At 25.9% G+C, this 72089-nt stretch overlaps 3 protein-coding genes across 5 annotated transcripts; 1 reads left to right on the top strand and 2 right to left on the bottom strand.

Annotated features, from left to right (window-relative positions):
* The first annotated feature begins 8544 nt into the window (after window positions 1-8544).
* LOC135925591 (cyclic nucleotide-gated cation channel alpha-3-like) lies at window positions 8545-22829 on the top strand. Of its 2 annotated transcripts, XM_065460999.1 has the most exons (5): window positions 8545-8941; window positions 9044-9750; window positions 19742-20035; window positions 21983-22669; window positions 22714-22829. In XM_065460999.1, the coding sequence occupies exons 1-5, from the start codon at window positions 8604-8606 to the stop codon at window positions 22818-22820; spliced, it is 2133 nt and encodes a 710-aa protein (XP_065317071.1). In that variant the 5' UTR covers window positions 8545-8603; the 3' UTR covers window positions 22821-22829. The 2 variants fall into 2 exon arrangements, with proteins under 2 accessions (XP_065317071.1, XP_065317070.1); XM_065460998.1 differs by having other exon boundaries at window positions 8545-9750.
* Window positions 22830-40338: 17509 nt separating this feature from the next.
* Window positions 40339-46484, bottom strand: LOC135923813 (tyrosyl-DNA phosphodiesterase 1-like). 2 transcript variants are annotated; one of them, XM_065458762.1, is made up of 6 exons: window positions 46142-46484; window positions 45918-46102; window positions 45721-45876; window positions 45338-45678; window positions 43951-44174; window positions 40339-40781 (listed from the first exon to the last, which is right to left on the bottom strand). In XM_065458762.1, exons 1-6 carry the CDS (start codon window positions 46396-46398, stop codon window positions 40484-40486), a joined length of 1461 nt encoding a protein of 486 aa, XP_065314834.1. In that variant the 5' UTR covers window positions 46399-46484; the 3' UTR covers window positions 40339-40483. The 2 variants fall into 2 exon arrangements, with proteins under 2 accessions (XP_065314834.1, XP_065314835.1); XM_065458763.1 differs by having other exon boundaries at window positions 40344-40781; window positions 45918-46095; window positions 46142-46213.
* Window positions 46485-68896: 22412 nt separating this feature from the next.
* On the bottom strand, window positions 68897-71188 carry LOC135924669 (uncharacterized). Its single transcript, XM_065459763.1, has 6 exons — window positions 70974-71188; window positions 70483-70862; window positions 70212-70418; window positions 69688-70171; window positions 69471-69640; window positions 68897-69421 (listed from the first exon to the last, which is right to left on the bottom strand). Exons 1-6 carry the CDS (start codon window positions 71184-71186, stop codon window positions 68932-68934), a joined length of 1944 nt encoding a protein of 647 aa, XP_065315835.1. The 5' UTR covers window positions 71187-71188; the 3' UTR covers window positions 68897-68931.
* Window positions 71189-72089: the final 901 nt, after the last annotated feature.

The raw sequence follows: 72089 nt of genomic DNA, 5'->3' as shown, positions 1-72089 counted from the left end.
GCATTGTTGGATATATTGACTCTTTTGGAAAGGGTGCCTTGAGAGCCAGTAAAATATATATTTATCTATAAATTTAACATTATTTTAGAATGTTTCTCTATAAAATATAAATCAAACAAATATTTTTTCAAAAATGAAGTATCTCCATTGTATTATACTTTAATGGAAAATTGAATTGTGGCCTCCAAATTCAACAGGTATACCTGTAAATCAAACCTCATTATTTAATGAAATTATATCTATGAAAATTGATTTGTTTTTTTTTGTAATTCTATTTATTTATATATAATAAAGTTATATTATTCCATATTCTAGTGTCCATTTTTGAAAAATATAATTAAAATTATTTTATTAAATAAGACATTTAATACTCTTATTATGGTGTACATTTTCATAATTAAAGATTGAAAAATGTAATTAAAATTATTTTGTAAAATATATATAAATAAGCACTTATTCAAAATTTATTTAGCAATTATTAGATAGATTTAATCAAATTATATCATAAATTTGAAATTTGATTAGCAATATTTCTAAATCTATTTATTTTTATATCTAGTGTCTTGAAAAAAATATAAAATATATAAATATGCAAACTATTCAAAATTTATTTCACATTTTTATTAAAATATATAGATTATTATAAATATATAAATTAAGGTAGGATAAACAAAGAAACATTTATATACATATGTTTTGCATCCAAGGCCACAAAAAAATTTGAAAATTGAATCATAAATTCTTAGGAAATCTAAATAAACAAATATAATTAAACTTCCTTATTTTACCTTAAGGTAAGAAATAAACTCTTTTTGTTTAAGAAATTATAAAAAAAACTTTAATAAAAAACATACTGCTTTCAATCTAAACAAAGATGCGTTACATTAACAAACATACTGCAAACGCTCAATTTGTGAGCACTATTATATATCAAATCTAAATATATCATTAATTATTAATAATTCTATAATATATCACATTAATATTATGTATGAGAATATAATGTGAAACATTTTACCTTTATTTTTGTACTTTTAAAATTATAGATTTGAAAAATTGGACTCAATGATTGCACTAATAAAAAAATAAGTTTAAAGACTCACGAGGAAAATAAAAATTATTTATAAATTAAATTATAAATCATAATTATTGAAATAAAATATTATATTTTATAAAATATAAATCATAATTTTTGCAAATAAATAATATATTTATATTAAGGGAAAATTCGGGAAATTTCCCGGGAAAATATGAATGTTCCCGGGGAATATTCCCGGGAAATTTTCCTACCTTTACATCTCTAGTTTTGACACATCCTAATATAATTATCTTAACTTATATTCGTTTCTAATGATTTTTTATCCTGCATGTAAATTTAATATAATTCTTTTTAAGACAATTGATCTGACATTTCGATTGAATAGCTATTTCCGAATTTTTACCTATTTTGGAAAATATGCATATAGAAGATATTTTACAAGGCGTAAAATTAGGATGTCAAACCGAACATAAAAACCTAGGTGAGCAATATTCCGTAACCAAACTACTATAAGGAAATTTGGAAAAAGAATCAAAATAAGAAAAATAATATTTTAAAAATATCTCTTGATTTATTAAGATATATTGAAAAGTGAAGGTAGGCATGGAGTTTAGGATAAGATAACAAAAAATTAAACGAAATAATAAAACAAAATTTATATTTTATTTAATTCATTTTGAATGCAACTCTTTAACAAAAAATTTATATCTCTATATATACTTTTTCAAATTCAATTTAGGAAATTATTAATATTATGTCAAGTGAAAGAAATAATATAATAAGTCCGTAAGATATAAATTAAGTTTATTATGTTTGTATTGAGTTAAATATTTATCATATTAATATCGAACACGAATGAATGAAACAAACAACAATTTATGCTACACAACACCTAATATAAATAAATAATTATATATATAAATCCATATTTAACGAGATAAATTATTTTTTATTAAATTTTCTATTCTCCCTTTTCTATATTTTTATATTTATGTCTCTTAATTTTTCTAGGGGGCCTATCGAATATTAATAATAACTTAAATAAAGATTTAAAAAAATTATTTTAAAAAATTAAATCGATGCACATTGGGTGACATAATAGAACTCTGAATCGATAAAAAAAAATTGAACAGCAAATTACTAAACCTATGCTGAGGAAGTTAGAAGCATTCTTTAGGATCGCCAGCTAGTTGGATAATTTTTCTCTCCTTCAGGAAGGAATGTACCTCGTGGTCGAAGTTTCCAAGAGTTGATGTAAGACAGGAATAAATTTAACTGGGAATATTTGCTTGCTTTGTTGATTTCAGCCACCAAAAGAAGTGTAATCACTATAGAATTACGATTAAATCATCTGGTCTCTATCTGAAGAATTAAGACTTAATAGCTCGTGGTATTTGGAATGTGACTCTTCTTAAGACTCTGAGTAATAAATTGTTCTGCACTATGTCTAGGTCGGCCTTTAGGAAAATCGGTAAGGATGATTCCCATTCTTTAACTCTGACGTTCGTTGCAAAGAGAATAGGTAAAAGGACTATATTGTGACCAGAGCGAACACCAATTGATATTCTTAATTGTTTGGAAGATGGATATGGACCTAGGCTATGGTTGGGTATATCTTCAATCCATTTATCCCCGGTCAAAATTGGCAAATATAAAGTTGTTAGCCCTTCTGGTTGTAAGTTAATAATATAAGCTTGATATAACTTTCAACTAAAGTAAAATCGCAATCTTCAGGCATATAAAGAAGGGAGATTGAAGATTTATTTGTAACCCAGATCTCGTGAATAAGAGCTAGGTGCTTGTCTGGAAGAGTGTATAGGCCGGGTAATAAGCAGCTGTCGTAGTTTCTAAGAAGTAATGCTATTATTGAAAGATGTAAAGGAGAACAAATATCGAAACCCACACATTTTAATGCATGATTATGCTTGAATCGATGACATAGGAAAGAAAGTGAGATTAATGATCTTTGAAATGTATTTTTTAATTTGATTTTTATGGTCAGCCAGTTGGTTAATAAAAGGAAGTGGGGGGAGGGTAACAAAAAGCGTTAAGTAGGGATATAGAGAAAATTATTTTTGATAAAAAAGGGTTAGATGAGGATAATTTACCAAGAATTAGTTTGAGGTTTATAAGTGATTGTAAAGAATTTATATATGCATCAGGGCCATCTCTGGACGACCTTAAAAGAGTTAGTAGATTACTATTTCGCTTCTTGAAAGAATGATCCGATGGCAAAGGAACGTGGAAAATATATCGCTCATTATTTATGTTCAGAATAAGACATGTACCAGATTGTGCTCACTATTAGTCAAATTTTTATCATAAACAATTGATTCAGGTAGGAATTATGGGTGGTTTTTTTCACCGAAATTTTGCGGAATATTTTTAGGTCTCTTTGAAGAACTTTGATTAGATTACTTTTTAAAAAATATAATTTTAAAACCCTGGTCTTTTCTCATAAGTAAATAAAAATATACCTATTCGAATCTATTAACTTTTAAAACTCTCTTTTTTATTCCAAAATGCTAGGTGAAGATTATTATCCATTTAACACCAAAAAGTTAGTGAAATATATTAGCGTAAAATTTTTAAATTTACCTCTAACGATCGATAAAATTATTTTGAAATGGAAATATGAGAAGTGAATGAAAGATACACGATCTATTAATTATTAAAAATATTTTATCTATTTTAATTTTTATACAAAAATATATAATAGTTGCGATTTAAAATATCTGGCCCGGATCGGATATTCAAATTTCTTTATCGATTTTAGGCCCGGCCCGGTTATTTAAAAAAACATTTTTTTAGAGTCGGCCCGGGTTTATTTAAAAAAAAATTACGGCCAAGCCCATACCTCGGTGGCTTTAAGGTCTACAGTTTAGATTGAATTGCATGTTGAATTACTGATGCTTAGTTACAGTAGCTTTATACAAAAAATACTTTATTAAAAATATTGTTCTTAAATTATTTTAAAAATAAAATTAAGCCATTAATATTTTATAGTAATATTATCAATTTTACCTAAAAATAATTTGAATTTAATTAACATCTTTTAGTTTATAACCAAAAAATAGTATGTAAAATGGTTGTTGAATTTTATTTTGCAATAAAATTTTTAATGCAGGTTGGCGCCAAAGCGCTTTCAAAATATAAATCTAAAAAATTGAGTTTTGACCAAAGTTCTGGTTGTAGCAGTATTACAACTCTTTTGGGAATATTGTGCTATTCTTCTTTTTCCAAAAGGGAAAGGGTGAAATTTATTAAACAAGGTGATTTTGGACCTGGCAAAAGGTTTGGGTAGTATCGTCGAAACTGATAGCATCAATTTTCTTTACTCCACAAGGGAATTAGAGAATTTTTAAGCAACTCGGTTTTTAACTTGATGAATATTTAAATAGATGTTATACAACCTTTCGGAGTAGTTGAAAGCCAATTTTTATTACTCCGTTAATAAATAAATTAAAAATGTGTAGATACACTAAATCATATAATCCAGTCTAAGCAATTTGTTTGTCAATGAATTATTTCCTAATGGAATAATTAAAATTTGTATGATGCATTTTAAACTACTCAAGATTTCAAAATTTAATCCTGTTCAAAAAAACTTGTTTAAAAATTAAAATATACCCTCGTGGAGTAATGAAAATTGACCCCATCAATTTAAAATTGCTCCCAGGGTTTTCTAAAACTGATTTATTACCCAAAACCTTTTACCCCATCCCAAACCGAGTTCGGTAGAAAAAATTATTTTACTATTTGTGGTGTAAAGAAGATTATCAATTTAAAACAATTCGCAAAAAGTTTGTAATACATTTCTATCACCCAGTACTTTTTATCCTGTCAACCCCAATTTTTTTAAAAAATACTTTACATTTTAAAAGGGCCTTTAACTCGCTCTTTAAAGCCAACTTGCATTAAAAAATTTATTGGGAAATGAAATATAAAAACCATTTCTTTTGTTATAAAAATATGTTAATTCAAATTTATACAAAGGATTTTTAGAGAGATGACATAAATTGCTATAAAATTATTATTAATCTTTCTAAATTTATCTTTAAAATAATAATTTAATTTTTTAAATAAAATATTCTATATGGCTCATAATTTTTAAATTTTAAAATCGTAGGCACTAAATAAAACAAGCTTATTCATTATCATTCAAAGATGTAAGATTTTTTGTTTCATTCTTTTTGGCTTTTTAAGTATTCAATGAATATTATAAGTCTAGGGTTGGCATAGATCATTTTTTAAAAAGTTTTGAAAATTTATTCATTTTTTAATAAATACGATGGAAATAGATGGTAATGAATAGCTTAAATTATTATTTTGACGCCCGCCTCTACACAGTCCTTAATGGGTTTTAAAAAACGTATTCCATAACATTCCTGTCTTCCAGTATTATTTGATTTGAGCTGTTTTTTGCACTATCTACTGGCTCTCTAAATAAAGAAATAAATACATTGAAAAATTGTTTATTCACATTTGTATTAAATTCCGGTAAATCATTAATAAAATGACTTACCATTGCGATATATAAATTATCAGTTGTTAAAAGATACTTTTCAAATGGATCTAGATACAGATATATCGTCTAAAAATAGATCTAGATCTATAAAACATATCTAGATACAGACCATTTTTACAAATACATGGTACCGATACAATTTTTATACTAAGGTGACAATAATATTTAATTTAGGATTTTATTGTAAATTTAATTTTTGAAGTGAGATAAATAATTATTGAGCTGATATCACATCAATATAAAAATATATGAAAATAATGATTGCTAGATTTTAATAATTCATAAAATATATCATTTAATTGATAGATTTTAATAATAAACATTCCCAAAATTTTTATCATGGAGGCATTCCCGCTTATCTGTTAATACCTTTTTAACCAAACTAAACTCATTCTACCGGGGCGCTTGACGGTAAAGTGATTGTTATATTTAATGGGTACCAACTTTATATTATAATCATTAAATATATCAAAGTTCTGACACACATACCATTATAAACCATTATAAATATCTGAACCGTAACCGAACCGATATAATTATTTTTAAGGAGTAAAAAGAACCTTATAAAAAAAGTTAAACAGATTTCAACCGATTCAATCAGATTTTATATTTTAGGAATTGAAGAAATTTGAATATCCAGAATTTTATAAACTTGCTCTTATAGTACTGGCGGTTCCCGCAACACAAGTTTTTGTAGAAAGGGCCTTTTCGAGGCTAAAATTTGAGTTATCGTCACAACGAACAAATACGAATCCATTTATATTAGAAAATATATTACTTATGAGTTCAAATAATATATTAAAAGAGGAGTTATTTTGAATCTTTTTTTTTATAAATAATTCATAGATGCTTATAATAAAAATAAATTAGAAGATGGTGTTGCTTCAATAAAAAAAGTTTCCTAGTAATGAACCATTATAAACCTTTACAATTAGCTGAACCGAACTGAACCTTTATAAATTTTCTCTTAAGAATCGTAACGTAACCCTTATAACTTTTTACATACTGAACCGTAATCAAGCTGAACGTTATAAATAACGGTTCGGGTCCCGGGTATAGACATATATCACTATTTATATCATCTAAGGGGTCTTAAAAAATATAATATTTATTATTTGATTTCCTTTTAACAGATTGTCTAGAAATATTGTTCTAAAAATTATGATGAACATATTTAAAGTTCATTCATTCATCAAGCCATAAATTGTACGAAGTGTAATTTCATCACCCACTAAGGAGTTTAAGCGTGCGTATTTTCACTAATATATAGATCCCTCTCATGCATGATGTCTATCCGTTTTATTATAATTTACCATGTTGCCTTCATCCATCGAGTAAAATATAATTTGTCTGTTTTTTATATAAAATAAATTCGGACATATTATAGAATGAATTTAATTCAAATATTATTTATTTTTAATATAAAAAGGCGTTATGAAATTATATCAAAATGTATCTAAAGGTATCTAGACAGATATTTCTAAACTAGTATCTAGATACAGATACTTTTTAAAAGTGTGTCTGGCTGCAGATACTACATTACATTTTTGTAACTAGATACTTTAACAACTCTGTAAATTGTTAACCTAAATTTGTTTATTATCCGCAGAAGGGCGTATTTTAATATTATTGCTTATTTATTATTTTAATATTAAATGCCAAAAAAATTTCCAATACAATAATAAGAAAAGGTTCCAAAATCTTTTAAGCTTGCAATTAATAAACTGGTATTGATAAAAGCCCCTTTTGTGGAAATATTTTTTTGAATAAATTAATTTTTAACTTAATACGATAAGAATTGTTGTAATAATATAGAATAAATTAAAAATAAATTATAAATTATATAAATATATTATATATTATCTATATCGAGCGTAGCTCATTTTAAAAATAGACTGTATACACATTCTATACTCAAATCCATATATTCATCTAAGGAATATACTAATATTTTTCTAATAATCTAATATTAAATAGCTCGTTCATTGTTTATGAGTTTTTATATATTATTTATTAATTATAATAATTTCCTTTATTTTTTGACCAAATTATTATAATTATAAATTATATACAAATAATATAATTAAAAAAAAATACAATAAAAATGAATTCTGAATAGGGAATGAAGATGGGAGGGGAGGCGTTAAAAAACAAAATAAAATCAATAATAAAAAAAATATCTTATCTATAATTAAGTTATCTCATATTTTTTGGTTGTACCTGTAATAACCAACTAAAATAAACAGCTCATAATGCTCCCAGATATCATATTTGCTCACGTTTTGGGTTGTTTTTAGAGTGCTATAGATGTGTTATAATTTTCGAATATTTATTTATTTTAAATTGGTTTATTTATACTGTATTTCTATGTTTTATGGAACAATATAAGTGTGTAAAAGTATTCGGGTAAACATATCACACTTTTAAATGATATGTCAAATATTAAAATTATACCAGTGAAATGAAATTTATCGAATTTGTTTAGAACAAAAGTTTGAGATCAATAATTTCATTGAAGTTCAAGGTTGATTTTTAAGTAGATAAGATTTCTTTCCTTACAGAAGAAATTTAATATTATATTAATTAATTTTTAATTTAAAAGAATTCATTATTATCAAAAATTTGACATTAAGAATTATTTTTATATAAAAATATAATTGTTTTTTGAAGAAAAAAAAAATGTCCTAACCAACAACGACGTTACAAACATAATAATCAATAATAATAAAAAGGCCTTTAAATAAATGATGTTATAATATTTAATATAAAAATAAAAATTCTATTAATATTAAAGTCTAAAAATATTCATTACAAATAATTTAAAGATCATCACTATATTCTTATAGTAGTAAGATGCATTGAAATTATAAATATTCTCAAATAAGTTATTTTGTAGTGGCTTCAATTTAAATAAATATATTGATATTGAATGTTATTAATTTTTTTAGAAAATTTACCAATATTCACATATTTTCACAAATAGCTATCCCACCACACCTTAAATAGTAATCTTATAAAAACTCCTTGGCTATATTCATGAATTACGTCAAATACGGCTGCTGTCGGAAATACAAAAGATATAACAAAGGCACAAATGGTAACAACATACATTCCTTCTCCAATCACAATGGTAAATGTAATTATTCGAATATCAATAAATATTCATCTACCAATTATGATGAAGATACAAATATTCAAATAAAAAGCATGCCACATACCAATAATAGACGATTTATATTCTATTTTTTACCGATTTTTGATAAATCAAAATACTCCAAAAATGTGGTCTTCGACCCGACTGGCCAATCAACTTATTATTGGTCCTTTTTTGTCGTAGGCGCCTTCTTATACAACTTATGGGTCATCGGTTACAGGTATGCCTTTGATGAAATAAACGAATATAACAAAATTAAATGGTTGGCCTTAGATTACACCGCTGATTTTATATATATATGTGATATTTTATTTGGGTTTAGGGTCGGGTATTTCAAAGAAGGAGTACTTCAGCATAACTTAAATCGCATCAAGCAAAGGTATCTAAATTCAACCACCTTTTACCTGGACTGTCTTGCCATACTCCCTCTTGATTTTCTGTATCTTTCATTAGGCTATAATTCCCTTTTGCGGATATTTCGTTTGATAAAAATTTTCAAATTTTGGAATTTTATAGATAGAACTGAATGCAATATAAATTATCCTAACATGTTTAGAACCTTCATTTTGTTGCATTACTTACTCGTAATATTTCATTGGAATTCCTGCGTCGTTTACTGTGTTTCTCAGGCCCTCAACTTTAACATTCCCATAAGGAGAAACGATACTCATTTACATGACTTCAACCATCCAGACCGTAATAAATTATCTTATATGAATATCGCCGAAAAAAATATAAATGTTTCAATAAAACATCCTCACGAGCATTATGGACCAGGTGAAACATTAAATCTTTACAGAGCAAATCATACAATTTACCATTCTGAAACGGCCTCCCCTTATCTTAAGTCGCTTTTTTGGAGTACTTTAGCTTTAACTACTATAGGAGATATGCCAAAACCACATTCCAACGGGGAACACATTCTCTCAATATCACAAATAATACTGGGATTGATTTTGTTTGCCTATATGTTAGGGCAAGTTTCCAGCCTCATATCTACTATTCGTATGCAAGAAAGAGAATATCAAAGTAAATAGAATAAATTTAAATAGTATGCTAATTTAATTTTTTAGATTTTACTGATAGATATAAATTTAGTAAAAAACTTTATTATATTTCTAAAACTAACATTTTACCGATTATATTTATGTGATGTCATCCTTTGTGAGTTACAAAATAGATTTACCGATTATAAATTTTGAAAACATCAATGTTAAAATAGATAAAAAAGGTAATATATTATAAAGATTTTTATTCAACCCTGTGATGGATATACAGAAAGCTTTTGATAATAATGTTCGCTAGGTAAAATTATATAGTTCAGTATTTTCTAACACAACTCTTTATATCAACCTTGTTTAACTTATCCCATTCTGTCTAATTCAAATATTACTTTTAACCCTCTTAATAAACCAGGCGTGCAAAGGGGTGGGGGAATCCTCCCTCTTTGCAAATTTGCCAGTTCTCGTAAATATAATTTTTAGCTAATAAACCCCCCCCCCTACACCCCCCCTTTCCACTTCAAAAAATGTAAAATTTTAAGAAAAAATTTAAAAGAATAATTAGTAAAAGTTGATAACTTTTTAAATAACTACTATAATTCAATTTTTTTTTAAAAAAAAGGATTTTAAATATAAAAAAAGTGAAAAACCAAAATTATTTTTATAAAAATCTAATATAGCCAAAGACCTAAAATAAGTGGACCTATAATCTCCAATAAAATTTACCAGGAAAATTCATCTTATAGTGCTCTTCCCCCTCCCTTACCAAAATCCTGGATACGCATATGAAGTAAACATAATTCATATAAAAAATTTATCTCTTCTCTTTCCGCTTGAATCACACCTTAGTCTAAACAACCAATTTGGTGTTCTTCCCTTAAATATTAATAAAAAACCAATCTTGAACGTAAAAGACCGGCTCGGACTGTGGGTCTCAAAAGGGATCGGCCCGCTAATCGGTCCAGTTTAGTCTAAGACCGATAGGACAGGACCATTGACTTTAACTATTATTATCTTATGATATTTTTTATAGCTCGATCATATTATTATTCATAAGATTTATCTTATTAGTTTAGAATAAATAGATCGCTCTGAAACAATTTCTTCTTCGTAATGTCTATTGATCATAAACACCTCTCACCCTCTTCTACCTCCCCGTCACCATAAACCTATTAACAGCGTCTACATGAGCGGGAGGGGTAGGAACAGTTTGCATACTATTTTTTTGAGGGGGTAGGGGGTAAGCTGCTTTAATGGGGGTAGGATAAATTTTTTGACGGGTTATCTATTAAATTTTGAGATGAAATAGGATAAAATTTAATGCTGTAAAAATTAATACTTTTATTATAGTATTATTATAATACAATTCATCGACCAAATCTATATATTGCAAACAATCATACACATTGTTTTCCAAATAAACTATCCTTTTAAATGTAATTTAAAAGGTTTAGATATTTCAACAAGCTCATAATGCCATAATAATTAATTCATTGTAAATAATGGAGGTTTTAATTGAATTTATTATCTAAAAAATAAATTCTTTATATTCACAAAATATCGATAGTTGATATAGAGATAGATTAATTTAAGTTATCCATTATAAATTCTTTGAAAAGAGTATCAAAATAAATAGGTGAAAATAATAATAAAGAGACACCGCCGCCGAAGGCGGCGAAATTTTTTTAGGGAGGTAGGCAAAGGTTTTTGAAGAGGGTTTGCATCCAGTAAAAATCTTGTCATGTAGACCCTGCCTATTAATAATGATAAAAAATCTCTTGATTTATTTGGTATATTTGTCGTATCAATTATAGTGTTCATCACAAATCATTTAATATTATATAAGCTTAGCGCTTTGAACTCGTTATAATTTAATCTGTTTATTTATTTTCACTTCATCTTTATGAAGCATTTATTGCTCTACTGTTTAATATTTTAAACACTTGATATAATCCAACTTAAAGTAGTAACTCTATATAATTTGTAACTCTTATCTATCTTCAATATATATATGTATCATCCATCATTTGTTATCACATTTCTAAATCTAACTTTTATCAATTTTGTCTTTGTTTTTTAAAATTTCTCTATAACCCTACCTATCAGATATGTGATAGATGTTCTTGTTTCTTGCCTTCTGTTATTTTAGGACACTTGTTCTTAATTTAATACATTTCCCCATTGACTTTTTCCTTCCTCATACTAGCTTTTCATGGAGACATAAAGGCTTCTCTATTCCCTTCTCCCTTCAGATGTTTCTCTGTATAATTATCTGGCATATATTACCCAATTTTTCCCATTTCCTTTTAGAATTAAATATCGAGGTCAGGATTTCAATTTCAAATCCATTATGACCAATCCCGAGCTATCGATACTTTTGTAATTTGTTTACCGAAATCATCATGCAATATATATTCCACTCATAGCTGAAGATGATTGTTTATCTTTTTTTTTGTTGATAAAGGTATTTCAATTTTTAAGTAAAATGTTTGAACAATCTAGAATGTCCCTTAAAAACTTTATTTTTTTATAATTATTAGATAATCTTATCTTTCAATTAATGGCATTTTATTGAGAGGAAACCAATATGTCATCTAAATGATTAATTTTCATTTTTAAATTCATTATTATGATGGATGTAGTAGATTATATTAGTAATAAATAACAATTAATCAAAATTATTTTTTAACCTTGATTTGATATCATATTAAATATATTAAACAAATCCCCATAGATATTAATCTTAATGTGATTTAACAAGATGAAAGATATAAATGAAAATGGAGTGTGTGTATAAAATTTAATGTTAAATCCCATAATACAAATTAAAACCTAAAAATTTTTTAAAAAATATAGATTTATATTAAACACTAACGTCATTACATTAGGTTGTTGTTTATATTTTACCAAATAAAATGAATTATAGCATATTTAGGTTGCCAAAATATTATTGGTTGTTTTTTAAATTATTTTTAACGGATAGACAACTATTTATATAACCTTGGTAGATAAAAGGTAAATTTTATTATCAAATGCTTTATGGTCACCCCCTTCAAAACCTGACAGAATTTGAAGTCTTATAATTAATTTTACTAAACGGAATGAATATTACAGTAATGTTCAAAAAATAACTTTTGAAAGAAAAATAACTGTAACCAGAAACTTTTATAGAAATATTAAAAGTAAATTTTACTAAACTGAATGAATATTATATAGTGTTGCTAAAGTAATATTTTGCAAAGAAATAACTAATAATTTATTTTTAAAATGAGATAACAATTTATTAATCTTTTGAAAAATTGTGGTATTTATATTTTTTTGGTGCAAATAAATATTGTATGGTGATATTTTTTTTACAAGTGCAAATAAATATTATATTGTGTTATGCCTGAAAATATTAGCCCAAAATTATTTTTATATAAAAATAATAATTATAATGATGAGTTCTATAAATAATTTATAAAGTAACTTGCAATTGTTACTATTGGAATGTAATTGCAGCTTGACAAGTAAATTTTTGAAAAATGTTACTAGTAACTGTAACCAGTTACCTTTTAAAAAAAGCCCAATCCTTATAAAATTTGAATCTAATAGTTTATGAACTAGATGAGTTTATGTGAAAGTTGATTTCTATCACATCACATTTTAACCAATTTTGAGAGAAATTGGTTCAATAGATAAATGTTAAAAGGTGGTGGCCTATTCACAGGGTTGAGCAAATTTTCAGAAAATTGTATTCGGATACAGATACTTTATAAAATTTTGTATTTAAGATACAAGATACTAGATACTTTAGAAAAATTTCATTAAGATATAAGATACAAGATACTTGTATTTTTTTTTAAAAAAAGTATCTAATATACAAGATACTTTTCTTTAAATAGTCAAAATCAAAATGTATAAAGCTTTATTTTCTTATCTATAATATAAATTTATAAAAAAATATTTAAAATAAATTGTAGAAAATAACAAATTTATTATAAAAGATAATGCGATATTCCATTTAATAATTATATAATTAGCAAATAATGATAAATCAGCATCATATATCAGCATTATTTTTTAATATTATTAATTTTTCAAATGATTTATCGTTCAATCTTTGACGATTTGGTCTATTAACCATATTAGCAAAGCTAAATAATCTTTCAACGGAGGCTGAGGAGGGTAATATTGTGTTATATTTAATAAATATTTCTTTTATATATTTATAACTATTTACATATTTATACTCCGCCTGTCATCTTTCATATAATTTAGGACCTCTATTTCAATATCATTTATTGAATTATTAGAATTGGATGTGGTACTTTTAAAGCAAAAGTAATCATCATCTTCATCAATTGAAGATTTTGTTGAAGTATTAATATCAATATTATTTTTAAAAACAATTAAAACTTCATGTAATAACAAATCCTTAAGGTATTTTTTTCTTTTTCACCACCAATCCAACGATTTTTAAAATAGGGATGAGAAATAGTTGCCAAAAATGCACTTTAAAAATTGTTATCAAAATCATATATATTTTTAAATCTTTTATTTAAATAATTTTCTATGGCAATAGCTAATGGTTTGCAAAATTGTAGATTGGTTTGAATTAAATTTGTAATTTTTTTTAACGACATTTAAAATTGGAGCTGATTCTCCCTAATAGCAGTTGATTTCACTCTGTATTTTGTCAATCGCTATAGCCAATGAAGCCATTATATTGCAATATTCTTCTAAATATTGAATTTCAATATCTCTTAATTTAGGAAACTCTAATTTTTGACATAATTTAGGAAGTTCGCCCTTAAATTTTAATAAACTATGAAGACTATCATACAAACTATTCCATCTAGTGCAACAAGGTGTAACTAATTGTTTTCCTAAAACTGCTTAGATAAGTTCTGCAGTTTTAGACCTATTATTTACACTCCATAGCTTAGTACATTTAGGTATTGCAGGATGATGAATTTTAGAAATGTTAGGAGAATCCTTAATAGCTCTCTCGACATCTGTTGTAGCAATTAGACTTATCGTATGGCATAAACAACGAATGTGTTGAGGCAATGTTATTGAGGCTTCTTTAGACCCTTAAATAAACAGATAAATAATTTTATTTGAATAAAATTTTTTACTAAATTTACAATATCATAATAAATTTTAAAGAAGTATTAAATAATACTTTTAATGATTTCGAATTCTATACATTCATCATCATTGATGTCAAAATCATTCTCTATAGCTTCCATAGAATATCCAAACTCCTTGAAAGCTTTCTTAAAGTTAGAGCCGTTATCTGTAACAGTTGCTATAACTTTTTCGTCAATACTAAAGTCAGGATGAATTTCTTTATTATGATCATCTTGAAGTACTTCAAAAAATTTGCCATTAAGTGTGCTTAGTTTAAATTTATTGTTATAATTTTCGGTTGAAGAATCATCTGAAGACGAAGATAAACATATTATTCTATTTTCTTTTTCCATAATTTTAAAATAGATAGATATAAAACGATTCAAATATGGTAGTTCTAATTGTTAGCAAATTGCTATATGACGACCAACGTCAAATATCTAAATTTTGATTAAATTTTTCATTTAAATTTTAAAACAATATCATTTAAAAATTTAATACTATTTAAATTAACCAATATAATTTTTTTTTAAAGTATCTGTATCTTTTTGAATACAAAGTTGTTAAGATACAAATACTTTTAAATAATATGTATCTTAGATACTGGATACAAAATACTTTTCAAAATTTTAAAAAAGATACAAGATACAAAAGTATCTTGTATCTTGTATCTTAGATACAAATATCCGCGATACTGCCTAACCCTGCCTATTCAGTTGGCAAACACAGTCTTCCACTTATCCCCTATATAATTTTTATTCTAACTATTACTATTATAATATTAGACTGAACCTGGCTAGATCAAAAACATCACCTACTATAGTTTTTGAAATATATTTTAGTACCCTTTTTATAAATTTAAAAATACTCATAATATTTTTGATTATTTTTTTAATTATAATATGTAAATTGAATATGGCCGTATACTTTCTGATCGTCGCTCTAGACTGGGGGATGACATTGTGAAAATGTAATTTATTGATATGCAATAAAAAATAAATAAATTATATATTCGAAATTTTAGTCATATTTTTTATTTGTGGAAATAGCGATACGTAAAAGGGCTACATTTTTAAAAGCGGCAGCGATAGCGTGCTACTTTTAAAACTATCTTTTAACAACAAAAAATCAATAATTTATTTAATTTTTGTTATTTTAAATTTCAACAATTTATAAATAATTGAAAGTATATACAACACTTAATTTCTTTTTTTAATTACAGGAAAAGATGATTTTTAGATAAAAAAAATTTAATATAATTTAGAAAGATTAATTAATTAAAAATTTTTTATTTAATATTCCACTTTTTTTCAAATTTATAAGAATTAATTTTCTAGTGAAAGATCTAATTTGACGATGTCGCAAAAAAAACTGCAACGTAGTTTTTTCCTTCCCTTTTAAATATAATTTTAATTCAAATTTGATTCCTTTTTTGCGAGCATATTTTAAAAAAATGACTATTATTTATATACAAAGGGAAAAATAAATTCAATTCAATAAAGAATGAATTATTTATATTATAATTTGTCTCCATGAAAGAATTTGGATTCTTTACTATTAACTAGTTACCAAGGACAAAATACCTATTATAACATTTAAAGTGATAAATTTATCATGAATTCTTTATACATTATAATTTATGCGTGACTGAAAAAAACAGTTAATATAATTAATCGACAAAACTTAATATTCTTGACATCATATTCAATGTCAAAAATTTTGGTGCGATTATTTCTATATTTAAGTATATATAATAGTGATCTGCACGGGCCTAATTTTTTAGGCCCGACCCGGCCCGAAATTTTTTTTAAAAAATTTTTCCCGGCCCGGCCCGAACACGAATTTTTTTTAGAAACTTTTGCCGGCCCGGCCCGAACCCGAATTTTTTTTAATTCATCCTAAAGTAATAATTATATTTTTTTTAGCTTTTAGTTTATTTTTTATATTTAAGATTTTGTTTTTGCAAAAAATATCTTAGTAAACAGAAAATTTATTTAGTATTTAATTATTTATTTAAAATACTATCAAAAATACCTATAAAAACCAAAAATAATTATAATGTTAAATTACACAACTATATATTAGATTCATATTTATAATTATCATTTAAAAATATCAAAGCATCAACATTTTCTGGTGACAGTCTATTTCTTCTTTCGTCTAATAACCTTCCAGTCTTTGAAAAAGTTCTCTCTGAAGTTGTGGACGTTGCAGGAATTGCTAGAATTTTTCTAGCCAATTTTGTCATCTTTGGTAATCTAATTTCATTTTTATTCCACCATTTTAATATATCTTTTTCTGGATCTATATTTTCATTATTCTCTTTTATGTTTAAATTCTTATAAATTTCAAGCTCATCTGTTTCTTTTTTTTCATATTCTTCCTCATTGTCCTCCCATCTTTCATATTCATTGCCTGATATATAAAAATAATATAAATAGAACAATTTTAAATGTACCTTTAGATCTTTTAGGCGATTCCACAATTTGAGAAACGCCTTGAATATCCAAATCTATAATATCAATTGAAGGACAATATTCTTCAGAATTAATTATATTTTTGACCTGAATTCTCTACTTCTAATATTTCCATTGATGATAACATTCTTAATTTTCTATATTTGGGGCATAAAAATGTCGCTATTTTATGCAAAATATTGATTTTAAATTTAGATAATAAAAAATTTTTTAAATTGGTTTTTATTTCTTTTATTTCATTGTTTTGATAAAATGAATCATTTAAATCCTCGTGAAGAATATTATTAAAGCATAGCAGTACTTTATGTAAAGTAGGATTAATATCTCCTTCTAGTTCTTTAGTAGCTTTATCAAAAGGATATAAAATATCAATCAAATTTTTCAAAATAGATTTCTCCAAGTTTTCCATTTTATTAATATCTCCCTTGGATGATAAAAAATTGACGATGTCATCATATTGGTTATAAATAGATTTCAACATATTTAATTTTGAATTCCATCTAGTTTCGATATCTTGTTGTAATGTTTTGTCTAAATATTGATTCATGCCGGTTTGTTTAAAATACATGGTTAATTTTTTAGCAGAAATAAGGGTTTGATATATATTAGGGGAGCGATAATTTTCAAAGATTGTTCCTTAAAGGTATTTCGAAGAACAGTTTTTAATAGATGTGCGCTGCAATTTAATCTGGTGTATTTTTCTAGGGCTTTAATTATATTAGCTCCTTGATCAGATATAAATATTATATTTTTCACTTGATCGGGAATTATTCCAATTGCAGCAAAATTTTGTAGCATTTCCTTATGTATGTTCGCGGCGGTTTTTTTCTCTTCTTTAAACTTATTCGTAAATAAAACATGTTTATATAAGGTTTCACCTTCGATATAATGAATTGAAACAGTTAAATAGGAAAACTTTTTAAAAGAATCTGTCCACATGTCTGTTGTAGCAGAGCATTTTTTATCAAATAATTGAACATTTATTTTATTAACCAAATTTGTTCTAATTTGATCCGTCATAACTATAGCATTTCTCGATAAAGTAGTTGGATGGGGAATAATTTCGCTACAGTCAATATTACCGTAAATGGAGCCAATTTGAATAAAATTTTGAGCCATTTTTATAAAGCCATCTTCTCCAGTTATCGAATCAAAGGCACGCATGTCCTTGGCGCAATAATAGATCAAGGTATCACATAGTTTCTTTTTAATAGTTAAGGAAGAATTTAGATCTATTTTCTTTTGAATATACCTAGTTATTTTAGGAATAGAGGAATCGTCATTCTTAACGCACTTGTGACGTCTTAAATGAGAATTTCCAGATGTGCTTTTATATTGTAATATACTATTACATTTTTTACATTGGACGTAATCACGTTTTTTGTTTTTATCATCAAATATGTCTTCAAAATATTCCCATATATTGCTTTTACCTAAATGGGGCAAACAAATATATGTTCCATTTTGTATTTGTTTTTTTAAAAAAATTAAATTCATTTTTAAATTATATTTAAAATTTAAGTTTTATAAAAAAACATTTAAATTATTTTACCCATAATAAAATATATATGACATATGGCGTCTACTTTCTAAATAAATAAAATTAAATATTTATATTTTACAAATAAAAAATGTTGCCGCCTTGTTTCTTAAAAAAAAAAGTTTAATTATATATTTATACCAAGAATAAAAGATACATGCCATCATATGGCGTCTAGCTTCTTCAAATAAAATTAAATATTTTTATTTTACAAAAAATATTAGTGCCAATATTAAAAATATTTTAAGGCCCGGCCCGACCCGGCCCGAATTTTTTTAAAAAATATTAGGCCCGACCCAACCCGAACCCTAATTTTTTTTTAAAGTAGGCCCAAACCCGGCCCGAAGCCCGTTCGGGCCGGGCCGGGTTCGGGCCGGGTACGGGCCGGGCCTACTTTTGCAGATCTCTAATATATAATCATATAAAAAAGGAAGGACATATATTATATTTTTTAATATAATATTAATATGGCTTTTTTTAGTAAAAAATTTATTGAGTATCATCATTTAATCACCTATCATTTAAAAACTTATAAATTTTCCACTTATTATCGTATAAAATAGAATATATTCTATTCTATTTAGTCAACCATTTTCATCTAACACTAAGCTAATTTTTGTAATAAATTATTAATAAAAATTTATAATCATTTAATTCTGTCGGTCCTTCTCAATTTTAAAATTTCATTTCAGATGTAAAATTTCTTCTAGAACACTTATAAAATCAGACTAGACTCTTATTTTGACGACCTCTCTAGAGATCTTTAATGAATTATCTAACAGTATATAATAGTAAATATGTTGTATACTAATTATAATATTTTGTAAAGAATGTAAATAATTAAAAACATTACTTATTTTTTTAAACTTATATAAACACATAAACAGTACAAATGGATATTATCAAAACGTATATGAGAAAGCAAGATGTGCCAAAAAAATTTAGGATCAAAGTTTGCAAATGGCTTAATTACAATCGCTTGTCTAAGAAATCGGCTCAGGAAAACAAAATAATTAACACTTTGCCAAACAAACTTAAAGCAGAAATGGCCATCTACGTTCATTTGGACACTTTAAGACGAGTCGAAATCTTTCAAAACACTGAAGCAGGATTTTTGAGACAACTGGTTCTTAAACTTAAACCCGTTTTATTTTCTCCCGGTGATTATGTTTGCCTCAAAGGTAAATGGTCACGAAGGATTTATATGATATTAAACATTAACAATCACCATTAATTGGTAAATGGTATGATTTTAGATGGCATTCGAAAACTATAATACATTATATAAAAATATTTTCTTAAATAAGTATGACAAGTAGGTAAATAAATATATTATGCATTTCAGGATTAGAGAATGCAATAATTATATAATAATAGAACTACAAAGGAACATGCTATCTCGCAAAAAAACGGTCAAATTTGTGGAAATTTAAAAAATAAATAGGCCTTATTTTTATAATTTTTTGGACTCTTCTTAAGATAGGAAATGATTAAATATAACATCATGTTAAAGTCAAAGAATATTTATATTGTAATATGAATTTAATTTTTTTTCATTTATTTTGTTACTCTTTTCTTTAACATGGTGAGTGAATGCTTTTTAACGTGAATTAGGATGTACAGTTATATGGATAACTTTAAAAGTGAAGACTAAAAGTTTAATGATTTATTATTAAGTTTGAAAAAAATTGTGACTTTTTTTGTTCAAAATTTTGTGCCAAAAATCTTAAATAACTTAAAATATAATTTTTTTTAAGAAGGTCAAGATTTTTTTTAAAAAAAATTGTGATTTTATCATGAAATATTTTTCATGAATAAAATCCAATGACATATATAAAACCTAGACTGACGATTCATTCATTAAAAGTGTACATTAATGCAAATCAGCTGGAGACGCCATCTTGGTTACACTAATCATTTAAATTTTTAAACGAGAGCCTAATTTATTTCTACATCTGATGCAAACTTTATTAAAGAATTACCGGATCATCGAGATAATAAGGAAGCAAGTTATCATTTTAATAGTAGTTTTTAACATAAGAATAATTACTATATATGTTATCAAAATGGCGGGTCCACAGCTGATTTGATTTTAACGACACTTAAAAATGCATTTTAATGATTATAAATGTCATTGATATAAATCACAAAAAATTTACTTATAAAATATTTTTAAAAAAAGCTATCGAATTTTAGATTTGATCAATCCTGTTTGCGCTTTCTCAAAAAAAAATCTTTTTTAAAAAAAATGTTCTTTTTAAAAATCTCAATTAACTCTAATTTATTAACAATAATGGGCAAAAAAAACATATTTATCTTGTATCACTTTAAAGATTTATAACATATAGTGTTGTGATGATTTAATGAAACATATTGACGATTAAATTAAAACTCATCCATATAAAATTATTTTCTTTGCAAAAATAATTAAAATAACAAAAAGAGTATTAAAATGGATGGGTTTTAATTTAATCGTCAATCAATATGTTTAATAAAATCATAACACTGTAAATCTTGTAAAATGTCAACAATGTTTGTCATTTTTTTTACTTATAAGATTATAAATACATTTTATTTTATAATAGCAAGTTTTTTTTAAAAAATATTAATATCGTTTGAGGGAATCATCTCTCAAGTTATATAGGTTATAAGTTTTTAGTCACATTGACCTAACAGTAACTAGATTGAAAAAGAAACTATGCTTTTTGAAAAAACTATATTGGTTATCGTCAATGTGTATTTTTTGTCAATGTGTAAATTTTTTTAATTATAAATCATTTTTGAACGCGTTTTTTAACTTTTAGAAATACAATTTCGTTAAAATATATTTTGCGTGTAGAAAACTTACTTGATTTTTAAAATATTTGCCAAGAACTTTTATTAATACAACTTATATTGTTTTTTTCAAAAATTTTTTATATAAATTATAAATGACTCAAAAGGAAAAATTGTCTGAAATCCATTTAGATATTCAAGAATACATTTTCGCAAAAATCAGACTTTTAAATTTAAAAAAACTAAAAATGATTTAAAGTTAAAAAAAATATCACATTGACAAAAAACAGCACATTGACTTTAACATATACACAAATGGAACCTCTAATTCAAATTATTGAAACAAAATTTAGGTGAAGTTGGAAAAGAAATGTACATCGTAAACACGGGTATATTAGAGATTATAGGCGGACAAGATAATCACACTGTTTTGCTGATATTGAGGGCGGGTAGTTACTTTGGAGAAATATCGGTTCTAAATATGGGGCCTTACGGAAATCGACGAACTGCCTCTATAAGATCCGTAGGGTATTCAGAATTGTTCTCTCTATCCAAAGATGATTTATGGGAGGTGTTGAAAGAATATCCTAATGCCAGAGCTAGACTTGAAGATATAGCCTCGAGACGTTTATCAATGGCCAAAACCGAAGGAAATCAAAATCATTTGGTGAACGAAGGAAACGAACCCAACGGAATTTCTAATAATAATGAAATGAATGATGTGCAGTCTCTACCTGATCGCCAGTTCTACAGCAAAAAAAAGACTAATGTTAAAAATTATTTAGATAAAGATACCATGATTACCAATAGAAAATACATGATACCTCTCATATCTATATCAAATAATTCGGATACCATATCAACGGATGATCAAAATACAATCGAAAATCATTCGCCCTCAGACCTTGAAGTTAGCCGACCTTCGAGTGCGTCATCTTCCATAATCTCCAAAAGAACTGGGAACTATCTAAAAACTCAAATTATACCTGAATCTAAATATTTATGCGCCCGAACTCTTACACCTCTTAAAAGATTATCAAGTTTTTTTTAGCTTAATTATATAAACTTTTATTTGATATCTTAGAGCTCAACAAATCGATTAGTTATCCATATTTTGGTGGAATAATGCAATATGCATCTCAATCAAACCTTTCAGAGCAACAAATTTATAGATCTGATAATTTAAAATAATATAAATCCTTCAATAATAAAATAATTATAACTTATTTTGTGAATAATTATAATTTAAATTTATTTAGTAAATAAATATTTTATATACAATTTATAAATATAATAAAATTCCAGCTTGTTGCCTTAATTTAAGCAAGCTTTATTTTTATCCAGTCTTGAATAAAAAATAATTCGAAATGTGTCAAAATAAGTTTTATGAAAATTGTAAGTTATTTATTTTTCGCTTTTGCTATTGAAGGTCTGCAAATCCTGCTCGTTAAGAATTTTTGCACAAGACTTTCGGTCCGTTAAATTTTTTGCTAAGCCGACTCGTTATAATTTATTTTAAAATTTTCCCAGCCTGGCCTGTAAATTTTACGACGTCAGGTTCGGCCAGTTAAAACTTATGAAAAGCCCGACACGACCCATAATTTTTTGTACGAATTTTCTGGCCATAAGATTTTTATCATATATTGTCGGTTAAGTTTTCTATATCCACTTTCTTGCAAAATGCTTTTTTTGATAAATGAATTCAGTACTATATTCTTAAATATCTACAATTAAAATGTTAAAATATAATTGAGAATAAATAATCATTTATTTGCATTATTACATTGTGATTTCCTATTTAATAAATAGGAGATCCCTTTTTTTACTCTTCTGAACAATTTTGGTATAGATATATTGCACTATTATACTCAGCCGACTGTGTATATATATCTCTAATTTTTTCCAATTTTAATTAAGGCTTTTATATCTCTCCTCTATGGCTTATCTGTTTCTACAATAATCGTTTTATAAATCAATTTGGTTTATCTGTATTGTGCATTTGTAATTGGATCACATCATGAATAATATTTTTTTAAATCTTTTGCGAATATACTATACTAATTTAGTTAGATAGCTCTTAAAATACAAGATATGCATATTATAATTTATTTTCAAATAGTATTAATCAAAATATTAGCTTGAAATTCTCGGGCTCACCTATTAAAATTTTATGAAAAATCCAAGGCCGAATTTCCCGACCCGTTGTAATTTTTTTAGAAATTTTTCCCTTCCCTCGAGTCCAGCAGATTTTTAAGTGCTCTTCTTTGCTATCATAACTATTTATTATTTTGTTTTTTGATGTTGTTAATTTTCTATTTTAATATAAATTTAGTTGTAGTAGATCTTAAAGTTGAGTTTTTTTGTATTTTATCGCTAATTTTATAATATAAAGTTCTACAGACTAACTCAAGTTGTTTAAACTTTACAAGCTCCTGTTATTAAAATCAACAATTTTATAAATTTTATTTATATTTTTTTAAATTTAACAACAAGCATTTTCGTCACTTAAATTTTGTCATCCTTTGAATTCGCAAGAATGAGGAAGGTGTGTTAATTAACTGGATTAAATAAAAAAAAATCTAACAGTGAAAAATGAATAATATATAATTATAATAAAAATTATTTTTTTGATTTAATTTTAGCGTAATTTGCCAATTATAATGTAACTAGTTGATAACCCATCATGACGGGAATAAAAAAATCATGAACTATTACAGGAAAATTTTTTTTGAATCTTAATTAACCTTCAAATTTATTGGAATTAAAATGCTCAAATAACTACCCCAAGTAATTATTAAAATATCAACTAAAAAAATAAAGATATATTTTATTTAACCAATCAAAAAATAAATATATAAAAAAAACATATAATAGTGGTGAAATTTATGATTCTCATCAATCTTACCCTCTCAAGCATAAGATTTATCTTTAGAAATAAACTAAATTATTTTAATTATAATATTTCACACATTATTGTTTAAAGTCAAATAGACTCTATATACCTATTTATTTCATGGAATTAAAATACTCAAATACCTAAACTATGTAACTATACCACAATATGCCAATCAAATTCACTACTCCTTAGTACATATTACATTTTAAATTTAACAAATAAATTTAAATTATATTTAGCCAATTGAACATTAAAAGTCATAACAAAACTTTTCTCTCACCATTAATATGTGATCTCTGGAATACCAATTTACCACCAAGTAAAATCCAACCTTTTAAATTAAAACGTCGTCAATTTCCTATTCTCCCATCTTTTGTTATTACTATTAATAAAAGTCAGTGTCAAACCTTCGATCATGTAGACATCTCAATTATTTAAAAAAATAATTAATCAACCCTCAAATTTATTGAAATTATCGTCAGGGAAAAAAAATAAATTATCAAATTTTTAAAAATGACAAATTCGTTTTTAAAAAAAGTTTAATATTTACCCCGTTCATATAAAAATATGGACATGAGATATTGTGAGAAGAACATAAATAAATATAAATTATGTTTTAAGTTAAAGAAATAATTTTATCTTCTTAAAAATTTAAAAATGGTTAATTGATATTTTAATAAATACTTACATTAATTATTTGAGCATATTTTATAGGTACAATCATAACTTTAGTATTTTTTGAGTAACCCGACATTAAGTTTTCCATGGTATAAAACAGGTAATATAAACCTACATGATCAAAGGGTTGACACTGATTTAGGAAATTGAAGATGTTTTAATATAAAAGGTAGTTGAATTTCACTTGTTACTAAAGAATTTGAACAATTTGTTGGTTTGTATAAATGTTTAAATTTTCCATGTAAATCAATATATATAATATTAAATTTTATTAATATAATAATTTTACTTGACAGGGTAAGAAATAATTTTATCTTCTTAAAAATATAAAAAAGGTTGTGATCTTCTTAAAAATCGTTAATTAAAAAAAGATCGTTAATTAAAAATGGTTGATTATTAATTAATAAAACAAAGAAAATAAATTTAAACCAATAAAATAGAAAGAAAATAAATTTAAACCAATGAAATAAGACCTTAATAAACCAATAAAAATAAAGATTAATAAGCCAATAAAAATAAAAAATAACAGCAAAATAATAACGTATATAAAAAAGATAATATTACAAAATTTAATATAGAAGGTGGCTGAGCGGGAAGAATGCTTGCCTTTAAAACGTTAAGTCATGGGTTCGAATCCCGTTATATACAAAAATTTTTCTTAAACAAGCGAATAAATAGGGGTAAAACAAGGCTGTACCCTCTCACCTCTCCTGTTTAACATAATCATCAATAAAATAATAAAAGAAGTATTGGGAGCTGCAGATCTAGTAGACATAGGATCTAATGAGAAGATTTTTTTTGTTAATAGGATAATATCCTATGCAGATGATATTGTAGTGATTTCGAAAAGTATTGAAGAGACCAAAAATCTACTTTATCTAATTGAGACAGTAAGCTATAGAGTTGGACTTAGGATCAACTTTAACAAAACGGTTATTCTTCCCTCCCCAAACGCGCCTTCAATTCAAGATTTTACAGTTGGAGGGAATACAGTGAAAATAGTAGAGAATGTAAAATACTTAGGGGTAATCTTAGATAACAGAGGAAGTTGTAAAGATGAGATGAAGATGAGAATACAGAAAGCTAGAGGTGCTTTCTACAGATATATGTAAATATGGAAAGCTAGCGAAATTTCAGTGTTTACTAGATTGAGAATATTCAACTCGTTGATTGTTCCAATTGCATTATATGGTGGAGATATCTGGGAGGCAAACAAAACAGAGATTAGACGGCTTCAATCTTTTATAAATAATTGTCTTCGTACGATACACGGGATTTTCTATCCAAGAGTTATCTCTAACTCGAATCTTTGGAGGAAGTCTACTCACACACCAGTGAATATTACTCTTAAGAAAAGACGGATTCAGTTCTTAGGCCACGTAATAAGAAACTCAGATAATAATTTAGTCCACGATGCCATAACATGGCTGTACTCATATAAAGGTAAACAGTACACAAAATACAAAACATTATGGTACTATAAAACTATAAAAGATATAATGGGTCTAAACGTTAACATGAAACAATTCATTAAACTGAATAACAATAAAAGATCCATTAAAAAACTGTTTCGCATCAAGAAAAGTTACCTTCAATGAGTATAAAAATACATTCTCAGAATGTATGTTACATTATCATCACCCATTAATCCTATCGTATATTTACCATCGTAATAAATTTCAAAAAATTTAAACTCAGCATTATCAAACATTTCCAATACCATCATACATTCAAATCCTCTCATAAGTATATTTTGTATTTCCTTACTAAAAATTGTTTTAATATAGTAAAGATTTTTAATGTTAAGTCCTCAACCCACCACAACGTAATTAACTTTCACTGTAGTTATTGGGTATAGGCTCTTTTTTTGTCCCATTCCCTTTTGTATAAGCCTATAGAGGTTTAAGTAATATTTTTCGAAATGTTGCGCCTACAAGTACGTGCGGCTTGCCCACAAACGTGTGGAGGGCTCCTCATATTTTAACTTTTATACCCAAATTTAACTGTTCCAATAAGATGGAAATGAGGAAAACCTAGCGTAGCTCTGTTGCATTCAACACTAGAGGGCATAAGCGCTATATATCACGTATCACGTAAATTTTCTAAAAATTTAACATTAGAGAGATATAGTCTCCTTCGATTATTTAACATTAAGAAGATAGGAAAGTTGATATAAAAAATAAAAATTAACATTAAGAAGATAGGAAGTTGATGAGAAAAATAAAAATTAACATTAAGAAGATAGGATAGTGATGAGAAAAATAAAAATTAACATTAAGGCAGAGACCTGCAGAGGTACCATTTGCACGGCCCGGCCCGGCCTTGTTTTAAATTTTTTAGGCCCGGCCCGGATATTTTTTAAAAAAATTTTTACGGCCCGGCCCAGCCCGGATATTTTTTAAAAAATTTTTTACGGCCCGGCCCGGATTTAAAAATTTCAGGCCCGGCTCGGAATTTTTTAAAATTATATTCGACCTGGTATATACAAAAATTCACCTATGAGATATTTTACCATATTTTTCAGCGAGTATTATCGCTTATTATTTAAAAAATGCATGTAAAAAGCTAATATTTTGAGAATAATATTGAATTTATAAATTATAAAACTGTTATTTATAAAAATGGATATTTTGAGTATATACTATATTTTATATTGCATTTACAAAAATAAAACTAATATTCATAAAAATGTTAATAATATTTGTCATATACTATATTTTATATTACATTTAAAAAAAATAAAACTAATATTTAATTTATAAAAATGAAAAATATTTTGAGAATATAATATATTGTATTTAATTAACTATTTAATTTATAAAATAAAAATAAATCGCCATTTAAAAAAATGCATGTATAATAAATAGTATTTTGAAAATATAATCTAATTGCACAATATTAATATTATTTATTTTATAACATAAATTTTTAACAAAAGAAGATAATTGTATTATATAATATTGTAAAAAAAAATAATGAAAAATGTTGGATTAAAAACTTTCATGACTCAAAGTAAATATAATAAATGCAATAAATATTTGACAGTTTGCAAAGTAAAAAACCAGCATGATTGACGAAACCCTATACTCAAGAAAGATATTAAAAATTCACAAATTATCATGAAGAAAGAGAAGCATATCTACCTTTTCAGGTTGAAGATTACTTCTTCTTTCTTCAAGAATTCTCCCAGTAGTGGAAAAATTCCGCTCACAGCTTGCACTTAAAGCAGGAATTGCCAATTTTGCTAAAATTGGAAATTCGCTTTGATGAGCCGTCCACCACTCTAACAAATTATCCACCTTAAATGTTTTATCTATTATTTATGTAATTATAATATTCATCATCGGGTATTGACATATTACCAGAATTACCATCGCCCCATTTGTCATAAAACGATTCAGTTTGTTTAACAACAGTAGTAATTTGACTGGTCGATGGTATTTCATTTACTTCCTGAGCCTCTTGTAATTTAATATAATCTTTTATATAGTTTTCCGTCATTTTGCGATCTGTCCCTGACTACATACGTAATTGCTTGAATTTGGGACAGAGAAAAAGAGAAATAAAATGATACTTGTGTAAAACAAATTTTTCAATTAAAAAATGCTTTATATTAAGTAAAATCAATTACAAACTTTAAGAAGTGATAATCCTTTATTTGATTGTTTTGGTAAAATATATTCTAAAAATTTAGATATGAATTATAAAAAAATATATTAATAATACTTGAATATTGGGGCTTATTTAAGATATTCCTTTATTTGATTGTTTTGGTAAAATATGTTGTAAAAATTTAGATATGAATTATAAAAAAATTTATTAATATTTTGAATAAATTTGCAGGAAATTAATAATTAGATCGATCTGTGGGTTGTTAGGTAGTGTTAACCATCACCCAATATTATATTAATCATAACTATAATATAATATAATCTTATAACCATTCACTCATAATGTAAAAATTTTTATAAAAAATATTAAGGCCCGGCCCGGCCCGGCCCGGGTTTAACAATCTTCAGCCCGGCCCGGATATATTTTAAAAAAAATTTTTTAGGCCCGGCCCGGATATGTTTAAAAAAATTTTTTTTAGGCCCGGCCCGGGTATATTTAAAAAATTTAAAATACGGATATACAAAAACGTTCATTTCTTAATTACGGTGATTATATATATAGATAGTTTATAATATTTATTCTTATTGGATCAGTACAAATTCGATAAGAACCAGATTCTATTTTAACTTAAAATTACAGCAAGTAAAAAGAGGATTAAATTTAAGCCAGAAAAATTTTAACTTTTCCTTTAAAATTTGGGCAATACTCAGAAATTTGTAGACTTAACGATTCATTTACAGAATATTTCAATAAACTGAACAAAATTTTCCTGCTAAATTGAATAGTACTATTTTATTTATTATAATTAAATGAGAAATCCAAAACCTAGGCCGAGTTTAACCTTCATTTTTTTTCTGAGCCCAAGCCTAGCCCACGCCCCCAATATAGATGATCCCGAACCCATCAATTAGAAAGATTTGATTCCCTGATAAACCTTAGCCGACTAATTCTGATCATTCAATAATTTTCCTAATCGTTAAAGGATTTTTATTCTTAGTAACATACATTTAATTCTGGGATTAAATAAGAAGCCTAAAAAATAGTGTTTTTTCCACTAATTTGAAAGATTTTGGGTATATTTGAGTTGTGACTGTAAATTGTATTAGTTATAAAAATATTTTTAAACAATTCTTTCTTAACTAGAATTGTTAAACTTAAAAATGGTAATTCAATCTTTTATTCAGAAGAATATCACGCAAGCATGAAGATTTTGACCATAGATGACCTAAAGGTTAGGACATCTATTAGTGAAATCTCGAGGTTTTTGCAATATTTTTTTGATAAAATATTGTTAGCCATTTTTAAAAATTGGCTCAATTGAGCCATTTAACAACATTATTCTTAACTTTCAAAGAAAATTTATAAAAACCAAAAATGTACATTAAATCAGTTTTAATGCCGCCTATATAAAAAAAATTAACGGCCTTGACTGGAGATTATGTATATTTTTTTAAAAATAGCAAAATTTCTAATACATTATGCATTAACATATTTCGAATAACTTTTTCATTAAATCATCATAATACTATTGAACATTAAATTCGAGCAATATATTTGAATAAACTAGCCTCATAAATAATTTATGCAAAATTTAATTTAAAATAAAAGATATTTAAGTAAACATGTTGTAATAGTTAAACTTATATAGTATAATATTATGAAAATTGATTAATGGCTGTCGTAAAAAAACACAATTTTTCAAATAAAAAAATTTCTCGTAAAGTACCAAAAACTAAGGAGAATATTAAAAAACGTGTATTTATATTGACCGAATATAATTTTTTTTTTCATATTATTTATTTTTATTATTCATATTAATATGTCAACATAAAACTTATATATTAAAAAATAAATAAATTCCAAGTGTAAAATGATAAGAATAAGGAAGAAAAAGTGAGTCTAGCGAAGATCTGTGGAGAGAAGACTGCCATTGAAACTTTGATAATTCGCTTTAAGGATAGCTAGAGCCAGTCTCTGTCTGAGGAAAACACTTCGCGGATATGCTTGCGGATGTGAAATCCTTAATCCTTGAAGAAGAATAATTACCAAAGGAGGTTAAGGTAGTTGGTGTTATTGGGATAAAGATGTGATCTTCTGATATTTAAGAATTTTGGAATTTTATATTGCTCTTTTTCTCAAGTAGGTTTTGAGTTTTTGCCCAAACATAAATTGGCCTAGTTTCCATAGGATCAGGGTGATTCCGTCAGGCCGCTTTCCATTAGATCTAAAAAGTTCTGATGGCTCAAGTAGAGCGGGTATTTTGGCGGATTTCAATGCTCGCTGGATCAAGGAATTGCATTGAGTTGGTTCGTCCTTTGCATGATCTTCTATGTAAGCTGTGTATTCCTATGCTGTCTATGGGGATTCTGCAACCAGAGCAGAAGTGAGGAAAGGGTATTATACAATCTAGGCAGATTCCTATCGTGTGTTTACAAACTTTGGAAACTTTAATGAAAATAAAATTTGCTATTTAAAATATAAAAAAAGCATGTCCAAAACTTAATTCCAGAAAATTTATAAATTTCAAAATATTAAACATACGATTTCATTAAAATTATAAAATTTGCGAAAACTTTTCGAATTTTTTTAAAATAATTTTAAGCACAACCTAAACTAATATTGTTGAAAAATGAAACTCATTTTCTTGAAGAAAATGATAAACGGCCTTCCTTTTATTTTTGACGAACTTTGAACGTGAACGCGTTACCTTTTTGATGAATGCGTTCATGTTTTACTTTCGTCCATATTTAAAAACCTTCTTGTTTCTATTCATTCGAAAATAAAAAATATCAATCCAAATTTTTTAAGAAAAAAAGTTTATATTTAATCAGCTGTTACCTTTATCACATTTGATTTTTTTTAACCATCTCTGTGTTAATAGTATATTATATAAATTTGAATATTATTATCTATATTTTATGATTATTTTATAGATAAGCATAAGAATGCATGTTATTTCATCATCTGATTCTTAATCAGAAAATTCAGAATCAGATGAATTTACATTACCATGACCCAAATATTATAAATACTTTACGGTAAAACCCTATATTCAAGGAACGAATTCTATCCTTATCAAATGTAAAATATGTTCAAAAAGTATAATAGTTTCAAAATCGTCAAATTCTAATTCAAAGAGGCACTTGATTGTAATATTATTTTAAATAATATAATTATAGATAGCCGTTAAAATTTTTTTTAGATTGTTGCATTTTATTAGCTTATTAAATTATTATGATTTTAGTGTTGTTAAACGGCTCGTTTTCAGCCGATATTTAAAAACGGCTAACTCAATATTTCATCCAGAATAATATTACGCAAGCCTTGAAGATTTTGCTTGTATTAGAAACAAAGATTTTGACATCTATTGGCCAAATCTCATGGCTTAGGCAATATTTTTCTGGCTAAAATATTGAGTTAGCCGTTTTCGAAAATTGGCTCAAAACGAGTCGTTTAACAACACTTAATAGATAAGAGTAAAAATCATTATTATATATTATATACAAGATACATAATAGGTATTATCCTTTCGAATATTTTTAATGGGATTGAAATTATAATTTAATAACTATTTTTTTTTTATATGTATTTATATAAAAAATAATGATTCCATTTGGCGTCTATGGGCGCCTATACATAGATTATATTAAAAATAAAAATGTTAGAATTATGATAAATATTGTCAGATTCTATATGCAATCCACTAATAATAGAAGGTATATCATAAAAATTAAAAGAAATAGAACTTTTATAATCTGACCAGAATCGGAACATGAAGGTGAAAAGTTAAAACGTACTAAAATACAAGCAAAAGCATATATTACCTTGAGAATTAATAAAATAGGATTAATTTATTTTATATTTATATTGTGATGCCAAATTAAATCATTAAGCTTTCTTAGTTATAAAAATATGCAAGTTGATGATGTCAAATTAACTCACAGGACTTTAAAGGGTTAATTGTAAACACAATTTAAAGTATTATAAATTTACTAGTAGCTAACCCGTCAGAGTAACGGGTCAATCAGATATTTCTCCTTCGTTTGAGGATGAATCAGAAATTTGAACACCTAAAATCTTTTACTTATATATTTATAAATATTGTTAGATGATGGTTTTGCATGCCTTATTTTAGATCTAAAATTTTAATTCATAGCTCATAAGATGGGCAAATTATTAATTCATCCAGGGAAATCTCTGATTTACCCATCATTCTAAGGGTTAGTTGCTAGCACATATTTTTTAAAAAAGCGAATAAGTAGTAACCTAGATTCTTGCCTAAATAGAAATGTAAAATATAAAGTATAAATTTTTTAGTTTTATCCAATATGAAATATTTGGATTAATGAAAATAAATTACCCCTTATGCTTATCCTGCTAGTCCAACTCAAGGACATTGCGGTAACATAAATTTACTGATTCTTATTCTAAACATAAATTTACTAATTCTATTATAAATAAATTACATATATTTATATTTTTACATAAACGTTAAATTAAGTGATTTTAATTCTAAACATAATTTTACAGTGTTGACCAGTTTTGATGAAAAACATTTCCTTATTTTTAAATTTATTTGAAAATAGAATTATTTGACTTATAAAATAAAAAATTATTAAAACAACATATTATATATTCTTATCAATATTTACTAGTGCTTTAAACGTTACTACAAAAAATAAACTCGATACCGTTACTCTTTACCTTTTTGAAAAAGGAACGCGCGTTACTTACTATTCAAAAAAGTAACAGGTTACTGTTACTTAAAAAATTAAATATTATTTACAAATATTTATTTTTTCCTACAATATATAATATAAATAAAACTATACAAAAAGAATATATAATAAGATAAGATCTTTTTATAAATTTTCATATAAAATTATACAAAAATAATATATTATATATAAGATAACATCTTTTTGTACCAATTTTTTAATTGTTATTAGCAACAATTGATTTTCAAAATTTTGATCAGACAAACAAGAGCGCTTAGTACTCAAAGCTTTCGCAGTGCTAAACACACGTTCAATTGAAGCAGAGGATGAGAGAGTTGTATTATATTTTATAAATAAAATTTTTAATTCGGGGATTTATTAAAAATATTTAAAGAATTATATTTATTTTCAAAAAAAACTTAATAGATCATCTTCACACGTAACCTTCATTCATTTCCTCATCAAATTTTTTTTTATCTTTATCAGAAAATATTCTGGTATGTGTTGGATAAAGGAATTAAGTTTGCTCTTACTTTATCTAGATCTTTTCTCAAACTGTATATAATTTCTTGCATTCTTCCTTTGTTGACCTCTAATTTTATTCAGGGCCAATCCAATTTAAATAGAGGGTGAATTATTGCGGATAGTATATATTCATCTTTATAGATGGTTTGAATCTATTGAAATAAAAGATAATCAAAATATAAATTGTAAGCAATAATTGAACTGTATACCTTTTATCTTGCCTTATAGGATTGAATTAATAAGCGGCTTCAAAACTTGAAATTATTTAAATCCATTTTTCAAGTTTTAATATTATAATAGTTATCGTGGGAGTAAGATATCCCAAATGCATTTTTTCTTCGCTCTCTAAAATTGAAAGAGCTATAGCAATCGGTTTCATAACCTATAAAATCATATATATACATATCATATTTCTTAATTAACTTACAATATTCATTCATCCATGAAAAAATCTCTGTAATTCAGATTTATCAAAAGATTCGTCAAATTTTTGGCAATTCTCCTTAACAAGACTATCTATTAATTTCTCGGAGTTATAAAAAGATGTTTCATCTTGTTATAACCGGTTTAAAAACGGCTGCACAGTTTGAAGATTGCCCATGTTTATTCCACAATAGCTTATACTTAGAAAATGTAATTTTAGAAATGGTTTTAAAATGGACATCGTTACCTGCCTTTTCAGTGTCAACACTTGCAATGAGATATAAAGTGTGTGCTGAACGGGAATGATTATGTAAGTATACAATACTATCATTAGTATTTTGATTTTCAAATAAATCAAATAATGATGACAAATGAAGTAAATCATCGTCCGATTACTCTCCTTTTTCATATACTCTAATCAGGGGCGTCGCTAGCCTTCACAATCTCAGGGGGCTTAAAAAATTTTATAAGGCGAAGAGCCCATACCCCCCAATTGCTGGCCTTCGCCCCGCTTTTGGCCGGACTACGGCCGGGTTTTATATTAATATATTATACTTTTTTAAAATTTGTTAACTCTGAACAATTTTTCTGATTTTCATATTTTGTCATTAATTATATTATGCATACAGAATAAACTGGCATATAAAAAATCACATAATGCAAAAATATAATTCTTATCAACTTACATTGACATAAAGTTATCAAAAACTAGTATAATTCTCTGTAACCATTTTAGACAATGTTTTATAGAATGGACTAATAAGGAAAAATTTATAGGCCTAAACCAAATCAACAATTTTTGAAGGAGAGAGTATAAACGACCAATCCAAATCATAAAACTATATGGTGGTTAGAGCTTCCTCTTAGATGACATGATGGAAGCTAGATAAGTAATCGAGAAAATTATTGTGAGATATTAAATTTCTAAGATTATCTTCCATTTTAAATGATATATAAACTACACAGTTGACCATTATTGTTTACCTAAAATATGCAATTATATGCTCTCAGCCGTTATAGTAATAATCTTAAATTACATAGTAACACAAATAATAGATGCTGGTTAATATGCAGTAATAGCCATGACACTCACGATGTAAACTAATATTAGAATTTATTATGTTGGATAAATTGATAAAATAAAAATACTAAAAATCTTTGGAAGAAATAATTATTCAAATATATTGAAGCCTGGAGTTTTATTTACACGGCAATGCCATATTAGAAATGAAACATTTTCTAACTATAAAATAAGGACCAGAATGATATGATCAAACAATTAAGATTTTATATAAAATCGCACCACCTTGGTATATTATATATTAAAATAATAGTAGTTTGTAATAATATCAAAAATATACTTGTATTAAAAATTTAACTCAAGAATGTTTTTCAAAAATGAAAAAAATAGCTTTCCTAAAAATAGGCAAAAAAGAGAAGAAAAGATATCAAATTTATTACATCTATTGCAGGATGAATAATAAGGGTTTAATTGATTTAATTATATATAACTAAATAGATGGCGTTAAATACTTGAATGCAATTTGTTATTATATTTATTATCAAAACCATTTAGTAGTAAAATTTATTATAATATTAACTGTAACATATTATATAACTGTCAAATACGTCTATAAAAGTGGCTTTATATCTAATATTTTATAAACAACTGTTTATAGTAGAGGATTATAAACTATATGTTTACTTACTTTTTATAAAGAAATGTCTTATACTTATTTGGACCTTGAAAATATTTTTAAGGTATGATAATATAATTTCAAAATAAATATACAGTTGATTAGTAATTTTGAACTCGGCACAATATTAAATTTGTTAATTTCAAATAATATATGATTATATTTATTTAATTAGGGTTAAATAAAAATTTAAATAATAAAAGTCAATTAAATTTCAACTGGCAAAGCTAAATTAATATTTAGTGAGTTATTGATATTATATTTTTAATACAGAATTTGATTGCAAGCTAACATAGTGAAAATATAATTTATATGTATTAATCTAATCTAATAATTAAAATAATATTCATTTAATAAAAATTTAAATAGTATTATTAATTTCTAAATAATAAAATTATATTTAAATATTACTTAATGGAATTATAAAAGAAATCATTTTCAGTGGGCAATCAAAAAAATTTATTTTTAGTTCAAGGGGATATTAAGGAGCCATTAAAAAAAAATTTTTGCTTCAGGGGGCTATTCAAATTTTTCAGGGGGCTCGAGCCCCTATGCGCCCCTCCCCCCCCCTAGCGACGCCACTGACTCTAATAAATTTTTAATAAACATATTATAATTTTTAAACTTGAAAGCTTTTATATAATTTCTAGCATTGTCGGTAATGCATTTGGTTACTTTATTTTGTATCTTATATGTGGTAAAAATTTCAAAGATTATTTTTGCTAAATAAACAAATGTGTGTTTTTGGGTTAGAAGCTCTGAAACCCTCTCAAGAGTGTTTGGGTGTAGCCAATGAACCTCATCCCTAAATAAGAACTTTTTTAAAAGACAATATTATCAATTTATAAAATCCGATGATGAGCTGATCAAGATTCTACAGTTGAATAGACAATTTTTGGGGTACACAATAAATTCACTAATTTATTTGCCATTAATTTTTAATACCAGGGTATGATAAGACATCACATTTTTAGTTAGCTACAATTTTTTGATAATATTAATAAATGCAATGTTTTCTACAATTGAAAATAGTTGTAATTCTTAAATTACAAAATTAAAAACTAATTTATCAGCAGCTGATTGTGCTATTTTTGTAATTGATTTAGAGATGAATTCTGCATCTCAATGAGTGAGATGATTGGCTTAAAATTTGTTTATTACTATTCAAATGTTAACTAATCTCTTTCATTTTTGAGGAATGTCTATAATTTTTTAATCAAAATGTTTAATTCCTGCATTTTTTATTAAATTGAAGAGAAATCTTTTAAAAATTTAATTGCTTTTAATTCCTCACTAAGCTTATTGTCAAGGAAAACATTAAAAATTGAAATTATGATTGTCAAATATAATTTTTCAGTTTTATATTCATAATTCTGATATATTATTTAAAGGAATCAGGCAAAATATCCAGGTTCAGTTCTCTAAAACAATATTGCTTTAGTTTTATTCCATATAACTATTTATTTAAAAATACATATTTATTTAAACAAAATTTTTTAAAATCACTATTTTATTCTTTAAATTTATTAATAATTTGAAGTTAAATTAATAGCAACAAAAGTAATTTTAAGTATATAATAAAATATGATTTTCTTTTTTTAATATTTTTTTAAGAAAAAATTTTAAGTAACGTTTTGCGTTATTGTTACTCAAAAAAAAAGAAACGCGTTACCGTTACTCGTTACCTCTAGAAGAAGTTAACGAATGGCGTTTCTTTTCTTCAAAAAAGGTAATGAAGTTATTAAAGACGTTACTTTACAGCACTAAATTTTACAAGTTTTATTTTATTTACAAACGAATTAAAAAATATGGAAATGTTTTGAAATTTGCACAATACTGTATTGTATCTATTCATAGACTTATATTAACAGACTGCTCAACGCTCAGTTATATGTTATATTCATTTGGCAGCCATTTGTAAAATAGCGATTATTATCATATGCATTAATTTTAATAAATCTTATGTTCAGCATAAAAAAAGGATGTATTTTGTCACAAGTAATTAATAGTTAATGAAATATATGTAATAGCATTTATTTATATATTTTTCTGTTTTTATTAAATTACATTCTGAAATTTTTAAACCTTTAACAATCTTTATATATTAAAAAATAAGTTAAATTTGAATGTTATAATATATAATATCATGAGTAAAAAAAATAATTCAATAATTGTAATTAATTTCTGTAACATACATATTTTTTACTATTTTTTAATTTACAAACATAATGTTAATATCTCTGACTTCTTTTTTAAAATTATTTTTATTCTTGATCACTTTATTTCTATATAGAATAAGATGTGGCTTTGAATCAAAATGATGATTATTTTTTTTAATTATCTAGGTTTCTAATTAACAATAAGGCTCTTTTAAGTAGAAGCCATGCAGTTTAAAGAGAAATATTTAAACCAAACAAATACTCATGTCTATGTAGCACAGATTTTTTAAAAGAATCTTTTTATTCAACATCTACAAATTATCATAATCCTGCTAATTTTAATTCATCAATTAAATAAATGTTTTTATAGGATTTTTAAATTCTACCATTAACAAAATATCTACGAGCTAAATCTAAATCTTATATATGTGGCAATTTCAATTGATTGTTCATAAAGAAGCATATCCACTGGGATGGTAAACAATACCATGGGTCTGAATACTAGGGCGCCGATATTTAGCGTTTTCCAAAATATCGGATCGGGCCGATACCTGTAAAACCCGATCCGATCTAATTATTTTTCTTTTTTTTTGTTATTTATTATATTTTCTAAATAATTTTTTTTTTAAACAATGCAAATGCACAACACCATCTAAATTTTATTTCGTCTTTTAAATAGATTTCTAGTATTTTAAAAGTTTTTTTATAAAAATAGAAAGGAACAACCAAAATTTTATTTATTTTAAATCTTTTTAAATAGTAACGCCAATTTTATTATTTATATAAATAAAAGAATTTTTTAAATATAATATCTGAATTATGGAAATATTTTTCAAAAGATAAAGATAATTTTGCAAAATGCATTATCTGCGGAATCAGAGTCTGCCTTCAGTACGGCAGGGGATATAGATAATCCATATCTTAGAAGCTTATTGCCAGAAAATCTAGAGGATTTTATCAAAGACCTGCAGGCCCAGCCCTGCCGGGCGTATATTTTAAAACCAAATATTTGAAATCACCACTATTAGCTAAAAATCAAAAAAAAAATAAAATATATTTTAAAAAAAATCTAGGCAGGGCATGAAATTTTTTTTAAAAAAAAGCCGGGCAGGCCCTTAAAATATAAAACTCGGGCCAGGCAGGGCCTTAAAAAATTTTTGGAAAAAAAATCCGGGCCGGGCAGTTCAAATGGTACCTCTGCAGGTCTCAGGATATATTTATTTTAAAAATTCTAATATATTATAATTTTATATATTAAATATTACAATTTTATATATTAATTATTACAATTTTATAATTCATACCAACATAAAATGGATATATTATGAAATATATTTTTTTATTATAGTCTTAATTGTAGAAAAAAATAATAATTAAATGCATTATTCGATTTTTTGAATAAAAAATATTGATTTCTTAATTACATTTGGTTCAAGGGGGGAAGTAATAAAATCAGTATAAATAGCGGATAGGATCGGTGAAAAATATATGGTTCGGCACAGCTCTACTGAATACATTTAAAAAAAATTAAAGAATGTTTTTTACAATGTCATAAGAAATTTTTATTAATTCAAAATGCGATACTATATTATGCTTACAATTAATTGTAAGAATATGTATAAATTTTCTTTAATTATTAATTTGAATGAATTCAAGCATTAATAAAAGATATCGTTGATTTTTATGATATTGATTATTATTATAAAATCTATGAATCTACATTTAAACGAAATGTAATATATATTTTAAAAAAATCTAGGCCGGACCGTGCAAATGTTACTTCTGTAGTTCTGCCTAATTAGGGATAAGTTTGCCTCTCCTGATATTCTTCTTTTCCCTTTTAAAACAGTAAATTCTAAGTAATTATTTATTTAATAATAAAGAGGCACCTTAGCCCCCCCCCCCTGAGGAAAAAATGTTCGAATATTACATGACTAACAATTAATATATGAAGGTATCGAAATCGTGTTTTAGGGCAAATTTTATAAATCCCAAGTAAAATTGATAATTTTATGCAAATAAATACCCATAATTCTCCATCTTTCTGTATTAATTTTATTTACAAAATATAAAAATTAGTGAATAAATTAACAATAATATGTAAACTTATTAAAAAAATAAAATCGATCAGTATATTTAAAAAAATTTATTTAGGCGGCCAAGTGTTATTCAAAATATCTCTCTCTTTTGGCCCATGCTCCAAATCAACAAACCAGGGGTTATCGTTTGAACTGTATTTGGCTAAAGGGTAATCGTAAGGCAAATACATTCGAGGTATTTGTTTGATCTCATTATTTATATAACTTCCCGATAAGTTAAAATAATCTTGATCAAGGATTCCACAAAATTTTGGTAAAAATAAAACTCCCAACTCGTAAGATCTTATAGCTAATTGCGTGTTGTTCTTTTCTAGGGTTCCCCACGCGGCTTTTGAAAGATTAGCGCTAAGTTTTATTTTATTTATTTTTTCAAATGAAAAAAAATTAAATTATTAATCATGTCAAAGAGAATTATATTATACATATGATGTATTGCAGATATATTCATTGGATCGTTTCATGATTTGAATCAGAAAAAAGGCCTGACAAGAATGAGGAAAAAGTATTAATATTCTGACCCCGCTCATAATTTAAATCCTTTTTCGATACTTTTACCGACATTAGTTTGTTTTCAAAAAATTAATTTTAAGACCCGGGTTACTAATTTAAGAATAAGAAAGTATACATATTAGATAAATAAAATATTTAAAAAAAAGAGTTGTCAGTTATTCAACTCTTTTCTAGGTAGAATATTCACGGTCATGCAATAGGCGTAACTATATTTTAGAACTTGGGAATGTTTTGAAATTATCAATTTTGATCATTGTAATTATTGAATCACGCGGCATTATTTTTAAATTTTGAATAAATTCCATAAATAACAGGAAAAAAATATGTATTTGTAAACACTTGGAAGCACAAATTCTAAAATCTATGCCAATGTTTCCTGCTTCATTAGTTGAGTGTTTTAACAAGTATAGTCGCCTATATAAAAGGAAAAAATTATTAGCAAAAATTTTTGCCCAACTTTACTATTAATAAAGCTCCTGAGAATATTCTGAAAATTTTATCAATTGTCTGGTGCTTAATCGTATATTATTTTTATTCGTTTGGTAAAATTTTATAAACAAGAAAAAGTTTCAAATTGGCATCATGTCAGAATGAAATATATATATAGGAACTAAATATCGAGTACTTATAAATTCTCAATCAGTTTTACGAACCACAAAAATGAAACCAAGTTATAAAACAAAATCAAAACTATGACGTCATGCTTTAAGCGTAAAGTGAACAGAGTTGCCAGGTAAAAATTTTTAAATTGTGGATAAATTTTTGTTATATATTTTTTATATGGTGGTCCCCTTATGCGGGCCTTAAGCCATCAATCGGTCATATCTTCAATTTTTTTATACATATTTTATTATATGTATATTTAATTATTGTCTATGTATAATTTTAAATAACTATAATCAAATTAAAAATTTGTTTATTCATTATAAAAATAAGTAACACAACTATATTGTATATGTTTTAGTGTTTATTTTAAAAATAACAAACTATGAGTATAGGGTGTACTGACTCTTCTCCTAGAGCCATTCCGCCTAAAATTGCCAAGACTAATTTTGATATTAAAGCAAATTTAATGGAAAATGAGAAAATTTAAGTCAATGAGCATGTAAGAGCAAATATGCATAAAGTTGTTTCTTATAAAAGTTCCGAAAGATCAAATTTTATAATAAATGGATAAATTCTGATAAGTGAGAAGTTATCGGACAGAATATTTAATGAATTGAATTAAAATTTTTAATAAGAAAAACTTAAAACAATATATCTAAATTTATCTAAATATAGATATCTCGAAAAACATCTAAATATACCTTCAACATTTTTGTATCTTGATGTTAATAACTCTGCAAATGAACAAATGTAATAGAAAATTAACATAATTCCAACAAAATTAATTAAGTGAGCAACAAAATCTATAATAAATAGCCAATTAGCATTATAGCTGTTTCACCTATTTATTCCTAAACTTTAATATTAAATATATTCCCATTTAATATCAAGTTTATTCATTTGGAAAAATGAGGCAAAATATTTTAAATGAAACGTCTACATACAAAACGCACTCTAAACAAGCATTAAGTTCGGTTTTCACGTTCGTTCAATTAAAAAAGTAGCATACTTAATTTTTGAGGGTCATGTGAAATAATTACATCCCCCGAATATTATTCACATGTGGATCATATTTTAATGATTTTGCCTTTTACTTATGATGATGTAGGAGGAAGTACTATCTAAGGAAAATTTTTCATAATCCATAAATCTAAAGGATGTTTTTTGAAATAAAATCTCAAAACCTGATAAAACAAAACTTACTATCTAAACAGGGATACAAACTTACCCTGAATCATATAGTTAAACTGGTATTAAACTCTATTATTTAAAGGATCTGAATCGAACCTCAACAGTTAAAAGATTAGCCATCCGAACCTAAACCAAACCAAGGTCTGGTCTAAATCTTTTGATATACTAATTCTTTTAAAAAATATTAATATTTGTATATTGCTATTTGACTGTGCCAACTACCCAGGTTAACTTATTCTCAGCCATTTATCTATTCTTTCTCCTTATAAATATAATTTGAGAATATTAAAAATATTTTAATATATTTAATCTTATTATTTTTGGAATAGAGAAAATTTTAAAAGATGCGCTGTTCTTTACATATTTCTAATTAGGTTGTATGGAAAAAAAAATCAACCCGTTTTTAAAGTATCAAACCGAAACGATATTATTATTTCTTTAAGACCCAACCCAGAACTTTTATTTTTGTCTAAACCGAATTGATATTCGTTACGGTTCGTATCCCTGGATTAAAAAAAATAGTTGATTTTCTTTATTTCAATTTATAATCAATAAAAAGAAAATAATGCAACATAATTTGGACACTTTTTGGTTTATAAATTTTTATCTTAAAAAATTTATTTTTGAATAAAAATCTTGTGGAAATTAAATTGCGGTAGATATTGTGGAAGTTTGGTCAATATGGTATATTTCATTTTATTTTGCGGTACTCTCCCATTTACTGAGGGTGACCAGGCAGCCCAGATTTTGGAAACACTAACTCTGAAAATTATACCAAACCATTAAGTAGAGCTTAATTAGTACATATTATTGCTTTAATCTCTTTAGTAGATGGTTAAAGGGTAAAAAAAAATTATGGCAAAAATTGGTTATGCCAAAACGGATAACATACATAAGTTCTAAATATCTGGTTTACGTGAATATTTATTACTTTACTTATTAATTTTAAATCAATTTTACTACGAAATAAAGTAATTGGTGCCTTACTTATTAATTCTTTAAATATTTCACCTTTTTCCTTATAAATTTAAAATTTGTTTTGGATTATATTTTATTTCATAAAAAATTAGAATCGGGTATTGGTGAATGGCCTAAGGTGATATGGATGCAATATAAATTTAAGAAAAAACTATCGAAATTATTATAACTCTTTTGGCTTGTATCATATTAAATATTTTTCCCAATATCAAAATTAATTTATTAAAACCTTGTCAATAAAAGCCAACGCAATTTCGTTCCATCTTCACTGATTCTAGCATACGTTTTGATATGCGGCGAGGCCCTGGAGCGCCCTAAAGCATTCGATTTCCACTCGCACATATGATCCGAAAGATATTTTTGTTTTGAGTGAGTTTGATTTGAGTAAGGTATAGATCCCCCAGCTATATAACCTTCAAAACTATTTTTAACGTTTTCCAAAGTTGGAAAAACCTAGAAAAAAATACCATTTTTAGGTCAGCGTATTTATGATTAAATCTAAATATCATCATTGTGTTGTATGTATATATTAAATTCTACATAAATTTGAATATACATTTTCTCAAATACGCTCCTTTATTTTAAAATTTCAAATCGAGTCGGGCAGGACTTGGCAAAATTTTCAATTATTTTGTTTTTCTTATGCTTTTATAGATATTATTCTATTATAGTAAAACACAAATAAATTATTTTCCTCTGGCACTTATAAATATTTCTTCTTATTTGTAAATCCCCAGCTTACAGAGGAAGGTATGGAAGTGAATACCCTCCATAAATTATAGGTAATGTGGAGGGTAGTGATATGTTTACCCTGCTAGAAGAAAAATTATAAGGCCCATTCTGAGTGCTTGCATCAATATCATTTTTGGCGGATGTTTAAAATTATATCTTAATTTTTTTTTCGTCTTCAAGAAGGAATAAATATATTTAATTGTTTTTATGACTTTATGATGAAAATTGTTTGTTATTTTGAAATAAATTGAAGATCTTTTATTCTGTATTAATCCCCCCTTCTGAAATTTGTATGTTCTACGAAATATCATTTTAAACTAATAGACCCCCCCCCTTACACACCCCTTCCTCTCCTCCCAAAATGTATACAATATATAACCAAGGATTTGAAAGAAAAATCAGTAAAAGTTAATAACTTTTTAATATAATGACTATAATTCAATTTTTTTTATAAAAAAAGGAATATTAATTTTAAAAAAAAGTGAAAGACCATAATTATTATGATAAAAATCTAACATTGCCAAATGCCTACAATAAGTGAAACTAACCTCCAATAAATTTATGGAGAAAAAACATACCTAATAGTGCTTCCTCACCCCTCAGCAAAATCTTAACTATGCCTACATGGTATCTTTCCCATTGACAAAACTGATTGGAAAAATTATGAAAATTCTATAGTCCAGTTCACATATATTAATTTGACCCTAATTAATTTATTAGACAAAATTTTCTTTACATTAAATAAATATAATGTATACTTTTAAAGCTATGATTCAAATATTTTTGAAAAATAAATAGATATTTGGATAAAGAAACACATGGAAAAAAATAACAAGTATGTTACCACATTTAAAGGAGGGTAAATTAAGTATAAAATTATTTACCAAATGAAATGAATCATTCTTAGCTGTTGTGTTTTGTAAATGTTGTGGTTTATAATTTTTATCAAAAAATTTTTTTGTGGTGCTTTCAATTTGTAGTAAGGAGCCTAAAAATTCATTGCACAACCATGATTCTTTTTTACTTCCTAAAGAGCCAATGCTAGAGCATTGACCTATAATTATATCCTTCTTGTCATCTTTAGGACCATGTTTACTTAAGATATTTCGTAATTTTAAATGTCCCCATTCATTTATATTTTTTCCAATGTGTCTGCCTGGAACAGATGCCACTAATTTAACATTAGCTAAAGACATATCATGGGATTGGATATGATTTTCCCAAGCTGAAAATTTAAGTAATATAATGAATTTATATTTTTAATGACTTTTTAACTTTGGAGACTGGTATGAAGCAAGATATGCAAGCAAATCTTTTTTAAAATCAAAATCGTCACAAGATTTTTTATCCTTCTGGATAGGGAACTTGGGACTTATCCAAAAACCTTGTGTTTTTGCATCCCAATCTTCTTGTATCATATTTGCTGATATATATATATAATAAAGCTGTTGTTTAAAAAGAAACCTGTAAGTATAATGACTCTCAATCCATCCTTGTATAAAATAAAAATCATTTTGGTGTGATGGGTGCCAAATGGTATATTAAGTTTAGCTTGAACAAAATTTATGTTACTGTACATTTTACTGCTGTTTTCTAGCATTTCTTTATCATTCCCTTTAAAACCATGAATAATTAATATAGGCTTATTCCTATATAAATCTATATATCTTTAAATAAATAAAATATACTTATTTTCATCAGGATATTGGCTTGTAAGCCAATTTATATCAATACAATAATTAAAATGTGCTGAAGAAACATACTCTTCTTTATTCATACTTAGAATATCCTTTAAATACATAGCATTAACATTAAACATATCTGGTATTTTAATTTTATTCGTATAATATAAACATCTTTCTGATTCTTTAACTCTTTCAGACGTATCTAAAATTTTTTGTTTTTTTGAGTCTTGAGTAAAAAGCTGACCCGCTCTTTTCCCCATAATAAGAAAATTTTGGTTTTTAAATAATATCAGACATATGCTTTTAATAAATATACTCAAGCAGTGTAATTAAAAGAGAATTGACAGATAGAGTGAGAAATGACAAGTATATTAAGAATGGATTGGTGTAGTGTTGTTAAACGGCTCGTTTTGAGCCGATTTTTAAAAACGGCTAATTCAATATTTTAGCCAGAAAAATATTGTCTAAGCCTCGAGATTTCGGTAATAGATGTCCAAACCATTGTTCCTTCTACAAACAAAATCTTCAGGCTTTCGTATTACTATTCTGAACGAAATATTGAGTTAGCCGTTTTTAAAAATCGGCTCAAAACGAGTTTAACAACACTAGATTGGTGTATTAAATTTAAGACATTAATTTTTTAAAAGTAGATTTAAAATAATAGTTGTTTATCTTCTATAAAAAATATTATACATAGCCAAATATATAAGATTTTCATGGTTTTTAGATTTAATAAAAAAAATCACCTTAAAGAATATAAGGCTTGGGGACTTTTAAGCAACTATTTTATTAAGTTTGCGAGGCGATATATACATTTAAAGCGTATTAAACTATAGAAAAGTACACTCCCCCCCCCATATAAGAGCTACAAAAAATTATAAACAAATTTAAATATTTACAATATAAATAAATAAAAAAGATAAAAAAAAAAATTGAATAAAATAAATTATATTCCAAATTTACATATTTATTCATTTGTTCTTTTATTAGGAAAAGGATAGCGTAACTAATGAGAAATTCGACTTTATATGTTTTGTATATTATTTATCGCTAGTGAATATTTTGTTTATTATAACTTCATTATAAATCAAACAATGCTAATCCATTAACCAAAAAAATAGGCATTTAATAAATTATCTATCAAAGTAAAGGAGATGATAAATTGACTGATTATCTTAAAAAATTGTCATCTCTTACTTTGACAAGATCAAAAAAAATGTTACAGTTTAAATATATAGATATTTGGAATATAATAGCAGGAAGGCCATTATATAGCACAATGTTTTCTACGTATTAATCTTAATTTAAAGGGTATTATCAAGGGAAAAAAACGATTATGAAATTATAGCAGAAAATGTTTTAATTTAAATTATGTGATATAATTACATTTATTTCATCAAAGCGCGATAGGAATCTGTTTCTAAATAATTTAATCTTATCTATGGGATAACCTTATTTGCAAAATTAGATATTGATAGAATTGTTAAAGGATCAGAGATTTTGGATTCGATCCTAATTTTGGCAATTTACCCAGATTTACGATTTCCTCTTAAATTTAGAATGAAATCAATTTGTTAATATTCGATCCTTTTATAAATTTATTTTTTTACTTAGAAAGTATATAAATAAATAAAAAAATGTAAAATAATTTATTTTTTGAATATCTCTCAGCATCCTCAGTCATTTTTATATTTTTCTCATAAATTATATCAAGACAACATTTGCGAATTTGATATAACAACCTCAAGTTTTATATATTGAATTAAATATAAAATAAATTATTTGTATATGTTTACTAATGTCTATTGTAGATCCAGAAGAAAATTACATAGAGTTTTTGTAGGGATAGAAGGAAATTAGAACCTTTTATTTTTTCCTCAGCTGCGATAATAATTTTAATTAAGATTCTTAAATATAGATTTCGTGAGAGCAACAGCATATTAGCGGCAATAATTCACCCATAATTTAACCTTAATTGGCCTCATATCAATCTTCCAGAATCTGTTGCCAGGTCAATTATCCATTTGGAAAACTGCAGAATCAACCATATGTAGATTCTTCAAATAATTTTATAGAAAAAAATTAATATTGGAAAAAATTTTTGGCAAATCCTAATTATTATTTTTTTATCAAATGATGATTTAATTAATGTTTTACTTACTGATATAAATGAAAATACGCTAAATATGTTCTTAATGAAGGACGCGGATGTTGAATGATAATAATCTATAAATTATTTAAAGGTTAATCTTGATTATAAATAATTATATTAATATTGTTATATTATTCGATTACAATAAATTTAATTTAATTTAATTATTTTTATATTCGTTAATTTTTCATAGAGCATAATTATTTTCCGAAATCGTGATCGCGATCCTTTTTTTAAAAAAGGTTGATCCTGAATTTTGATTCCTTTTTTGAAAAGATAGTGATAGGAATTTGATCCTTTTAAAAGCGGTATGACTAAATACTGAATTGCTAAAATGAATTGCTAAAAAGCAATTAATCATAATCAATCAAAATTTTATTATGTATATTTTATTTAATGAAAATTTTTAAAACTTTTTTTAAAATATACTTAAATTATTTTTTTATTAAATGAAGGATACTAATTAAATATCATATAATATATAATTTTATTTTGAGTTAATATTATTATAAAAGAAATATTTTCATAGCTTATTAAAACATAAATAAATTTTTTTCAAATTTATAAATTAACAAATATATATCCGTAAGAGGGCGTTATATGCGTAAATATGTAAATATCATTTTAGGAAATCGGAATGATGATTGGATAGCGCTTTTTTTATATTTGAGTATATATACATATGAAAAACCTAAAAATAAAAAAAAAATTTAGGTTTCTTTGATGTTTAATCTATGAGTAGGTTTAGAATAGTAAAATAATGGAAATTTTCTAAGGTAAATATTGCTGGCGTTATTTATCAAAATCTCTTAACTTTTGTTTTATATGTGTATATTTACGTGCTAAGCATTATCCTAAAAAATTTTTTGAAAATAATTTGATTTGACCGATTGCCGAGCTTAAAACCGACCATTTACTAAATATTCGATTGACCAAATTTACTAGTAATACAATTTGAAAAATGTTGATTTTCGTTTTATATATCTATAAATACGTATAAAACATAATCTCAAAAAATATTTTTAAAATATCGCTATTTGGCGGATAACCGACTCGTAGCCCACCCAATGACTAAATAATGAATTGCTGGCGTTTTAAATCAAAATATCTTAATTTTTGTTTTATATGTGTATATTTACGTGCTAAGCATTATCCTAAAAAATTTTTTGAAAATAATTTGATTTGACCGATTGCCGAGCTCAAAACCGACCAATTACTAAATATTCGATTGACCAAATTTACTTGTAATACAATTTGAAAAATGTTGATTTTCGTTTTATGTATCTATAAATACGTATAAAACATAATCCCAAAAAATATTTTTAAAATATCGCTATTTGGCGGATAACCGACTCGTAGCCCACCCAATGACTAAATAATGAATTGCTGGCGTTTTAAATCAAAATATCTTAATTTTTGTTTTATATGTGTATATTTACGTGCTAAGCATTATCCTAAAAAATTTTTTGAAAATAATTTGATTTGACCGATTGCCGAGCTTAAAACCGACCATTTACTAAATATTCGATTGACCAAATTTACTAGTAATACAATTTGAAAAATGTTGATTTTCGTATTATATGTCTATAAATACGTGTAAAACATAATTCTAAAAAATATTTTTAGAATATCGCTATTTGGCGGATAAACGTTTCCTTTAACCTATAATAAAATTTTAAAATATATTATTAAATATATATTTTACCAAAATAAAAACTTTGAGAACAGATCAGACATTTTAATAGCAAAAATATGATTTATAATTATAAAACAATTTTAAATTTTAACGGCTATTATTTAAAAGTATTTATTTATTTATTTGTTTATTATTTTTTATATACTTCTAACTCAAATTTTTTTATTTTTAAAATAATGCCAAATATTTTTAAAATATTCAGGAAAATATAATAATTTCGAATATAAATAATAAAGGAAAATAAAAAAATATTAGAAAGAATATAATCATGGGGAGGGGGTTTAAACGCCCCTTTTTTGAATCTCAATTGCTTATCTCTTAGACAATTAAAATTATCTGAAATATTTGCACATAACACATTTTTAGAGAGTATTATAGATTTTATTTATTATATAAAAATAAAAATACTTTAGCATATAGTATTGCATAAATTTTAAGTGTTAATACAAAAATTATATAAATTTATAACTAAGAATTTATAGTAAATTTGGTCGAATATTTAGTAAGTGGTCGGTTTTGAGCTCGGCAATCGGTCAAATCAAATTATTTTCAAAAGATTTTTTAGGATAATGCTTAGCACGTAAATATACACATATAAAACAAAAATTAAGATATTTTGATTTAAAACGCCAGCAATTCAGTATTTAGTCATTGGGTGGGCTACGAGTCGGTTATCCGTCAAATAGAGATATTTTAAAAATATTTTTTGGGATTATGTTTTATACGTATTTATAGACTTATAAAACGAAAATCAACATTTTTCAAATTATATTACTAGTAAATTTGGTCAATCGAATATTTAGTAAGTGGTCGGTTTTGAGCTCGGCAATCGGTCAAATCAAATTATTTTCAAAAATTTTTTTAGGATAATGCTTAGCACGTAAATATACACATATAAAACAAAAATTAAGATATTTTGATTTAAAACGCCAGCAATTCAGTATTTAGTCATTGGGTGGGCTACGAGTCGGTTATCCGTCAAATCACGATATTTTTAAAATATTTTTAAGAATTATGTTTTACACGTATTTATAGACTTATAAAACAAAAATCAACATTTTTCAAATTATATTACTAGTAAATTTGGTCAATCGAATATTTAGTAAGTGGTCGGTTTTGAGCTCGGCAATCGGTCAAATCAAATTATTTTCAAAAATTTTTTTAGGATAATGCTTAGCACGTAAATATACACATATAAAACAAAAATTAAGATATTTTGTAAAATGCCAGCAATTCAGTATTTAGTCATTGGGTGGGCTACGAGTCGGTTATCCGCCAAATAGCGATATTTTAAAAATATTTTTTGAGATTATGTTTTATACGTATTTATAGATATATAAAACGAAAATCAAAATTTTTCAAATTGTATTACTAGTAAATTTGGTCAATCGAATATTTAGTAAGTAGTCGGTTTTAAGCTCGGCAATCGGTCAAATCAAATTATTTTCAAAAGATTTTTTAGGATAATGCTTAGCACGTAAATATTCACGTATAAAACAAAAATTAAGAGATTTTGATAAATAACGCCAGCAATATTTACCTTAGAAAATTTCCATTATTTTACTATTCTAAACCCACTCATAAATTAAACATCAAAGAAACCTAAATTTTTTTTTTAATTTTTAGGTTTTTCATATGTATATATACTCAAATATAAAAAAAGCGCTATCCAATCATCATTCCGATTTCCTAAAATGATATTTACATATTTACGCATATAACGCCCTCTTACGGATATATATTTGTTAATTTATAAATTTGAAAAAAATTTATTTATGTTTTAATAAGCTATGAAAATATTTCTTTTATAATAATATTAACTCAAAATAAAATTATATATTATATGATATTTAATCTGTATCCTTCATTTAATAAAAAAATAATTTAAGTATATTTAAGTTTTAAAAATTTTCATTAAATAAAATATACATAATAAAATTTTGATTGATTATGATTAATTACTTTTTAGCAATTCATTTTAGCAATTCAGTATTTAGTCATACCCTTTTAAAAGGATTAATTACCAAGACTGAATATTGATGATGTTGTAAATAAGTATGTTGGCATTCCTCCCTTAATTTATCTAAACTAGTTTAGTTATAAGAAACCTATTTAATTTATTTTTTTACCATTTTAATTTTATTCCTGCTTTTTCAAAATAATTATATATTTTTTTAAATATATCAATATTTTATTACTTAATTTAAAAAATTTGGAATTTTGAGCAATTTGATCAAAACTTACTTGTGCTTTCCCCAAAAATCTAGATTTAAATATCTTCAATTTTAAAAATATTTTTTATTTCGAGCAATTTGTGAAACGCTAAATTTAATTAGTAAAATCATAATAAAATTAATAATAACGCATTGAAAGATCCATAGGTTAATTATATATACAGACTGCTTAGCAAGCCAAAAAAATGAGGTAAAAAAGTTTTCTAACTATGAATAATTATGAATAAGTTTATTTTATTCAGTTCACACCTCGTCATTTTAAGATTAAAAATTATTATATTTTACAGAAAAATTTTATTAAGTTAATATTTCAAAAATATAAGTTATAAACAAAATTAATAAATATGATAAATGAATTTAAAAAATATATACTAATTAAAAGGATTTTTTTTTAAGAAAAACATAATTGTGTTCCTAAAAGGTAGTGTTTTAACGATCCACTTTTAAAAAACGTAACCCAATATTTTCAAAAATATTATACAAGCCTTAAAATTTTTTTCATAGATGGTAGAAATAATTGGACATCTATTAGCGAAATCTAGAGGCTATCGTAATATTGTTTTTGCTATAATTTTAATTTAAAATTGGCCAAATCGAGCCGTCAACATTATTAAAAGGTAGTAATAGTAAAACTTAAGATTTTTTAATTGTATATTCTGCCATACGAATTCCCTGTTCAAATATTTTATATTTTATAAGTCAAATTTTTGCAAAAAAAGTGAACGCGATAAGTGCAAATTGACTATTGAGGAAGTTGTGTTAGGGGTAAATATAAAACCGCGGATTCTATACTTATCAATTTTTTGTTGTCTGCTGTGTTAAACAGATTTGGGAAATAGGAGATTTGATAGTTAGTAGTAGAAAGTCATTTTAAAATTTATGAAGGGACTACCATTATAATAAAAAGGTTGAAATTAATAATGTGGAAATATCGCCGTCGATGATGGCAAAATTCTTTAGTGGGTTAGGCATAGATTTTTGAGGAGGTTTGCAATCAGTAAAAAAAATTTTCATGTAGCGGCCCAGAGGATTGTTTTAAAACCTTCAGGTCTACAAACTTTGCCTGTTGATATATTGTAGATCTACAACATGTTGAGAATGCTAGCTTTTTTCTTTAAAAGGGGCTTATTATTTTGTCAATTGAAAAGTTATATAGCTGGAAACGTTATTTTTGATGCTTTAAACATCTTCTTTTAGTTTTTACTCATATCAATATTATCAAATAAAATTTTTTCATTTATGCAGCAGCAAAGTTTATGATTTAGAGTCAATTTTAGTAGATGGTTCTAGATTCTTAATTACGTGTGATTTAAAACGCTTTTATCCTCTGATGTTGAAGGTTCAACAGAGCTACGCTAGATACTCAGTTACATCCTACTCGTAATAAATTAAGTTTGGAAAAAAATGAAAAGCCCTCTAAACGGTGGGCAAACCACACGTACTTGTACGCACAACAGTCCGAGAATTGTTGCTCTAGAGTCTATAAAGGAATTAGGCAACAGCAAAACCCTATTCCCAAGATCTACAATATAACCTAATATTTCAGGCTGGAGGGTGGGGGATTTTAAGTTTGAATTTCGTTGTGTAAATCTTAAATGATTAATCATAACGATATTTATAGACTTAGGTATCATATCCATTTAATTTTGATTTATCTATCTAAATAGTTTTTTAATAAATATAAGTTTTTTCATATTAATATTTAATTACATAACATCTTTAATGGTTTTGTATTACCACATTGATGTACTTTGTACACTTTTTCCCTTTATATGTGCAAAGCCATGTAATGACATCATGTACGAGACTCAGGTTATTCCTTATGATGCTAGAAACTGGATTCGGCGTTTTTACTGGTTTATAATAGGTTTTATCTACATAAAGTGACACCCAGATTACCAATATGAGAGAGTTTTTTTGATTGAAGTATATTTAAACGGGTTGGGATAATAGAATTTGTGAGAGAAAATTCTGACTTTGACATGTTGAGAGATAAACCTGTAATGGATATAAGATTATTAATAATATTTGGTGGTGTTTATTAAAGAGATAAAAAAAATCTTTAAGGGAAATAAAAAAAGGATTTCTATATAAAATTAAAATTAAAAGCTTTTTTGTTATTTTTTTTATTAATATGTGTGAGTAAAATACATTGAGATAATATAAATAAAAGTGTTAGATCTACTATTAAAATAATTTAAACATTTGGCGGAAAGTGGGGTTGTTCATACAAAAGTTTTTAGATAAATAGGTAGCGGGTATATTAAAAAATTATAATCAGGCGGAAAAGTGAATATTTTAAAAAACGGGCAGGAGGTCGTTAAGTAAAAAATTAGCCCACATGAGGCCTTTAATCCTCATTATTTGGTAAACAGATTTTCAATATGGTAAAAGCAATGTTGAGAAAAGTTGAAAATCACCATTGACCTAGTTTAAAATTATATCTATGGCTATAGCTAAATATTAAAACATATAATCTAATTTTTTTTTGATTTGTATAGTAAATATATCTCGAATGAAATAAGAGAAACAATTTATTCGATCTTTTTACATAGTAATGGTTCTGATACTTTTAAAAAAAGCAAAGAAACGGCGTTACATTTTAAAAATGATTGTAGAGTAATGAAATATATAACGGATGTTACTTCTTCAAAATTTTTACAGAGTGATGCAAGATGTAACATCGTTACTTTTTGAGCAGCCGATTTTTCTATTTATATTACATAAATTAAGATTTATATTACATAATTTCCTCATTTACCAGACATTTATATTTTGCTATAGTATAATATTGTGGTAAACGAATGCGTTCAAATTGATTGCATTCATAAACAATCTTTGTTTTTTTGGGAAAAATGATGAAGGACGTTTCTTTTATTTTTGATAAACTTTGAACGTGAATGCGTTCTTTTTATCTGGCGAGCGCTTTTGTTCTTTAGGTTAGTTCAATTTTAGAAAACTCAACTTATTTTTCACTTGAAAAAAAAATTATTAATTTAATATTAATTCCAATCTTTTAAGAAAAAAAGATTATTTTTAAATTTGCCATGATATCATAAAACTGAATAAAATGTAAATGAATATACATTGTGATTGTATTAATAAACTGAATAAAATATAAATGATGGTTCCACCATTAAATATAACAATAAGTATCTTGTTAATAATATATATCATATGCTTATTAAATAATTATGATTAATATAATAGAATCATGAAGTTAAAAACATTAAATAATATATATTATATACAAAAATATATAATAATTTAATATATTTTAGGCCATATCTTAGATCGGCTTAGTACTTAATAGTCACAAAAAAGCAAACGTAAAAAACAAAAATAAAAGAAAGAAAAAATACATAACCAAAAAAAAATGAGAATAAAATAAGAAAAACAGCAATGCTACCAAATACCTAAAATAAATAAAAAAAGGTGTCCTCAATCAAATTTTTTTAGCCTTAGGTAAAAAAAAACAATTAATTCAAGTTAAGCCGACTTAGGACACGGCCCTAGAATTTATTTATTTTTAGTGTGATTATTTGAAATATGTTTTTAACAAGGGTTTTATATTTTAATAACATTTTAATTATAAATTTAAATATTTTATAAATAATTAAATTTTATATGATATCTAAAAGTTTTCACATATTAAAAATTAATAAGAAATTATTTTAATAAATCTTTAAAATTATTAATTTTAAATATGGCTAATATATTGACTTAAAAGATATATGAGAATTAATTTATATTAAATTAAATATTAAACAAAATTTTTTTAAAAATTTATTTTTAAAGTTTTGAGCTAAGACTTCGATTTTTGTTAATGAAAATTGAACGTGTTCAATTTTTTTAGAAATGTTTACACCACTAATAATATCAGAGTTTGGCAGTACCGCGAATACTTGTATCTAAGATACAAGATCCTTTTGTATCTTGTACTCAGTATCTTATTGACATTTTTAATAAGATACTAGTATCTGTATCTAAGATCCTTTATTTTGAAAAGAATAAATTTAATAATATTCATTCTTACCATATTATTAGATTTTGAATTTGTTCAAATTCTTTAGTACCAAGTGAAATCCAACTACCTTTTATATTAAAACGTCGTCAATTTTCTAATTCAGTGTCAACCCTTCGATCATGTAGGTTTATATTACCTGTTTTATACCATGGAAAACTTAATGTCGGGTTAAGCAAATGCACCTCTCAAAAAATACTAAAGTTATGATTGTAAGATTCTTTTTAATATTCATATTTAAAATATTTACATATCACACAATCTAACTTTATTTTTGAAGAATTAGGATGGTGACGATGTTGCGCGAGGTTCGAGTCAGTAAAAATATATTTTATTAACTAATTTCTTTTTCTTTAGTAAAGGTATTTATACATTTTCTAACATATAAATTAGAATATAAAACGAAATACAAAAAAGTAAAATAATATATAAAAAAGTAAGGTTACGCCGTTTATAAAATAAAATTAGATTATAACAAAAATAATAAAAGTTCAAATGCAAAAAACAAAAAATAAGATAAAGGAATAACGCAACATTCTCCCTCTTCTGATAATTTCATCGGAGAAGTCATAGAGAGTTTGTTGTTCAAGTGGTTTATAATTTTGGTAATCAAGTTGTATCACAAATCATCATAACGTTGGCTTGTCCAATCGTTGGTTTGTATAAATCGATTTTGCACGTTGGTTTGTTTAATCACAAGCTTGATATCCATATAATTGTCTCCATTAATCATAGCTTGTTTGATCGTACTCAATTGATCATTTTTCCAGTTGAATATTGGAATTTGGAATAAATCAGAATATGTAATTTGGAATAGTTGATCAAATCAATGAATATGCACGAATAAAATTTTGAATTTTGGAACAATAAAATATGTAATAAGGAATGATAAAATATGTAATAAGGAATGATAATTTATGTAATAAGGAATGATAAATTATAATGATTATTATATTATTTTTTAGGTGTTAAGTTAATCATAACGTTTTATACTTTTAGCGTTTTATGCGTTTTATATTTTTAGCGTTTTATATTTTTTGCGTTTTACATTTTTTGCGTTTTACATTTTTTGCGTACATTTTTAGCGTTTCAATATTTAATTAGTAGCGTTTTAATATTTAATTTATTTTTATTTATTTTCAATCTCCGAGGTTAAAATATGCAAATATTATGCACATTTCCCTCTCTTAAAAAAATTTAAATTTCACACAATATTTTAATTCAAAAAAAAAAAATTCTTCATAAGATAGTTTTGAAAATTCACCACATATATTTAAATATATTTTTCTAAAATGAATGTTTTTTTACATAACTTTTTGTCTTCAAAGCTTTTAATTTCAAAAACTTTTTATCATATTAAGTATTACTTATAAGAGTTATTTGAATCAATCATGTGATTTAAAAATTACATTTTAACATATTTAAAATTAAGTTTTATCTTCTTGTTTAGGATTTTTAATATTTTTAATTATATTTAAGAATTCATCTTTAGGTTTATGTTAATTTACAACAATTGGTCATCATTCAAGAAATCAAAAAATATCAATATTATCCATTATGATTTTACATTTTAGTAATTTTAAAAATTTATAACATGCCTTTATCCTGGCATAAAATTTTAATTTATAATACTTCTTACGTGGATTAGAATAATAAGTAACCATCATTGGTCTCACAAAATAGAATTCATAACCTATCGTTCAACTTCCATATCAGTTCTTCCTAGGTTGTCACATTAGGTTAGGTGCTGGCTATTGTATTCCAGTCCAACATCCAGAGCCGGGACACCATAAAGAAAGAAGCTTTTTGCATGAAAGAACGTACTAAGGTTTGATTCTTGGTCATCTCAGTAGTTTAGGTAGTCACAATAGATAAGGTAGTCATAACATCACAATAGATAAGGTAGTCATAATAGGTAGTCATCTCCATAGGTTAAGCACAAGGTAGAGTCATAATAGGTAGTCATCTCCATAGGTTAAGCAATCAACACAATAGGTAGTCATATAAATAGAGTCATCTCAATGGATTAAACAATCGTCACAATAGGTAGTCTAAATAGAGTCATCTCAATGGATTAAACAATCGTCACAATAGGTAGTCATATAAATAGAGTCATCTCAATGGATTAAACAATCGTCACAATAGGTAGACAAATCAAGAAATAAGGTAGTCATTTCAATAGGTAAAGCAGTCTCTATAGGTTAGATAGGCATCTTTTTCTAGTCCACCACCCAGACCCGGGGCACCATGCAAAGAATAAGGTTGGTGACGATGTTGCGCGAGGTTCGAGTCAGTAAAAATATATTTTATTAACTAATTTCTTTTTCTTTAGTAAAGGTATTTATACATTTTCTAACATATAAATTAGAATATAAAACGAAATACAAAAAAGTAAAATAATATATAAAAAAGTAAGGTTACGCCGTTTATAAAATAAAATTAGATTATAACAAAAATAATAAAAGTTCAAATGCAAAAAACAAAAAATAAGATAAAGGAATAACGCAACAATTTTCTTCGTGAAATCTTGTATTATTTTCTTCTATTTAAATATATTGATAACCAAAATTAGTTGGAATTAAAGATCACAAAGATAGATAGATTAAAAATAACAACACCAAAACTAAATAAGTAAAGGTTATATTTTATATGTAATATTTTTTAATTTGTAGAATGTTTAACATTTATAGTAGTGAAGATGAAATTATGGAGATAGGTTCTCCTGAATCAAATCCTTAAAATTCTAGATGGAAAATTTTATAAAGTAATTTATGTGAAAAAGGACAAGGTACAAACCGAATGTCAAAATTGCACAATTAAAAAAGTTATTAAAGGTTGAACAAACTCCTCTACAAACTTTGTTAAACATATTTATATTATACATTTTTATTTTATAATTATTAACATAATAATACCTATACTTAAGTCCCTCTTAGATAATTGTTATTAAAAATTTTTATAGAAGATGGTTGATTATCAAATTAAAATCATTTTGGATATATAATTTTTAGAGGTGTACCGATACCACTTTTTAGAGGTCAATCCCATCCTATATTCAATAGATATCCCGATTACCGATCCGATATCATATCTAATTTTGTATTCTGTAAAGATACCAATGGTTTTAATTTTTAATATACTTTTTATTAGTATAACAACTATAATTTAACTTTACCATAACTTATGTCATTTAAATATATTATAATGATCAGTTATAGTTTATATTCAATTCAATTGCAATTCTAAAAGTATATAAAATATTTTTATTGTTAAATCACTTTTATATAACAAGTAATAACATTAATCTATATACATATTAATTAATAAACAATTATATTATGAAATTTGAAATAAATATTTAAAATAATATTTAACATTAATATAGCGAAGATTTCTTTTCTTTTTAGTAATACCAATATTTCCAATTTATCAGAGGTCAGCTTGCGGCGATATTAACTGTCAATATCACCAGCTCACTAAAAACAGATTCTGAAGAGATTATCGCATACTTTTATAAACAGAATGTGCAAAAAAATAACAATATGGTAGAATGTTTATTAATTAAATATTATTATTAAAAAAATATACATAAAAATGGATTTCGATTTTATTTATAAAAATAAATGATTTTTTATAACATTTTATTTTTGTTAAAGAAGCCATTTTTATATCGGATCAAATTTTATAATATTGACTGATAATTGATATTTTAAAATGGGTGAAATATCGGTTCGATAAAAAATATCGACACATCCCAAATATATTTTATATTTAATTATTTTAGCAAGTTCTTACTAGAGGAAATATTTAAGCTACAATTGATATATAACATTAGATAATTTTAAAAGGCTCTTAATAAAATAATTATTAATAAGGTAGAATTTAACTTTATTAGTTACTTTTATTTATTTATGATATAAGTAAAATTTTATTACAGTATTTATCTACAAAATTTAATTAATTTAAAATACATTAAAAAAAATTGTTATATTTTAATAATTAAATAATATAATGTTGTATATAATTTTCATATTTTTTATATATAATTAATGATTTTGCAAGAAATTTATTAAAAAAATTTGAAAAGAGATTTAAATGATATTTATATATATATGATATTACAAATGCAAGAATTAATAAGTCATACTAGAAAATAAAACTAATTTAAAAAATACAAAAATATCACAAACAAGTAATGATAAATACTTATATAATGAATAAAATAAAACTAGTATTATTTTTTTTTTAGAGATGCCATTTAGCCATATACTCCGAATATAAGCTATATTTAAAACAACACAAAAAATAACCTGCAAATTCTAATAAATCATTTGATTTTATTTTTTTTCTTATTTGCACATTTTCAACTCCCATTAAATATACTACTCTCCCTTCCCTGTTTAAGCTATTAATGGACAAAAATTAATATTAAAATCCCTGGTTATTATAATTAATTCATCAATAAATATTTTATTAATTATTATATGTGTAATACTATGTTCTTCACAAATAACTAATAAAAATTGTATTTTATAAACTATTCTAATTTAATTGGTAATGATAATTTGAAAGTATCTTGTATTTAAGTTACTCTAATTTAGTAAAAGAACAAGTATCTTTTATCTTGTATCTTTTTGATATTTTGAACAAGATGCTAGTATTTGTATCTAAGATTCATTTTTTTTATAAAGAATCTGTATCTGTATCTAGATTCTTTTTCCGGAGGACCTGCCCAACTCTGAATAATATCCCATGTTTTATTTATTATTTAATTCATTATATAATATAATCAGTTTCTTCAGGACAAAAAGTGATCTAAATATTCATTTCAAGCCAAATATATCAGATTTTTGGTCAATACACAAAAAATATATGCCTTCCTTTTTTAATTTTGAAACTATTAGTTTTTCTTTCTGCACACATTATGCCATTTCTTAAATTAATAGATTACGATGTTAACGCCATATATTATTAATCTATACGTTGTACATGAATGCATGCCTATAATTGTAAAAAAAATTAACTATCAACCTTTTCTTTGGTTTACGGGTGTAGTTGCTACACTTTATTTTATTTATTTCAGGCCACATAATAGTATAGAAAATTACAGTAATTTATAATTTTACGTTTTAATATGCTTTATAAGAAAATAGGCAAAAGGAAAATAGAACAAACATAAATCAAACTAGTATACAGCCAGGAAGTATTTAAAGCTTAAAAAAATAATATATCAATTATTTAGATATGAAAATTTGGACTAATCCTTTCGATAAAAGTGCTACAAAATAACTTCCCAATGACATCAAGCTTGCCAATAACACTTGAATTTTCAGGTGGTGTTGAGCTTTTATTTGATAATATCAAATCATTAAACATCAATTTACCAGACACAAATTTAAGAACATCAGATTGGTCCATGCAAGATTTAATTAAATATATGAAAGATAATCTTTTAAAAGAGAGGCCTGAATTTTTTGTTCAAGGTGATAATATTAGACCAGGAATTTTAATTTTAGTTAACAATGTAGATTGGGAGTTAATTGGAGAATCAAATTATATAATAAAACCAAATGATATTATTATGTTTATATCAACTTTACATGGAGGATAGTTTTGTCAAAATATATTTTAATAAAAGGTGAAAATTATCATAACCTCTTAGAAATTTAAATATATGCATTTTATTTTAAATTAACATATGAGAGGTGATGCAGGGTTTAAAAATTTCTCAAAAAAAAATATATAATTGTAATTGAGTAAATATCAGCAATGCTTTGTTTTATAACATTTCTTATTTTTGGCTAAATTTTATGTGTGCAAAATTATTTAAGTTATGTTCATTATTATACATGTAATACAAAATTTTTAAACTTAGGATAAAGATCACAAATTCCTCTGTTACCTTAATGCAGCATTTTTTAATATGAAAATTTATAAAAAAATCCTTATTATAAATTTTTTAACAATATTTTATTAATTAATAAATTGTCAATATACAAAATTTCACTGATAATTTTAATACTAAAAATAAAAAAAGGCTCATTTATATTAAAGCTAATTCTAGTACAATATTATTGTCATAATTTTTTTTACATGCTGATTTTATAAGAGTGCATGTACAAAAGGCTAACTTAATTTGTGATTAATATTTATCTAGTAAAAAAATACCCAAGTATCTCTTTAATATTTGATTTTAATGTATTTCTTTAAATACGCTGTGATCAGAGACTGGCAGAGGTCAAATTAAGATTAAGCCAAATAGATATACTAATTTTTTTAAAGAGGTAGGGGTAGATTGGGGGGAGTGGGATTTGTCTAACAAATTTTCTATTATATAGACTGGTTTTGACTATTGTAGCAAATAATTGTTTTTGCTTTATATTGGATACATATTTCGACATCCTTGTTTAAAATAAAAAATAACATGAAAAGATCAATATGCCAAATAGATAAGAAAACAATTAGTAAGTACATTTGTATTTAAAAAAGTGGGAGGGAGTACCCTAAATTGTCATGATATTGATTCAACTTGACCCCTACACTATTCTGATTTCATTGCATCAAATTCTCACAAGATTGATAGCACTGTTAGGGAAAAAACTCCCCACCCTCCCCCTTCCACACGAAAATATTCGATTATTATACCGGTATCTACTTACTGAAAATTTCAATTATATATGATTAAAAAAAGTTTTTAAAGGTTTTTGGTTATTTGAAAGTTTCGAATCCCTGAAAAAACTCTACCAAAAAAGCTGCGGAATTAAAAAAATACCTGGAAATCGTTATTAAACATTATTTGGGGTGCTTTTATAATCTCATAATCTACTCATAGGGCTAGAATCGGAATATCGCAACAATTTACGATTTCGTTTTTTTGTTTATATGATTTACATATTAGAATTTCTACTGGAAGAGGATGTCTGTCAGGGATGAATTACCTAAAATCTATTTCATTGAATCCTGTGTCAATGATAAAATAGACAAGGCATTAAACTTATTGTACCACCTTTCCACCATTCACATATTGAGTTTGTTTAAAGTAAATCGATTATACTTAGACCAAACAAATAACTTTTGCGAGGGTTGGAATAATATATTCTACCATGTACACCCACATCCTCATTATGGAAACTAATTATTAAAATCCGCCAATCCATAGCCATTATAAAAATAGAACAATGGTCATTAGGAACCATTATACTAAAGAAAAAGAACCAGGGTAAAGTTAGAAAACTTTTCTAAAAAATCCTGTGGAAGAATATATCCAAGGTATAAGAACGATTCCTAAATTTTTATAGGCCACTGGGAACAATTATGCTCGTTAATTATTTTGGAATGATTTTTATATTTTGATTTATAATATTGTGTTGATTTCAATTTTTTACATAATTTTAATTAAAATTAATTTACTGTTTCAAAAATCTTACATTATGCATAATATTTATAGTAGAGACTTGCAAAGGTACCATTTACACGGCCCTGTAATAAAAATTTCGGCCAGTACTAGATTTTTAAAAATATATAACATTTATTTTTTTAGAAAATAATGGCGATTTAAAAATACGGCCTGCTCGGGTATTTTTTAAAAATAATAATATTTGGTTTGGATCGGGTATTTAAAAAATTTTTTTTAGGGACAGCCCGAGTATATTAAAAAAATTAATTTCAGCCCAGGTATATTAAAGAAATTAAAAACGCAGCATATTTTATAGACAATAAATTTTCTAAATGAAAAAAGGAAAATTTAGAATCTTATCAAAATTCTAATAGCCTACGCGGTTTTTTTTTCAGTTTAATTTTTTTCCGATTGAAAGTTTCGACCTACAAAATTTTTCAGGCACTAATATAGCTGAAATTTGCTTTGAAGGGAACAATTTAATATATAAAAAAATATTATTTGTACTACTGAGTAGTGATAGTGACTAAAAAAAAATTGACAATTTCTAATACCAAATAATTTGTAAAATTATCAAAAATAAATTATAGTTCCTGACTAATTATGAAGTCCTATATGAACATTTGAAAGTCACATTGATCAAACAATTCAAATGTCCTTCAGGTTAGAAATTTGATCTTGGTTAATTGTAACCTGTTCTACTTTGACTGGAGCGGGAAAAAATAAACCAAAAGATCGTTGGCATTCCCGATAGTCTAAATTTATAATTTTTATCAAATTCATTTTGGCGAAGAGTCAATTAAATTAATCTGCTTTAGAAATTTGAAACCTGCATTTAATGGACCTCACTATCGAAATTTCACAGTTATTTGAAGAGAATTGGGATGCAAAGCTTCTAATTAGGTTCGAATGACTCAATACGATCCAAGTTAACATTATACTTTGATTCATCGCATAATATAACATTATTCTAGAAAGCCAAAAAATTTGTCCAAGCTCGACCTGAGTCCTTCTAAATTTTTTATTTGAATTTTATAATATCCAAAACAATGAAAAATTATGAGTATCTTAAATATTTTTATGATCGCCATAATCTAATCAATATTTATATTAAGTAGCGTTTTATATAAATTGGAAACAATACATTTTATATAAAAAGACTACAATTTATGTAATTAAATAACATAATTAATAGAAAAGCTTAGTATAAAGTCAAAAATGATTATAAAATTACAAAATAAGTTATACCATTATTGGAAAAAAATAATATAATATTAGTAAATCACAATTATATAAAGTCATTAATTTTTAATGTCTTTTATCAAATCCAGTTCCCAAGCAAAATAGCCTAAGTCCTATGTATAGGATGCTCAATCAGGGGGTTTCGGTCATTGAGATAAAGCTGAGATAATTGCACTTTATTATGTTTAGGGCTAACCTTTGACGTAGGTAGAATCCCTCGTTGAGATCCTCGGTCCTAGCAGAGATCCGTTTTTCAGCTTTTTAAATAAGGCCAGGGCATGATTGCCGAACGATGTTATAGCGATTAGTGGTAGGAATATATAGTTGGCAGGTAGCGATAGTGAATATCTAGCTAGTTTATTCGTCTGGCAATAGTATCATTGCATTTTGAATGCCTAATGAATCTGCTTCTACAGCGCTTGCAGTGCAAAGAGTGACGGCGTTTGGAGCTGATCAACCGATGGCGTGACGTAGTTCATCATTGCTTAGGAGTGGTCAAGTTTTCGCGATGGAAAAGCCTCGAGAAATACGTACCCGCTGTTTGCGGAAATGGAGAAAAGTATAAAATGGTAATCGGGTTGGCTCCTCGATTTAAGGTATGCAACGGAGTTGCCAACTAAAGACTTATCCCAGTCATTCTGTAGTGCCGATGAGGGCAGATAAATTAATGAGAGAGACTTCCATAGATCAATTGCCTGTAGAAGCTAGGGGTCAGGATGTTTTATGAGTGTGTGTATGATGGGCTAGCAAGACAGGTGAGAGGATATGAACACACTAACGGAAAGTGGGGAGGGCGACCTTATGCCAATGCAACCGGAGGTTGGTAAGGTAGCTTGTAATCAAAATTGATCTCCAAAAGATTGAGTATATCTTCTGTGAAGCGTTTAATCTTGAGCTCATGCGCAGCAAAATTGACATCGTATGAAAGATTCTTGACGATATGAGCTTATATAAAACTCTCAGGATTATAAGGTAGTTCTTCAATAGGAACAAAGCTTGGTGGGCTGGGCGGGATACTGTATCGCACATGAGGGATATTTTATAGGCGAAGAACTTGTTAAGGGACTAGTCTTTAGTTACCGGAGATCCGAGATGTGTCAAAGTGTTCAATGGTATATGATTGAACATAGGATCGTGGAATGATCCCAAGAGGACAATATTCGCTCTTGTCTTTATCAATTGCAGTTCCAAACTATCTCTCGCTGGATTTTATTATTTTGATTGCTTTCATAACTTCATTCGGTAGACCGCCTAGTATACCATCATCGATATACTGATTATGAAGATTTAGCTTTCATTGGTCATTTATGCCTTGTATTAGGCTATTAATGCCCAGACAGAACAAAAAGGAATTTAGTGGGCCACCTTGCTGTATTCCATCACTAGAAGGAATCAATCATCTCCAAATTGAAGATGCAAGGTAGCATAACAATCGAAGATAAATTGTCTATATTCTAGGTATAGTGTGTGGATAGGATTTAAAAATTCTCTACACCTTAGAGAGTTAAAGGGCGTTCGGATATCGTCGCTGGGGTCTGTTTGTATGGGTCATGTGAAAGGATACCCACTTCCACTTATTACATTGACCCTTAATTTATTCGGGCACAGGTGATTAGATAATGTGAACAATATTCTGCTTACTATTTGGCGATTATCTTTAAGCTTATGGAGAGCGATGAGTTTATTTCCGTATCGTGGAACAATTTTTTCCATAACGTCGCATTGTTGTGTGATGTAAGGTGCTGTTAGATCCTATAGAAATATTGGTTTAAACCCATCAAACCCAGGTGAGGAATCGCGTTTGAAGGAGAGAAGAGCCTTTCTAATGTATAAGTGGCTGCAATTAGAGGAGCTCCAGGGTAAGACGGTATTTCGTCCTTAAGATCGTGTGAGTGGTGTTTTAAGCTTGATAAGTTATCGTAGAGAGCCAGCTTATTGTCAGAGGTTGCCAGACTGGCGGATTTGACATTCAGGTTATCCAGTGTTTTAGATATTAGCCTGGTATTGGTGAACAGGTCACTTTTGTGATTTTTATTTTATCTGTGACATAACACTTAAAAGATGTGGAAATATGATTGATAGGTAAGGAATAGATAGTTGCATCCTTGATTTGCTGTGTCAGGTATTGTTGTTAAAAAACCCGATTTGGGTCAATTTTTTAAAACGGTCCGATTAAGATTTTAGCTAAAATAATATTATGTAAGCATCGAGATTTGGACAATAGATGACCAAACATTTCTGCCAGCTATGAGCAAAATCTTTAGACTTATTTAATGTTATTTTGGTTATAATCTTAATCTGTCGTTTTATTAAATCGACCCAAATCGGGATTTTTAACAACACTAGTGTCAGGGATTTCAGGGATTTTTGCTGGCAGGATTAGGAACTTGTAAGGTAGTAAAGGCAAATGACAAGGTGTATGGCCACTGTTTTACAAAAGAATAATTATTTATCAAGTAAGTCAAGTCTATGGGTTGTTTGTGAGGGCAAGGGAAGGGCATTAAGGGTTCGAGGAATAGCTGGTGATAAGATGGGTAGCCCAGATTGACGACACATGATTTTCTGGTTTCGATGAGATGGCAATAGCCCCAATTTGGTTACTTTAATAAGTTTATTACACAATGGGCAGTTATTGGTAGGTGCTGTGCTGAGGTCTGGTAGGCTCATGAATTGGAAATTTTTATTTGATTGAGAGTGAAGGTGAATATCATTATTCTTAAAATTCACAATTGTGTTTATGGCTAAATGTATGTATTGTTCTATAAATTAATAATCATATAAATAGAATGTGATAAAATGACAGTGACCATCAATTATATAGTCCATTTACTAATAAATTTAAAACTCTATATTGAATAATTCTATCAATAGTTGTTATATTGCCAATCCCAATATTAAATAGGCAATTTTGAGATTCTATTCTCAAATGAGTTTATTCTATGAGATCAAGATATGAAAGCTTTAATTGCAAAGATGGTTTCATAATAGGGTAATTGATTTATATCATTTTATTAATAAAAGAATTATTATATTGTGGGATTTATGATGGAGAGGGAGGAATACAGATGGTGAGTAGAACTAGAATGTGTATACTTGAACACCTAGATGCAATAGAGCAGTATAATATGCCTCAAAGAGGGCAAAGGCCCTTAGGTAATATTCGAGTTTGTGATCAATTTGGGTGATTGTTTAATGTAAAATCTCAAATTTATTTGATTGAAATGATTTATAAGAATATGATATTAGATAAGAGTGAATATAATGTTATTTTAAGTGGTTTTTAACTGATTAATATATATGTTGAGCTTAATTTTTAATCTTTAATAGCACGTTGGTCATAGACCTTCCCAAATGTGAGCGTACGTGAATTACATGAAGGCTATCCTTCATATAATTATGCCGATTTTTTACTCAAGGATATCAACAAACCTTGTAACCCAGATATGAAGTAAAAAAAGAGTGGTATTACACCCGAGTTATTTGTATATGTTAGTAATGAGTATAGCAAAGGAAGAAAAAAATGTAAGAATAAAAAAGGCCCTTCTTCCAAAAAATTATTTTTTATTTACTAAATTTTATTTGTAAAAAATTAAATTGGGTATTATTATTTGCAGGTAATAAATAAATAAATAATAATAATAAATAGAGAATTTAAAAAATGGTGGACAAGAGAAGATACATAATTTTAGTAAAAAAATTAGTAACAAAACATAGTATATTTATAGTAGTGATGTTAAAAGTTACTTTTGAAACATAACTAGTTACAGTTACTAGTTACATTGGCAAAAACATAACTAGTTACAGTTACTAGTTACATTTTTACAAAAGTAACTAGTTATTAGTTACAGTTATTTTCAAAAGTAACTAGTTACTTACTTTATACATCATTCATATGCGCATTATTTATTTATTGACATTTATTTAATATAAAAAATAACAAAGTATAATCAGTTATTAAATAATATACAATTTATTTATATAAAAAATATCGCAAAATTGAATATTTACATCGAATACAAAAATATATATTTGCATTGAAAAAAAAACATTTATTTTTCATAAAAATTAGAATCTAATAAATGTTTATTTGCTTTTAACAACAAATTAATTTCAAAGTTATTATCTAGAAGACGTGCTCGTTTATCTCCAAATATGAGCTTACCTAGACTGAACAAGCGCTCTACGGGAGCACTTGATGTTAGAACAACATTATATTTAATAAAGAGTAATTTTAACTTTGGAAAATCGTTATATAAAGAAAACGTGTTGTTATTAGATTTGATAAAGTTTTCTATAAGTTCATTATCCAGAATATTTTGGCGCTTTAGGTCAAAAAATCCAACTACATCAAGTGATGTTGGTTTTGAGCATGATTCATTCGTCTGGGATTCACTCTGAGGTATTAAGGTATTTATTAAATTTAAAATTTCCTCCTTTTTTGCTTTATTCCTTTCTTGCCTAATCCAAGGCCAGTCAGTTTTAAATAAAGGGTGAAGAATTGAAGCAATGATGTTGTCATTATCATAAAGATTATTAAACCTATAACATGATATTATTAATTTATAAATAATTATTTGATTTAAGTTACCTTTTTTCAATACTAGCTAATATAGTATCCTTTAGAGGTTGACAATATTTTAATACCTGCACATCTGCCATACATATAATTATTTGTGTTATTGTTGGGGTATAATAACCCAGATACATGTACTTTTCACCTTCAAGAATATCAATGGCTTTGGACACTGGTCGCATAATCTAATTTTTAAATTGTAAATTTTTATAAGACTTTAATTTAAATTTACACTACAATATTCTTTTATAAAATCACGATCATCTGATGTGAATCTACACAATTTTAATTCATCACATAATGAATCAAATTCCACAGGCACTTGATTTAAGAACGATAATATTTTGGCCAGGGATTTATAAAAGGAACCCCACCTTGTTATAGCGGGATATGGGAGTTGAGAATGTAATTTTTTTAAAATAAGTTCGGCAGATGGCCCAGATTTATTTTGGAGGTTCCACAAACGTTGGCATTTAGATATAGCTAAGTTATAAACTTTCCTATACCCCTCATTGTTTAAAAGTAACTTGTTGGCATCTTGTGTTGCCACTAAGTTTAATGTATGGCAAGAACATCTTCGATGCTTGGGAAGGTAGTCGAAGTCATTAATATCATAACTGGAGAGCCCAGAAGAAGACATTATATCTTCTATTGAGATATATTCAATATCAGAAACAGAATCTTCCTCCATTATAATAGATGGGCAGCTAAATACTCTAAGAGAAATAATTTATAAAGTAAATTAGTTAGGCATACCTAAACGCCTTTGAAAAGTTGCTAGCATTATCCGTTATTGTGCAGATATTTTTATTTTGGATATGGAACTCCTTAAAAACAGCAGTTAAGGCTTTGCTGATCGCATCATATGTATGCCTACCTTGTAGTCTTTGGCAGGCTAGAATAGCTGAACGCCTTTCCAATTTCTCCACATCAATCCAATGCACTGTTATACCAATATAGGAGCTATTATTAATATAACAAAAGATAACCAAATGTATTGTGCACTTTAGTAAAAAATAATATTTACCGATTAAATGCTGTCCAGCAGTCAGCTGTTGTACAAACATAATTAGGCTCTAACAATTTTTCTATTAGAATATCTTTCATTTGAACAAAATATTTTGATATTCTTGAGGTTAAGGTTTGTCTGCATATAATCTTCATATTAGGTTGCAGGGTGTTTATCAGCTCAACAAAATCTTCATCATCACAGGTTGTATATGGGTGATTTCCATTTATTATATATTTAATAATTTGTGAATCAAATTTATCTTTGCTGATACCTTTAAAATTTGATTTTCCACCAAAGTCAAGTTTAGTTTGTTTTAACTTACTTGATGTGGCTGAATTGTTTTTTTTATTATCTATGGTTTGTTTTATATTTACGGATTGGTTAGGATGCTTTCTCTATAGATATATGTTTTATATATATAAATATTTAATTAATATTAATTATTGTTATAAAGTTAATTCATTTAATTATTCTATATAATATTAATACAATTTATATAAACTTACAGAGATATGTTTCCATAAATTAGCTGTGGATGACTTAGATGCTGCAATATACTTTTTATATGGTAGGCATAAGAGGCATTTGACAATAATATTAGTATTATTACCAGCCTTGTGGTATTCAAAATATTTTTCAAAACTTGGCCAAGGAAGGTCATTTTTTTTTGCAATTATTGTAGGAGAAAGTATAATTTCTTCATCTGACTCAGAATCCATATCCATATTGTATTCTGTTTCTTCCATCTAGGAGATAAATATAAATAGCACTATCTAAATTAGGAATAGAATAATCAATTAGAGTGAAACATACAGTTCTAAAATGTGTCTTATATATTATTTGAATATAAATAAAATTCAGGCTAGACCAAAAAATAAATTTCAGAAAGCAATCATTTTTTTAAATTTGAGTCATGTTCTTATGCTTTTGTTAGACATGGTTCTTGTAAGTAATGATTAATAATTTAATTCTAAAATAATCTGTCTTTGTTTTTCCTTATACTAAAAAATTTTTTTTATTACGTATGATATGAAGTTCCAATGCTTGTTACTTGACGGAAAAAAATATATTGTGCTACATTTGTAAATAAATATAATATTAAAATTTATTAAATTACTTGAATTTCCTTACAAAATTATGAAGCCCAGCAGCAATGTAACAATTTAAGAAAAGAAAATCAATTTGAACGGGAAATTATAACAATCAGACATTTTCACAAAATATTAAATTAATAAATTTAATTTAAAATTAATTTATCACAAATATTAAAAATAAAATTAATTATTTGAATATATCGTTAAAAGTAACTAGTTACTTTAGGCAGTTACATTTCAAAAATTATAACTAGTTACAGTTACTAGTTACAATTTTAAAAATATAACTAGTTACAGTTACTAGTTACAATTTTAAAAATATAACTAGTTACAGTTATTTTTTAGCCAAATTACTTGTAACTAGTTACCTTAACATCACTAATTTATAGTAATGAAAAAACGTGTTTTGGAAAAAGTATGTTTTACGTAAAAAGTAAATAAATAATATTCTAAATTATAAAAAATTTTTTTTATTTATTTATTTTTAATGTTTATTTTTTTTTAAATTTAGATTTTAAAAAAAAAATA

This window comes from Gordionus sp. m RMFG-2023, chromosome 2 (assembly GCF_954871325.1).
Source record: "Gordionus sp. m RMFG-2023 chromosome 2, tfGorSpeb1-WG-v2, whole genome shotgun sequence".
NCBI lineage: Eukaryota > Metazoa > Nematomorpha > Gordioida > Chordodea > Parachordodidae > Gordionus > Gordionus sp. m RMFG-2023.
The sequence above is the reverse complement of the archived record's forward strand: the minus strand, read 5'-3'. Positions and strand labels throughout refer to the sequence as shown.

Excerpts from the sequence above, each read along its gene's own strand:
- LOC135925591 (XM_065460998.1), top strand. The coding sequence starts at position 8,604 with ATGAATTACGTCAAATACGGCTGCTGTCGGAAATACAAAAGATATAAC. Across the intron at positions 9,751-19,741 it reads GCAAGAAAGAGAATATCAAA|TACAAATGGATATTATCAAA; the intron begins GTAAATAGAATA and ends ACACATAAACAG. Across the intron at positions 20,036-21,982 it reads TGATTATGTTTGCCTCAAAG|GTGAAGTTGGAAAAGAAATG; the intron begins GTAAATGGTCAC and ends AACAAAATTTAG.
- LOC135923813 (XM_065458762.1), bottom strand. The coding sequence starts at position 46,398 with ATGGGGAAAAGAGCGGGTCAGCTTTTTACTCAAGACTCAAAAAAACAA. Across the intron at positions 45,877-45,917 it reads GAGAGTCATTATACTTACAG|CAAATATGATACAAGAAGAT; the intron begins GTTTCTTTTTAA and ends TATATATATCAG. Across the intron at positions 40,782-43,950 it reads CGTTGGCTTTTATTGACAAG|CGCTAATCTTTCAAAAGCCG; the intron begins GTTTTAATAAAT and ends AATAAAACTTAG.
- LOC135924669 (XM_065459763.1), bottom strand. The coding sequence starts at position 71,186 with ATGGATTCTGAGTCAGATGAAGAAATTATACTTTCTCCTACAATAATT. Across the intron at positions 70,172-70,211 it reads AACTTTTCAAAGGCGTTTAG|AGTATTTAGCTGCCCATCTA; the intron begins GTATGCCTAACT and ends TATTTCTCTTAG. Across the intron at positions 69,422-69,470 it reads TTAGCTAGTATTGAAAAAAG|GTTTAATAATCTTTATGATA; the intron begins GTAACTTAAATC and ends ATCATGTTATAG.